We start from the raw sequence: 72,089 nt of genomic DNA, 5'->3' as shown, positions 1-72,089 counted from the left end.
CATCAGAGCTAGATGATCCAGTTCCACCTTGTTTCATGCGATACTCATGGTCTGCCTGAATCCTGGCAAGTTCAATTTGTGCCTGAGCCTGTACCTGTGCCTCTTGAATACGAGCATTTGCCTGAAATTCAGCCTCCTTAACACGAGACTCCGCCTCCTTAGCCTTAGCCTCCTGCAGGGCTAGCTGTAACTTAGCTAATTCAATCTGCGTTTGCTCATTTGGAGTTACATTAAAATAGCTTTCATTAATCATGGCAACAATTTAATCTTTAGAATGATGAGAGCGAACAGCAATTCCCAATTGTTGAGCAACAAGCTTAAGTTCATTCTTTGTTCTGTTTTCTATATCACACACTGTTTGCACATTTGACAAAAAATCTTTGGCTTCATCAAGTGTAGTAATAGTAGACATAATTAATAAGTAACAGTCACAAAATATCAAGCAATATCCTTATGATAATATCCTGAATATCCTGATATGAGGTCGCCAAATTTATGTTACGGAACAGAGAAACATAACGTACACTTTAAGTGAGAATGCTAAGAGTCACTACTGTCCCGTAAAGTTCCAGGTTCAAAACAAAAGAGGTAAAATTACAAGTTAAAGTTTAATGCACAAACTAACAACAAAACATTCAGAACTCATAAGGATAATGTAATGGCAAATAAACAGGTTAAATATATGGTTAACTGCAATAGCCTCTATTAACACGAAATTAGCAAGAGTAAATTTATCTAAGTCGGCCCTGATAAAATGAAAATACACCTGGTAATGCTCAGTTAATGCAAGATAAATTATTACAGATACAAACTATTATCAAAAATGACTGACATAAAGAACCTTACATGAATTACAAAAACTTCACTAGGCCTACAAATTAAACTTATGCTATACAGTACAAGAAAAAATGCAATAACAGTTATACTCAAATTACACACAGCTGCTAGATGTTTGGAGATTTCTTGAGCACTCACAATATTAATATCTGTACAGGGGAGGACAGAGATGTGAACAAAATGAGGAGCAGATCTAAGTGACACCGATGCAGAGACTGAGCTCATTATATAGGGGCCGGCATAGCCTGATACAACTTGTAAGAAGGACGCGCAAATGAAGCCATGGGGACAAAAACCTGAAAATCCCGCTCTGGATAACAGAGAGAACGACTTACTCTACTATAACGGTAGAAGGGGGGGACTGAGGCAGAACACGCTCGTGATCAAACATGCAGCATACTGTGCGTTAAAATTATGCAAAGGATGATGAAATCATAGGCTATGTAACAATATATATATATATATATATATATATATATATATATATATATATATATATATATATATATATATATATATATATATATATATAATTGTATATCTCATTACGTGCCAAGTTCAAATAGAGAACACCAGACCAATATTCGTAATTTTTATTAGAGTGACCGTTCCACTTCACATAGCTGGGTAGCTGGGCTTATAAACTGCTCACACACACACACACGACTTAAATTTTGCACAGCGTGGCGACTACAAATATGGTCATTCTAACAACTGGATCTGCTGGCTCCAAACCTTCCCTGTCCCAGTCAAACTCCTCATTCAATAACCGGTTATTGAATGAGGAGTTTGTCAGTGCAAAATTTAAGTCGTGCGTGTGTGTGTGTGTGTGTGTGTGTATGTGTGTGTGTGTGCAGTTTATAAGCCCAGCTACCCAGCTATGTGAAGTGGAACCGTCACTCTAATAAAAATTACGAATATTGGTCTGGTCTCTATTTGAACTTGGCACATAATGAGAAATACAATTATATATATATATATATATATATATATATATATATATATATATATATATATATAAATAGCTTTCCATACATCTGACCTAAGTGTGTGTGATAAATGTTGCCTGCACATGATATACGAAGGAGCGGTGACGGTATAACTGACTGCTGATCAGGCCTAAGGTGGGGGGAGGGGAGGGGTGAGAGGCGGGGAAGACTTAAGACAAAGAACGAGAGAGAAGGGGGAGAGAAGCAAAGAGAAAGTTATATAAATTTAAAAAGAGAAAAGTAAATTCAGAGAGAGAGACAGCTGGGGGAACTGAAAAGTTAAGCACTGGAACCCAGAATTGTGCGGCGGACAACACTGGATTACAATGATGGTAAATATTTTCAGTTTGAGAATGCAGTTCAATACGGTAATAATTTATTCTAAAAATATAGTCCAAATTTTGGCCGTTGAAAGCTTGTGCGACGACAGTTTACTGTAGTCATGTTTACAGGACATGAGAAAATTTGCGTCTAATCAGTAACTGGCAGCTGGAGGTGGAGGGTGGGGGAGTTGGGGGCAGAAGGCGGGGTAGATTTGTTCGCGATTCCCCCCTTCCCTCTATCCAGGGTAGAGAGGGGAAGGAAGGGGTAACTCCTGAGCAGAAATTAGTACGCTTGACTGTACGCTAGGCAAGATTTCCAACTGAACCACCGGATTGCGGGATTTGGTTGACGTGGCAATAGCGCGCGCCCGTGTGTGTGTTTGTGTGTGTAATTCACCGGGTCGGTCAGGATCACTCGATAGTCGTGATCGTCAGCTTTTTACCCTCCCGGAAGGGAGCTGAGAGCTCATATAGTCCGATCTAAGGGCAAGGCTGTGACCTTCACACATGCAGACACCCGTCCCCTTGCTCAAGGGGGACAGTAACCACCCACTTCGTCAGTGAAACTTTTTGCAACCTGAGCGAGGCGCGAACTCCCGTCCACCAGTTGGCGAGCGAGAGCGTTACCACTGCACCAGTGTGTGTGTGTGTGTGTGTGTGTGTGTGTGTGTGTGTGTGTGTGTGTGTGTGTGTGTGTGTGTGTGTGTGTGTGTGTGTGTGTTTGTGTGTGTGTGTGTTTGTGTGTGTGTGTGTCCGACAATTTTTCGAATCGCTAAGCTTCATCCTCCGAATTATATTATGTGGTCATTATATTATGCTATGATATACTGTAGGCTGATAAATATTATGTAACTGGGATAATGGCCTCCGTACTATACCATTTATAAACTGATTTGCCGGTATATAACATCATTCTCTTGCTTTGTAACGTGAACCACGATACAGATTGAGTTGTGGTTCGGAAACAGAGGGCAAGTTCACTCAGAAACGGCCAACTGTTATATATTCTTAGTCATTACAGTATAGTTATTAAGGTGTCAAAGATATCCTGTATCCTGAATGATATCAAAACTATTGATTTTTATTATATTTACATAGACCCGATTACACACTAGGACACCCCCTCCCTCAATAACAGAAAACATGCAGCCTGCTCTACCGCCTCGACTCTCTCTCTCTCTCTCTCTCTCTCTAAAACTCCTCAGCAGGCTATCAGTAGACACACACACACACACACACACATTATCAGTTTGTGCTAATGAGTAATGATGTTGCATTTAGTATGTTTACCTAAAATTTAATAGTGTCAAAATACAAGTGCAACAGTGATATTTTCGTTAATGTTAAAGGTAAACATGTGTTCAGTAGTGGATATCAGTTAGAGGGGAGCTGGCCGCTGACACCTCCAACCGCCATAGCTACAGTTGTGAATTGTACTGTCATTACAGAGGCTCCTGTTCCTCCAGTTATGTCAATAATTAAAGTTAACATACTGATGAAAGCCATTTCTTATGGAAAATACAAACAGCCTATATGAAACTCTGAAAATACATTTATGAAGCATACTGTGGGAGCTTTCCAGCTCCCACGCACCAGTCACAGTCTTGGCCCTTTGTTTCAGTATTGCCAGCCTGACAGTGTGCAATATTAATGAACATGCTATTTGCGTTAGTTCTATATGTTTCTTTACATTTGGAACAACAGAATTCAAAGCAGGATTCCATTCAGTACACAGAATGTCAAAAATCAGTGGGTGTTTGTGTGTGTTTTTGGGGGGTGTGACATAGCCTATTTCATCATCCTTTGTGTAATTTTAACGCACAGTATGCTGCATGATTGAGCACGAGCGTGTTCTGCCTCAGTCCCCCCTTCTACCGTTATAGTAGATTAAGTCGTCCTTTCTGTTGTTCAGAGCAGGATTGTCAACTCTTTGTCCCCATGGCTTCATTTGCGCGTCCTTCTTACAAGTTGTATCAAGCTCTGCCGGCCCCTATATAATGAGCTCAGTTTCTGCATTATTGCCACTTAGATCTGCTCCTCATTTTGTTCACATCTCTGTCCTCCCCTGTACAGTTGTTGTGTGTGCTCAGGAAGTCTCCAGCCATCTAGCAGCTGTGTGTAATTTGAGTATAACTGTTGTTGCATTTTTTTTCTTGTACTGTGTAGCATAATGTTGATTCTTAGGCCTATTAAGGTTTTTGTAATTTATGTAAGGTTCTTATTGTCAGCCATCATTAATAATATTTTGTATCTGTAATAATATATCTGGCATTCACTGAGTATTATCTGGTATCTCATTTTAACAGGGCTGACGTAGATAAATTTACTCATGCTACTTTCGTGTTAATAGAGGCTATTGCTGTTAACCATATATTTAACCTTTTTTTTTTTTTGCCATTACCTTATCCTTATGAGTCCTGAATGTTTTGTTGTTAGTTTGAGCATTAAACTTTAACTTGTAATTTTACCTAACTCTTTTACTTTGAACCTGAACATTTACGGGACAGTAGTAATTATTAGTATTCTCACTTGAAGTGTACATTATCTTTCTCTGTTCCGTAACATAAATTTGGCGACCTCTTATCAGGATATTCAGGATATTATCATTAGGATATTGCTTGATATTTTGTGACTGATTTAATCATGATGTCTACTATTACTACACTTTATGAACCCAAATATTTTTTGTCAAATGTGCAAACAGTGTGTGATGTAGAAAACAGAAAAAAGAATGAACTTAAACTTGTTGCTCAGCAATTGGAAATTGCAGTTCACTCTCATCATTCTAAAGATCAAATTGTTGGCATGATTAATAAAAGCTTGTTTAATGTAACTCCTCCAAATGAGCAAACGTAGATTGAATTAGCTAAGTTACAGCTAGCCCTGCAGGAGGCTCGTGTTAAGGAGGCTGAGTCTCAGGCTAAGGAGGCGGAGTCTCAGGCTCGTATTCAGGAGGCACAGATACAGGCACAAATTGAACTTGCCAGGATTCAGGCAGACCATGAGTATCGCATGAAACAAGGTGGAACTGGATCATCTAGCTCTGATGATTTTGATGTGGCTAAAAATGTTAAACTTGTCCCTCCTTTTAATGAAACTGATTTAACAAAGTATTTTCAGTTGTTTGAGAGGGTAGCTACAGGTTTTAATTGGCCCAAAAAGTATTGGCCAGTACTCCTTCAAACTGTTCTCACCGGTAAAGCTCAAGTAACTTATACATCTTTGCCTCAGGATCAATCTGATAATTATGATGTAGTTAAGAGCTTGATTCTTAAGGCCTATGAGCTTGTTCCTGAAGCCTATGGAGTAAAATTTAAGACCACTTACAAGCAAGATAAGCAATCCCATGTTGAGTATGCAAAAATCAAAGAAGATCTGTTAGAGCAGTGGTTAAATTCTAAGAATGTGGATTCTGATTTTGGTAAATTTAAGCAGATGATTTTGCTGGAGGATTTCAAAAGGTGTATTAGTAAAGATGGAAGCCTATATCTTGATGAGAGAAGAATAGATAATTTGTCTGATGCTGCAGTTTTAGCTGATGAATATGTTCTCACTCACAAGAGAAGTTCTAGAGAAAAAAGGAAAGCTGAGAGTAAGTACGTTGCCTCTACTCAGAGTACAGGTAACAGAAAAGAGAATAAGGATGATGTTTCTCAGGAAGTAAATACCAGCTTCACCTCTAGATTTCAGAAAAGTAAATGTACTTATTGTAGTAAGCTTGGTCATACTACGGAGAAATGTTTCAGGAGACAGCGTGATGTGAACAAAAAGGAGTCTTTAAATATTCAATTAGTCTAGTGTCCATTCTTGAGAGTTCCCAGAATTCTTTAACTGAGTTAACTGAACCTGCTTTGAGGGGTATCTTAAATTCTCATGATGAAGCTCCTCTTTGAGAAGTAACGTGGGTGACACTCCCAAGAGTTCATGTGCTAATTTCCTGTCTGATGGTTTTGTCAGTCCTCTGGACAGTAATGACAGGAAATCAGTTCAAATATATCGTGATACAGGTGTTTGCCAATCCCTTATGCTGACCAGTGTTCTAGGCTCTAATGTTAATTCCTCTGATGAAACTGTAATCTTACAAGGTGTAGGGAATACTTACTTCTGTCCCTCTGTGCAGAGTGAATTTAGAGTCTGGTTTTGTTAATGGTTCCGTTATGGTTGGGTTGGTTGAGACACTCCCAATGTCAGGTGTAACTTTCTTACTTGGAAATGATATTGGTGGAAGTCAAGTGTGTCCAGCTCAGTTGTCTAGTGAGGCAGTGGCTGCGACCCAGGATTGTGATGTCCCTGATGTGTTCCCTGCATGTGCTGTCACTAGGGCTGTCTAAAGTTACTGGTGACTTAGAGGATAATGATGATGTTATCCTAGCTGACACTTTTCTTGCTAATTTGGACCACTCGCCAGATGAGGCAGTACCCCGTAGTGTTGATAATTTGTCTTGTCAAGAGTTGATTGAGTTGCAGGTTGCTGACCCTGAGTTGAAAGGTTTTGCTAACTCTGCTTGCAATGAGGAAGAGTCAACTGGTGCTTCTACTTGTTATTATATAAAGTCAGGAGTACTTATGAGGAAGTGGAGACCCCCAACAGCATCAGCCGACTGTGAATGGGAGGTTGTACATCAAGTTGTCATCCCTCGTATTTGTAGGCAGGATATCATTAGAGTGGCTCATGATTCCAGTTTGGCAGGACACCTTGGAGTGAGGAAGACTGTGGCACGCATTTTGAAACACTTCTACTGGCCAGGTATCTTCAGGGATGTTTCCTGGTATTGTAAGTCTTGTCACACCTGTCAAGTTGTGGGGAAGTGTAATCAGACCGAAAAGGTTGCACCTCTAGTTCCCATTCCTCCTTTAGAGGCGCCATTCACCCGTGTGTTGGTGGATATTGTGGGCCCTCTTCCTAAGACTTCTTCAGGATTTTCTTATGTGTTGACCATGATTGATATGGCTACTCGTTATCCTGAAGCCATTCCACTTAGAAATATCTCAGCAAAGAACGTGGTTAAGGAAATGCTAGGGTTCTTCACAAAGTTTGGTCTGCCTAAGGAGGTACAGTCAGACCGGGGAAGTAATTTCATGTCAAACGTTTTCAAGCACTCTGAAAGAGTTGGGCATCACCCAGATCACGTCTTCAGCTTACCATCCCCAGACCCAAGGAGCGTTGGAGAGATATCATCAAACACTCAATTCGATGCTCAAGAAATACTGTTTGGAACATCAGAAAGACTGGGATAAAGGTCTTCCATTCGTTGTGTTTGCTGCAAGAGAATCTCCAAATGAATCACTGGGCTTCTCACCTTTTGAACTACTGTTTGGCCATGAAGTAAGAGGACCCCTTAAGTTACTCAAGGAATGCTGGCTGTCGGAGGAAGATGTCAACCTGCTGGAGTATGTGATGAAGTTCAAAGAACAGCTGTTTACTGCTTTACAGCTGGCGAGAGAGAATTTAGGAGCTGCTCAGGAGAAGATGAAGACTTGGTAGGATAAGAAGTCCAGGTTACGCCACTGTCAGCCAGGAGATCAGGCTTTGATTCTGCTACCAGTTCATGGGCAACCTCTTCAAGCCAAGTTTAATGGTCCTTATTTCGTGGAGAAGAAACTCAGTGGTCAACTATGTCATCGCCACACCAGATCGTAGAAAAAACAAGCAACTATGTCACATCAACATGCTAAAGTTATATCACAGGCGGGACGAAAATAATCCAGTCTGCACTGTAGCTGTTCCTCCCGAGTCTGCAAGTGAAGCTCTCCCATGCAGTATGAGCCTGAGTGATAGATTGGGGAAGAATCCTGATATCATGAATGATCTCCAGACTAAGCTTTCTCATCTACCTCCCGAGGAAAGGCAGGAGTTTTCGGCATTACTGCAGGAGTACCCGCAAGTGTTCTGTGCCATTCCAGGAAGAACCACTGTGTTGATGCATGATGTCGATGTTGGAAACTCAAAGCCAATTAAACTGCCTCCTTACCGTGTGAACCCCGTGAAAGTTCCTCTCATCCAGAAGGAGCTTGGCTACCTGTTGGACCACAAGATGATTGAGCCCTGTCAGAGCGAGTGGAGTTCTCCTGTCACTCTAGTCCCTAAGCCAGGTGGGTCACAGCGGCTTTGCATTGACTACAGACATTAATCAGATAACCAAAACACACTTACCCTCTCCCTCGCGTGGAAGATTGCATAGACAAGATCGGAAAGGTTAGGTACATAAGTAAGTTTGATTTGTTAAAGATACTGGCAAGTACCTATGACTGAACGTGCTAGGGAGATCTTATGTTTTGTAACACTAGGAAAGACTTTTGCATGTTCTGTAATGCCATATGGTATGAAGAATGCACCAGCCACATTTCAGAAGCTCATGAATGTTGTAACGGAGGGTTTGGCAGGGTGTGTTGTTTATATTGATGATGTATTAATCTTCAGTGACAACTGGAAAGATCACCTATGCCATGTCAGTAAATTTCTTGAGCGTTTAGTTCAGGCTAATCTTGTAGGTAATTTATCAAAGTGTGAGTTTGGTCAAGCTAAAGTTCAGTACCTTGGGCACGTAATTGGTGATGGACATGTTGCACCACCAGGAGCTAAGGTTCAGGTTATAAGTGATCTTCCAGGACCTAAAAGTAGGAAAGAGGTACAAAGATTTTTGGGAATGGTAGGTTTTTACAGGGGATTTTTTCTTAACTTTTCTGTTCTTGTATCACCACTTACAGACCTACTGAAAAAGGGAGTTAAATTTGTCTGGACCGATAACTGTGAATCCTCTTTCAGCAAACTTAAAGCTATCCTATTAAGTCAGCCAGTGCTCGCTACTCCAAATTTTCCTAAGTCTTTTAAGATGTCTGTTGATGCAAGTGATACAGGAGCTGGGGCTGTTTTGCTGCAAGAGGATGATCAGGGTATTGAACACCCTGTATCTTATTACAGTAAGAAGTTCACTCCACCTCAAAAGAACTACTCAACTATTGAGAAAGAGTTTTTGGCCTTGATTTTGGGTTTACAGCATTTTTCATTTTATTTGGGTTTTCTGGTTTTGACCCCATAGTCATTAATACCGATCACAACCCACTGAAATTCCTTAGTAAGTTTAAAGATAAAAATCAGAGATTGACAAGACTGAGTCTACTTCTTCAGGAGTATTCATTAGACATACAACATGTCAAGGGGTAAGAAAATGTTATTGCAGATTGCTTATCTAGACTTTAGACATTGTTTTAGAGTAATAAGAAATTTCCTTTGTAAATTTCTTTTTCTTTGTGGGGAGGTGTTACATAGCCTATGATTTCATCATCCTTTGTGTAATTTTAACGCACAGTATGCTGCATGTTTGATCACGAGCGTGTTCTGCCTCAGTCCCCCCTTCTACCGTTATAGTAAAGTCGTCCTTTCTGTTGTTCAGAGCAGGATTGTCAACTCTTTGTCCCCATGGCTTCATTTGCGCGTCCTTCTTACAAGTTGTATCAAGCTCTGCCGGCACTTATATAATGAGCTCAGTCTCTGCATCATTGCCACTTAGATCTGCTCCTCATTTTGTTCACATCTCTGTCCTCCCCTGTACAGTTGTTATTGTGAGTGCTCAGGAAGTCTCCAGCCATCTAGCAGCTGTGTGTAATTTGAGTATAACTGTTGTTGCATTTTTTCTTGAACTGTGTAGCATAAGGTTGATTCTTAGGCCTAGTAAGGTTTTTGTAATTTATGTAAGGTTTTTATTGTCAGCCATCATTAATAATATTTTGTATCTGTAATAATATATCTGGCATTCACTGAGTATTGTCTGGTATCTCATTTTAACAGGGCTGACGTAGATAAATTTACTCATGCTACTTTCGTGTTAATAGAGGCTATTGCTGTTAACCATATATTTAACCTTTTTTTTTTTTTTTTTGCCATTACCTTATCCTTATGAGTCCTGAATGTTTTGTTGTTAGTTTGAGCATTAAACTTTAACTTGTAATTTTACATAACTCTTTTACTTTGAACCTGGACCTTTACGGGACAGTAGTGATTATTAGTATTCTCACTTGAAGTGTGCATTATCTTTCTCTGTTCCGTAACAGGGAGAACAATACGTGTGGCGGGGGGTGGAGGGTGTACTGTATAATGAGTATGAAATGTGTCATAATAGCAATATGGGTGTGTTCCTACGTGCCTGAGGACATCCAAGACTGATATGAAATCTTTGCCTTTAACACGATGACACACACCTCTAATTATTTAGGTTCTGTTCATAAGTTTGTAGCATGTTACTTTATCATATCATTATGTTTAGTGGGTGAAACCTGAAACACCATATAAAGACAAACACTGAAGTATTATAATGCTGTAATACGTATTCCATATTACATGAATATTTCTTTCAGGAGAAAATAATGCTATTTTAATGTTCATTACAAAATTACAGTGTAGGAGCATCTGTTTTTAATGGTAGCTTACCGGATGCCAAGCGATCAATTTATTGTTATATTATAGCATAGATTTATGTAATATATCAGTTATATATTGCATTAACTATGTCATGAAGGCTCACACAGTGGACGTTCACGTAAACTACTTCGAAAAGGCAGCCAGTTCAGTGTTTGATAAGTTGCGAAGTTCACGTATTTTTTGGTGTGGTTATAAATCCAGCTGTCCTTTACTGGCCAATGTAATTTCTTATAAAATGACAGTGGTCAGGTGTAAAACCAATAACCTATGTCACATAGTAGTTTGAAAATGATCACATAATAATACAAGATTACTGCATGAACCTCCCGAATGACCACCCCCAGAATCTTTGTTTTATTTATTTTAATGTTGGGCCACTTGGAATAGATATGAGTAAATGACACGATAGCCCACGTGGATTTGTTGAATATAACCTAACCAGTATGAAGTTTCTTGCTAATAAGATATGTGGGTGTATGGTTATCAGGTAAAAGTGAGAACCTACACACACACACACACACACACACACACACACACACAGAATATATATATACATAAAAGGGGACGATACTGCCAATGTATCTCTACTAAGTGGCTTAGGCTGTCTGGTAGAGGTTGTGTGTAGGGTGAGAAATGCTTGTAAAAGTAGTGTTGGAGTGGCTTTGGATGTGTGTGTAGTCTGTGAACCAAGTGTAATCGGCCCGCGCAGGACGGCTGATGTGATGTGGTGTGTGGGTTGAAGAGAAGGAGGGGGGTGCAAGGTACAGCATGGTGGAATGAAGAGGTAAGACAGGCTGTGGCACAAAAGAAGAAAGCATACAATGAATGGATGAGAATTAGAGGCGTGGAAGAAGTTGAGAGGCGGAAGAGAGAGTTATACATAGAAAGAAAGAGAGAGGTGTGAAGATTAGTGGATGAGGAATTTGGAAGGAATTTGAGTGTGAAGTGGAGGGACTAAGAAAATGTTCTGGAAAGAGGTGAAGAGAGTAGGACAGGGTGGAAGTGAAGGTAGTAGGGGAGCGAAAGATAAGAATGGTAGATTACTAGTGGAGAATGGAGAAAAAGTGAGCAGATGAAGAGAACACTTTAAGGAATTGTTGAACACAGAGGATGGAAGTAATGCGAGTATAAGTGGCTGGGGAATGGCTGGGAGAAGGAGGGAGGTCAGAAGACAGGAAGAAATCAGTAGAAGTTGTGGAAGCAATGAAGAAAGTTAAATTGGGGAAAGCCCAAGGAATTGATGGAGTGTGTGGTGGAATGCTGAAGCCTGAGGGAGAGATAGTAGTAGAATGGCTGTGGAAGATGTACAGATTGGCCCGGGAGGAAGGTAGAGTCCCGGAGGATTGGAAGTCAGGTATAATTATTCCCTTGTACAAAGGAAAAGGGGAAAAAGAAGTGTGTGGTAATCATAGGGGCATTTGTCTTCTTAGTATAATAGGAAAAGTGTATGGTAGGATACATATTGACAGAGTTAAAGGACAGAGGAATTAGTTGGAGAAGAACAGGGAGGCTTTAGGAAGGAAGAGGTTGTGTAGATCAGATATTCATTCTTAGATCTTTAGTGGAAAAGTTTCCAGGGATGGGAAAGAAGTTGTATGCGGCTTTCATGGATTTGGACAAAGCATATGACAGGGTGGATAGACAAGGATTTTGGAAAGTATTAATATATGTTGATGGGAAATTGTTGAATGCTGTGAAGAGTATGTATGATGGTGCTAAGGCTGCAGTGCGTGTGGATGGTGAGCTAAGTGAATTTTTCTCTTTAAAGGTTGGGTTGAAACAAGGATGTGTCATGTCTCCATGGTTGTTCAATCGGTACATGGATGGGGTAATAAAAGAGGTACAAGGTAGGGTAGTGGATGTTGGAGTGGCCCTAGTGAGAGAGTGTAGTGTTTGGAAACTCCCTGTACTGTTGTTTGCAGATGATACTGTGTTGATGAGTGAAGACGAAGGGGAGCTGCAAGGCTTGGTGGATGAGTTTGGAAGAATGTGTAAGAAACGGAATCTAAAGGTGAATGTAGGGGAGAGTAAAGTGATGGTCTTTGAGAGAGGTGGTCAGTGAATGTACAGCGAGGTTGGATGGTGAGGAATTGGAAAATGTACGTTTAAGTACTTGGGTAGTGTGACGAGTAAGGATGGAGGTTTGGAGGGTGAAGTGCTTGAAAGGGTACAGCAGGGAAGAAAGGTTGCTGGTTCCTTGAAAGCAGTGATAAGAAACAGGGAAGTGAGCATGGAAGTGAAAAAGTTACTACATGACAGTATTGTGATACCAACTCTAACGTATGGAAGTGAAGCTTGGACGTTGTTGGAAGGACACAAATCAAGAGTGAGAGCAGTGGAAATGAGTTATTTAAGAGGAGCCTGTGGAGTCACATGGAGAGACAGGCTGACAAATGAGGATATAAAGGAGCGTTGTGGTGTGGATGTGGATGTGATGGGAAGCATTAGGAGGAATACACTGAGGTGGTTTGGCCATGTGGAGAGGATGGAGGGTGAGAGACTGACGAGGAGAGTGTATGTGAATGAGGTGGAGGGGGGAAGAGGGAGAGGGAGGCCGAGGACGAGATGGAGGGATGGAGTGGAGAGGTATATGAGAGAGGGGGGTGTGAGTTGGGAGCTGGGCAGTGAAATGGCGAGGGACAGGGCGACGTGGAGGCGATTTGTTTGTGGCCACCCGGAACGGGATTGAGGCGTCTGGCAATATATGTATATATACAGGGTGTAACAGAAGATTATGTCATAACTTCACAGGGTGAATAATTGGGTTAATATAAATATGAAATGTTATATGACTGTTATTTTCAACAGTAACAAAGTTATGGCACTGGAAGGTAGACTACAGGTAAAACAGGTAGAGAAAAACACACACGTAACACCAAGCTTTATTGTAACACGCGTGTATGGGTCTTATGGAAGAGTTAGTTGCCACCATCTTCTTGCATACACATCTCAACACGGTGCAACATCGACCTTGTAACAGTGTGGAGAACAACAGGGTCATTCATACGTGTCGCTGCATCAAATATCCAACGTACTAGATCATCTCGTGTGTCTACTGGACGTTCATACACCACTGGACGTTCATACACCAGCTCCTTCATGTATCTCCATATGTGGAAGTCTAAAGGGGGGAGGTCTGGGGAACGTGGTGGCCAACTCACTGGGCCACCACGGCCAATCCATCGGCCAGGAAAGTGTTGGTCTAGGTAATTCCTCACGATTAATGCGTAATGTGCGGGTGCTCCATCATGCTGGAAGTACATCTGTGCTCGTGTTTGTAGTGGAACATCCTCAAGAAGGGCTGGCAACTCATGTTCCACAAACTGTGCGTAAACCCGTCCTGTCAGACGCTCCTGCATGATGAATGGTCTAATTAACTGGTTTCCAATGACACCACACCACACATTCACAGAAAAATGGCGTTGGTGATTACGTTGGACTATTGGGTGCGGATTATCATGCGCCCAAACATGAGAGTTCCTAGTATTATGAACTCCGTCACAGGTGAACTGCGCCTCATCAGTAAATAAAATGTAGGGGCACTGTTGATGGTGTGCACCAAACCACCGACAAAACTCTAGTCGCCTATCCATGTCTGGAGGTTCCAGGTGTTGTACACGTTGAATATGATATGGATACAGTTCCTCACTGCAGTGTTCGCCAAAGTCATATGCGATCTGTGTAGACGGCCAGCAAGTCGTCGGGTACTGGTTCGTGGATCACGCTCTGTCATTCGCATAATGTGCCTCCTCTGTGCCGGATTTCTTAGTCGGGGACGTTCCACAAATCTTCCAGCACCAGACTTTCGCAGCATTTGATGGACATTATTAAACACTCGTCGATTAGGAGTTCGTCGTCCTGGAAACCATCGTCGATATTCTCCAACGGCTGCAACCGCATTCCCATCACAAAACCCATAAATATATTGCATATCTGTGTATTCCACGTTCGTAAACAAAAATGGCATCAAGACTACTGTGAGTCAAGTTGAACCAGTTCCTGACTGTGACCACACTCTGTGGTACTAAGATGATGTAGTTCATTACTAAAGCTTCATGACTCGTATTGATGTGCTCAGTGATTCGAATACATGGTTCACACAGTGAAACACAGTTTTCCCACAAAATGTGTTATACCTTGGTGCTATTTACATGTGTAGTTTACTGAACCCTTCTTACCTGTAAGCCACATTCCAGTGCCATAACTTTATTACTACTGAAAACACAGTCATATATCATACTTGTATTAACCCAATTATTCACCCTGTGAAGTTATGACATAACCTTCTGTTACACCTTGTATATATAAATATATAAATATATATATATATATATATATATATATATATATATATATATATACACACACACACACAGTATAGATAGATAGATATATGGTGGTGAATTGTAAGGAATATGGTAAACGGACAGGTTGAGGAAAAACTGATTGGAGAGTGTGGAAGAGTTGTAAGTAGATAAGGACCAAAGTATAGAGATGTGTTGATCGTATCCCTGACACTTTCCAAATGACTGTTACCAGGTATTTTGTATTCATAAAATTTTATGACAGGAGAGTTTTGGTGGTGACAGTACTCTAATGCATATGTATAATTTTACTGACTATGTATAACAAACATTTTTATACAGGATCACTAAACGGTTTTAATATTATTAAAAAAAAAAAACATTTTGGGATCAATTGATATTCATAGTAATGATACGTCTAGATGAACGCATATTACCAAAACTTGCACCACTGTTTATTAAGCTTTACAATCCCCATAAAATATACAATGCAAATAGTGGATAATGAACCATAACATGAAAAACAGTAGCTTTTCCCGAAGCGTTAAAGATATTAGAAATGAAACTATACGAGACATAAATATTCTATTAACGTGCACTTATGACCATAGGAACATCTACGAGGAGGCTAGAAGTGGACACGTCACCGTCAATGTCGGGGTGTGTGTGTGCATCCACGGCATGGGTGATGTCACCAGGATAGAAGGGAGTTTCAGTGCAAAAAATTCATTGAAACTTTGCAGAATTATCTCAGTTCAGGAGCGGAACTATCCGTTTCCTCCCAGCCCTATAATTTTTGTTCAGGACCGCTGCCCACCCACACGGCGAGCAGAGTCTCTGAATGCTTTGGAAGTTGAGAGGATTTGCAGCTGCTCGACTGGGTCGGTAAGGAAGCAGACATGAACCTCATCGAAAATGTATGGGGGAATATGGTTAACTATTGGGAGCCTACTGTTGGGAGCATCTGTGCAAACAGACTGCGAGAGTTGATCGAGAAGGAGGGTGGGTTGACTTCCTACTAATGAATGAGTTCCATTTAAATCTTGTTTTTTACATTATTATTATCCTCTGATTATAATGGATATTATTCCATGCAGTATAACAATATAACAGTAACTTTAATAACTTACTATAACTTACCTGACAATATAACTGATACACTATCTTGTATATTTTGCTCACTGACATGATTTTTATTACGGAGCACTTTTACAGGAATTAGTGGCTTTATAATGTGCATTTCTTAACGTACCTTTCCTGTTGCAATAGTTTTTTTTTTTTTTTTCATTAAAATATGATGCTTTCTTGACTGGCACAATTACAACTCTCTAGACATTTTGCCAACTCGCTAGACATCTTGCCACCTGTTGGCATGCCTAAGGTGTTGTTTTCCAATCGTGATAAAGATCTTAAAAAATTACTCAGGAAGAAGTTGGTCAGTGTGTGATAAAAAACAAATACAGGTAAACTACTAACAGTTGCTGTGTGTTCGATGTAGTTTTATTTGAACGTCCACCATGACATCACTTATAATACAATATATAACATATTACTAAACTCAAAGCTACAGAATAACGTAACATACTGATCAAATGAAATCCGATAATTTAAGTTTAGGAAATGCTGCATCTACAACGTACTGTATTTGAACAGATGTTATAATACGGTAATATTTCTTCCTGAAATATTGTTATTCATGGATTTTGTCCCACATAATGCATTTTTTAAATATTTCAGTGTTTGTCCTTATATGGTGTTTCAGGTTTCAACCCCTAAACATAATGATATAATAAAGTAACATGCTACAAACTTATGAACAGAACTAAATAAATACTGAAGTGTGTGTCATCAAGTGTTAAAAGCAAAGATTACATATCAGTCTTGGAAGTCCTTAGCCACATAAGCACACACCCATATTACCATTATGACACACATTTCATACTCATTATACTCCCCCACCCCCACCACACGTATTGTCACACACACACACACACACACACACTGTATTTGGTATTCTTTTTACTGAACGAAATCCTGCTTTGAATTCAGTTGTTCCAAATGTGAAGAAACATATAGAACTAACGCAAATAGCATGTTCTTTAACACTGCACACTGTCAGGCTGGCAATACTGAAACAAAGGAACGACTGTGACTGGTGCGTGAGAGCTGGAAAGCTCCCACAGTATGCTTCATAAATGTATTTTCAGAGTTTCATATAGGCTGTTTGTATTTTCCATAAGAAATGGCTTTCATCAGTATGTTAACTTTGATTATTGACATAGGTTGGAGGTGTCAGCGGCCAGCTCCCCTCTATCTGATATCCACCACTGAACATATGATTACCTTTAACATTAACGAAAATATCACTGTTGCACTTGTATTTTGACACAATATTAAATTTTAGGTAAACATACTGAATGCAACATCATTACTCATTAGCACAAACTGATAGTGTGTGTGTGTGTGTGTGTGTGTGTGTGTGTGTGTGTCTACTGATAGCCTGCTGAGGAGTTTTAGAGAGAGAGAGAGAGAGTCGAGGCGGTAGAGCAAGCTGCATGTTTTCCGTTATCGAGGGAGGGGGTGTCCTAGTGTGTAATCGGGTCTATGTAAATATAATAAAAATCAATAGTTTTGATATTATTCAGGATACAGGATATCTTTGACACCTGTAATGACTAAGAATATATAAATGTTGGGCGTTTCTGGGTGAACTTGCCCTCTGTTTCTGAACCACAACTCAATCTGTATCGTGGTTCACTCTACAAAGCAAGAGAATGATTTTATATACCGGCAAATCAGTTTATAAATAGTATAGTGCAGAGGCCATTATCCCAATCACATAATACACTACTCAAAACAATTAAGGGAACAAGAGTTTGTGATATTTCAGAATCTATGCTTTGTTTAGGTTCAGAATTGCTTATGGGTATTTCCCGATATGTTAGCAATGAAAGGCAATGTTCAGCAAGGAATCAAATTGAGAACTTTATTGTTGGAACAAACGAGTACCAGATAACCCCCAAAACAGAAATGAATAAGAGATAGGCTCAATCACGGAATGTCTCAGGATTGTCTTAAAAACTGGTTCTGAAGTCTCTAATAATGAGTGTAACCTCCTCTTGCCTGGATGCACTCCCGACAACGACGCGTCGGATGGCGTCCTGGGGGATGTTCCCCCACTCTGCCACCAAAGCCTCGGTAAGTGCTGGAACGCTATCAGGCCGAGGTTGGCGAGCATGTACAGTCGCCAAACTTTCCACCTGGGCCGCCTAGCCGCAAGAGGTGGGTAGCGGGTGCTGGCAACGGTGTATCTGTTTGTTCGTGTGTACATGCTCGAAGAAAGTTCGGATCATTAACTCTCCTCAACCGTAGTGAACTTCCGTCAGATGGGTGGGGAGAAAAATGTCTCAGAAGTAAGCCTGCTTTCTCATCAGCTCAGCCAGTTGCATGAAACTGGTCGCACGGAAAACTGTCGTGTGCCACGGGTCGTGCTGACCAAGGCCAAATAAATATGACGATATTAATTTCATAATATGGTGTTATAGATATAATATGATACAAATATATACTATTATACATAATACAATAATATATATTTTACTATACTCATTTGGCCTTGGTCCGTGCAACCTGTGGCACGCAACAATTCCATGCGATCAGTTTCTTGCAACTGATCGAGTCAGTGGGAGAGCTACTTAAGGGGGGGGGGGGCTTGGAATAGTGAAGGCCAGGGCAGGCACCGGACGGGAGGGGGGGGGGATTATGTTATTCGTCCCGCCAATGATAATAATTGCCGAACTAGTTTTTGAGATCCATTAGCATTGTACTAAATATTTGCATTCTTAACAACATTAAACATTTTCTTTTCTATGTTGTTTTTACATTTTTACCATATGTTAATACACTACATACTGGAATCGCTCCAAGCCTCTCTCTCTCTCTCTCTCTCTCTCTTTCTCCTTATATCAGCAATTCCATTTCATAGGGTTATCACTTAATACCATTATCCGTATAGGTTGAAAAGGAATGCATTTACCTAACATCTACGTCCATTTACAAGTAAGATTACCTGTCATGCACATCATGACACTGACCAATAAACATAAGGATGATGTTCACACACTGTTAAGGTTGCGTATTTCCTCGTTGGTAGTAGTCTTCAGGTAGATGTTTTTATGTGTTCTATGCACCACGAAGATGTAGGAGGTTAAAATACTGTCACCTCAACAGGCAAAGAATTTATGCATACTGTTGTCGAATGTGGCTATTATATCAGCTATGATAATGACTTACCGTATCATATTTTATCTGACTGGTCATTACAGCACACCTTCATAGTCCATTCATCTAACGCATGACTGAATTACACATTACAAGGAAAAATGATCGTGAGCGGTGCCGCTTATGTGTGAGGTCACACATTTACAGGCTCATTGATTATTCACCGAACAACATATTCTTACATTATAACAAGATCAAGACACCACCTTTCCATCACAGTATGCAAAAGCTTCAGTCATTTTAAGCACAATTGTTATTGATTCATGAATTGTTGGGACATTATAGTCACCATTGCCTGTGATATTACTTATGTGATTGGTAAATTCAACATAACATGAAATTATGATTACAGGCTGGAACATTTTATTTATTTATTTTTATCCCACGAACCTAGGCGCCTTAGCGCCGGTCACCGAGGCCCCGGGTGCGAGGATATGTGATGTTGGTTGCTGATTTGCTGCTACGAAGACCTAGATCATAAGATAAAGGCTTGGTGTTTAATAGGAGAAACCCATCTCTCCTGACGGGGGTGGAACCACGTCACATGGATCAGCTGGCGGAAACGTTAACTACCACGTCACCCACAGTACTGTTTCACATATTTAATATATACCAGCTATTGAAACGATTGTCTTGTTTGCATTGCAAGCACAGTGATCCACGTAATGATTAAGTGATAAGATGCTTAGGTTTTCTATTGTTAAAGAAAGGACTCATGACTAGCTGATTCGAGGCAGTATTCGGCCTCAACGAAATAGTTTCAACCTCCTACATCTACAGTTCCTATCTGGCCTACTTAGTTTAAATTAATATGCAGCCAATGAGCAATCCTGTCATTTTTAATGATTTATGACCTAACTTATCTAATCATGCCTCTCATCAAGAATGGTATTTCAGTAGGTTTAATCGAGACCGGCCCAGGACTGGCGAAAAGGAAAACAAACAGACATCGGTATCTATTTTTCTACCGTAAGGTCCGGTCACACGACGGGTCTTCCCCTCAGTATTCAGTACACAATTTTTAGCCATGGGTTTATCATGTAATAATGAAAAAAAAAAATACTTTTATAAGTATGTAATGTATGCAAAGATGCGGTCTTTTAGATTATTTTACTTATTGTTTTCAATACTTCCATTATTCAATACAGAAATTCCTTTGAAATCCTATCGGCTAAAAATTGTCGACTGAATATTGGGATGAACTCTGACTGAGGTTCACTACGGAAGACGAGAGTTGATGATCTGAACTTTCGTCGAGCATGTACACACGAACAAACAGATACACTGTTGCCAGCACCCGTTACCCACCTCTCGCGGCTAGGTGGCCAACGTGGAAAGTTTGGCGACTGTACCCTCCATGCCAGCATGTCCCAGACATGCTCGATGGGATTGAGGTCTGGTGAGCGTGCTGGCCATTCCATTATGGCGATCCCTTGCTCCTGGAGGAAGTTCATCGAGACACGTGCAGTGTGAGGGCGAGCATTGTCCTGCATGAAAAGGAACTCTCCCACAGCTCCAGCAAAAGGTCTTACCACAGGGTCCAGTATCTGTTCCACATATCGTGCAGCTGTCAGGGTACTGCCATTCAGCACAACGAGGTCTGTGTATCCCTCAATGCATATGCCCCCCCAGACCATTACGGAACCACCACCATACCAGTCATGTTCCACAATGTTGCACAGTGTACCGCTCTCCAGCATGTCTCCACACTCTGATACGGCGGTCGTTGGTCGAAACACTGAATCTGCTTTCATCTGAGAACAGTACTGGGGTCCAGTGGCGTAACTGCCACTGTACGTGATCTCTGGCGAACTCCAGACGTGCTCTTCGGTGAGCTGGGGTCAGAACTGGGGCCACAACAGGTCGCCTAGCCCGAAGGCCATCCTCATGAAGCCGGTTGCGCACAGTCTGGTTTGAGACACGGACCCCAGTCGCCCGTTGGAAGTCGTTTTGCAGTGCCCGGGCAGTACTCTGTCGATTCCGGGTGGCCAGCACTCGCAGCTAACGGTCTTGTCTTACGGATGTCATGCGTCTGTGACCTTGCCCAGGTCTTCTGGTGTACAGCCCGTCATCTTGGTATCGTCTCCAGAGCCGGTTGATGACGCTAGGAGACACTGTAAGGCCTTGGGCAACCCTTCTTTGGGTGTGTCCTTCCTCGAGCATCTGTAATGCTCGAGCCGCCTCAACTATGGACAAATACCGCTGCACACACTCAGTGATGACAGGGAAACAACAAAATCGCTCAAAGCCAGAAACACCTCATGTTGATGCTGATTTTGACCAATTCTGCTCAATGAAAAATGAAATTTTCACTCTTTATGTAGGGGTAGGGTGACACTCCCATTTTTATTGACATACTCAGAAAGGACAACTCAACTCACACAGATGTATTCGGTTCCTCAATCATTGCTCAGCTCACAACACTATTTCTGAACCCAAACAAAGCATAGATTCGGAAATATCACAAATCAAAATCTTGTTCCCTTAATTGTTTTGAGTAGTGTATTTATCAGCCTACAGTATATCATAGCATACTACAATAACCACATAATATAATTCGGAGGATGAAGCTTAGCGATACGAAAAATTGTCGGGCACACATACAAACACACACACACACACATATACACACACACGGGCGCGCGCTGTTGCCACATTAGCCAAATCCCGGAACCAGGTGGTCCATTTGGAAATCTTGCCGAGTGTACTTATATTGGCAAGGGGTAAATATATGAATAATCTTTCTATAAGAAATTTGGTAATGACACTGATAATGCCCTGGCTCTGAACATTGGTGTGTCACAGCTTCATCCAGTCAGTTCTGTTCGAAATCTGGGTGTTTATTTTAATTCAGAGTTGAAATACAAGGAACATATTAATCAGGTTGTCAGAGGGTGCAACTTGCATATCAGAAATCTGTACTCTGTTAGAGAATTCCTGAATAGACAGTGATCGTAACACTATTATGGTCCATGCAGTTGTCTTGATTATTGTAATTCACTGTGGACTGGCCTTCCAAATAATACACTAACAAAAGTTCAGTGTTGAACAGGGCAGCACGGCCTACAATATATTTGGTCTTCCCCCGAGAACCTCGACTACACCGTTCCTAATTGAGCTGCAATGGTTACCAGTAAAGGCTAGAAGTGAATTTAATCTGTGTCTTATTACATTCAAGGTTTTTAAGTTTGGTGAGCCGAAGTATCTTGCTGAACTGCTAAAACTCCCATCGGCACGCCAGGGTGTGATGTTACATTGTGTCTTGACGAGCCAGGAGCCATTCACCAGTCATCTTTCTCTGATCGTTCTTTTGTGTATACAGCCCCTAGATTATATAACAGAGTGCCATTGTACATGAGACAACTCTTTTCTGTTGAATCCTTCAAGAGACAATTGAAAGCATTTCTTTCTCCAAAACGCTATGACCTGAAGAGGGGTACTGTGACGGGATAATTATTGGGTTTGATTATTGCCACTTTCATATATAATTATACAGATGCAGTATGTATTGTTTATGAGAGATGTCACAATTCTTGATTGTAAAAATAATGTCTGTCGAGCGCTTGTGAATTCCCTATGGAAGAACTGGCGCTTTTGAGAAACAAAAAAATTGTTTTGTGTATTATTAACAAAAAACTGAACCTGGGAATGAAAATTGAAGAATTTGGTTATATACCCATGTTCAAATCTGGCAGCTCTGGAGCCGGTGCCAGCCGCCAACAAGTGTTCATATTTGATCACTTGTCATTGCCAGAGGATTTCATTCCTGTCATCGATCAGTTCATAGCTTCTCTTAACCAACGGCTGCATGCGTATGAACTGATGTCAGGTCGCTTTGGCTGCTTCGGACGACTGACAAAGCTATCCTCTGAAGAGCTGTCTAGAGCAGCTAAGAAATTACTGGATCACAATCCCAACGATCTGGAGACTTCATGTCTTGAAAAGCTCATCCAGTTTGCTGCGTTTGCGAATATTATGCTGACGAAGAGCCAAACGACGTTAGCGCTGAGCTATTTCCCTACAATCTTATCAACGATAAGCATGTGCTAGATATTTTTTCCAAAATGTGGAGGTAGCCCTGAGAATGTATCTGGATTTAATGGTGAGCAACTGCAGTTCTGAGCGTTTTTTTTTTTTTTTCCCCAAGCTGAAATTGATTGAGAATCGCCTACGAACAAGCAGGACAAAGGAGTGACGTGAATTTGACAGTCATGAGCACTGAGTTGGACATCCTACGCTCATTAGATTTTGATGATTTAATAAGAGAATTTTCCATTAGAAAATTGCGGAAAGCACCTGGACTAGACAAAATTTCTAGAAACTGTTCGTTCAGTGAAGTCTATACAAATGTTGAGTGGTGAGTGCACGCGTGAGTTGGATTTTGTTTTTGTTTTTTTCTCGATTCATGATTATTTTGTTTTGTGTGATATCCTAGGGAGTGTTAAGTGCATTTCAGGACTGCTCTTTTTTTTTTCATTCAGGGCTAATTAATGTGGAGATTTTTCAGAAAGTATCGTTTTTACCTTATCATAATGACCAATTTATTATTATCATAGGTCGTCGGGAGCGAGTTGTATCGTGCGAGCGAGCATATCATTGCAACAGTGCGAGGGTTAAAAATGTATTTTCATTTAGCACCATGCTAATTTGATGCTTGGGATGGGCCCCCCACCAAAACGGGTACCAGGCTCCCCCACATCCCAAATACGGCACTGAAATCGATTCTCAGCTAAAGAAGGCTGGCATCTCAATGGTTTAAGAACAAAGAATCTCGATTCATTAAAGGGGTCATTAAAACACGGAAGTTTAGGGATAAAACAAGATTGAGTTTTATCTGTATAAAAAGGGCTTTAAAGTGGCATCTTGTGCCTACTGGTGAAATACAAAAAATGGAATATCTTCGAAATATGAGTTTGTATAAAATCTTTGTCCATATTTTCCAAGATAAAAATCACTCCGAAGGCCGTAAATCGTTTAAGGATTGGTTATGATCTAGTTACGGTTAATAGCATCCACTTTGGATTTAACAACAAACTGTTTTACTTGGGTGATGATTGTTTAAACTTTTTCGTAGAAATCGGCAATTATGCAGCTTCCACAGATGTACTCAGAATTGAATGCGAAACACTCCCAATTGTTCCCCAACTCAGAACCCATTTCTCTGGTTGAAAAATAAAATTTAGGAAACCACTCGCTCGATGTAGTGCTGGTGTCCGGTGTCTGCCCTTGCCTCTCCTCTATCCTTTTTTCCTTTCATCTTCTTCTGTCTTCCTTCCCTTCATTCTGTCCTTGCCCTGCTTAAGCGTAACTTTACACTCCCTCCTCTGTCTTTCTATCTTTCATTCTTTCCTCTTCCTTCTCCCTGTGGGTGACTACACTGAGTGACGACCCAAATGGTTTCCTGTACATCCAAGGGATGGTTGGGGTTCATTGCTAATGCAATGCCACTGAGGGATGAGTGAGGCTGGTTATACTCAAATGTCAGGACCAACTTGCCTAGCCCCAGGTTCCTACTCTCCTCTGTGGGGCGACATAGGATTGGATGATGATGATAAATAGAAACAGATTGACAGAGTGATGGCATCTAATGCGTTTAAGGATAATAACTTTCATTCGATGTCGGGGTCACCAAAAACAAGCGTATAATTACGATTTTTCTTTTTATTTGCAGTACAAGCCCCTTAAAATCCCATCGAGCAACCTGATTGAAAGTAAAAAAAAAAAAATGCACATTATGAAGGCTCGTGTTACAATATAAGCCATATTTCCTTACAGCTGTGATATCTCGTAAATAGGAATATTGATGAGCTTCTGACTCTCACCTACAAATTAATAGGAGGCTATCGATATTCCTTAAAATTCTTATTTTTATTCATCTCCGTTGATATGAAGTGAATGAAACCTACAAAAAATGCAGGTTCAAGGAACATTGAAAGAATTGTATTGTCGTCTGGATATTAGTTGGATTTAACATAAGGATGAGGGTCATTTTTTACTTTTTTAATATGTCGTGGACAAGTTGATCCCTGTGGTACATTACTCTAAAAACCTGTGTTATATATTTTTATGTTTAGGGACCAGCCCCATACTGATTACTAAGCAGACTCGGTGTAGCGGCAGTACCCAGTTGATAGGTATCGGACACACCTAACACCCTGTAACATCCTTTGATGCGACGCGCAAAAAACGACAATTGGTGGATCGGGAGCGAACCCCAACGCGTAAGATGTTTATTCATAACACCTGTAACATCCTTTGATGCGACGCGCAAAAAACGACAATTGGTGGATCGGGAGCGAACCCCAACGCGTAAGATGTTTATTCACTCGGGCGTTACGCAGTGACGTTACGAGGTCCCGTCCGCACAGGCGTTTTTGTTTCACGACGGGGTTACGTTACGATATTCTGTTCGCGTGTGTGTACTCGGCTTTGTAATTGAGGGAGAAAAAGCTAAATATGAAATTTCCACAAATGTACTCCAAATTAGCTGGAAAACACGCCCAATTATCTAAAATTAAGAAACATTTCTGAGCTTGACAAAATTCGGTATCTGAAAAAAAAAAATCAATAACAATGCTAATGAGGTAATACGATGATCAAATCGATTCACAGGTAAAGAATGCTGGACTCTCTAGGGTTTAAAACCAAAGATGATCGTTTCATTAGAAGGGTGAATATAACATGGAAGTTTAGAAAAAGTATTTGAATTTTATCTTTATGACTAGGGCTTTAAATTGGCATCATATACCTACTGGTTAGATACAAAAAATGGAATATCTTCGCAGAATGAGGGTTCGTGTGATATCCATATTATCAAAGGTAACATCACTCCAAAGGCGGTAAAACGTTAAAAGAAATTGATTAGTTACGTTTGATATAATGCGCTTTGGATTTAACTCAAATCTCTTTTACTAGAGTGATGATTAAATGTTTTTCGCAGAAATCGGCAATTATGCAACCCACAGATATACTCAAAATTAAATGAGAAACACCCAATTATTTTCAAACAGAACACATTTCTCAGGGTGAAAAACATCACATTTAGGGAACATATAAATAGAAATTGAATTAGTAATGACATCTGATGTGTTTAAGGACAATAGCTTTCAATTGATGTTGACGTCACCTAAAACAAGCGTGTATTTTTTTTTTTTTCTTGTAGTAGAAGCCCTTTCAAATTACATCGGGCATCCTCATTGAAAAAAAAACAAGCGCATGATGAAGGTTCGTGTTACACTATAAACTATATTTCTATATGTAAAATCTCTTACAGCAGTGATATTTCGTTAGATGGAATATTGATGAGCTCAATCTCACTTTCAAATTAGTACAAGAAAGTATATAGACTATCGCAGTTCTGACATATACTTGATTAAAATTCATAATTTTATTCATTTCCTTTTACATATAGTGAATGAAAGCTACAAAATATGCAGCTTGAAGGAACACTGAAAGAATTGTATTAATATGTAGTGGTCATGTTGTTTTGTTACGGTAAAAGGATCCGCATTAGATATAATTCAAATCTCATACTTGATTGACCCTACAAACCGTATATTGAGGGCGAAAACACTAAATATTGAATTTCCACACAAGTACTCCAAAATAGCTGGAAAAATCTCTCAATTGTATCGGAAATTAAGAAACATTTATAATAGTTTAGAAATGTCGTCTCTGAAGAAACAAAAATCAATAATAATGCTAAATGAAATCGATTCACAGTTAAAGGCGGCTGGTATCTCATTGGTTTAATCCCAAAGATGTTCGTTTCGTTAGAGGGGTGAATAAAACATGGAAGGTTAGAGATAAAACGAGTTTGAGTTTTATCTGTATAACCAGGGCTTTAAAGTGGCTGCATGTGCCTACTGATGAAATAAAAAAAATTGAATATCGTCGAAGTATGAGGGTTTGTTTGACCAGTGTTATTAATCTCTGTCATGACCACAGACAAAAGGTAGAGCCAATTATGAACTGGTTTCGGTTGATAGCATCAACTATTTTACTGGAGTGATGACCCTTTGATCCTGTTTTTCGTAGAAATCGCTGAATATGCAACTTCCACAAATGTACTCAAAATTGATTGAGGAACACTCCAATTGTTTTGTAACCCAGGACATATTTCTAAGTGTGAAAAAATCAAATTTAGGGAACATATAAATAGAAATCAATTGATTCGGAAAGAGATTTGGCATTTGAGGTGTTTAAGGGTAGTCAGTTTTAATTGATGAGGACACCTAAATAATCGTTAAATTCTGAATCTCACCCATCTGCTTTAGTAGCCCGTAAATGTTAAATCGTCTGCTGATTGAAGGTGAAAAAAAAATGTCCTTGGGTAAAATAGCTGATAGCTCATATCAAGAGAGAATATTAATTTGCTTCTGACTCAACAAGAAATTAATACGTTAAAGTATAAATCTTATCGCCATTCTGAGATATATAACTGATCTGCAGATTTATGAGTTTTTACGTTAGGAAGAGGATCATTTGTGGCTTTTCCCATTGGAAGTGATAACCACAAAAATCTGGTCAAATTCCATTGTTAAGAAAAAGCAACCGTTTAAAAAATAATACAAAAGCATTATGCTTGCGACATTAAAACCGCATAATTGAGGTAGAAAATAATAAACATGCAATTCCACAAATGTACTTCGAGTTAGCTGGAAAGAAACCGTCCAATTGCATCAAAAATTAAGAAACATTTCTCAGCTTGAGGAAATTCCGTCCCTTAAAAAAAAAAAATAATAACAGTTCTATGTAAGATAATACGTATCATGAAATCGGTTCACAAGTAAAGCAGGCTGGCATCTCTTGGGTTAAACCCAAAAATGCGCGTTTCATTGGAGGGGTGAATACAACATGGAAGTTTAGAACGGGTTTTAACTTTATAACAGGCTTTAAAATGGCATCCTGTGCCTACTGGTGATACAAAAAATGGAATATGTTAGCTGTATGAGCGTTCGTGTGATATCATTATCCATATTTACCCCCTATGGCGGGAGTGGGGACAAAATCTGGCCGTACTATGGAGGTTGTTAGGAAGAATACTGCCACCGTATTCCCTGCATGTCGTAAAAGGCGACGAAAAGGGTCGGGTGAGGGGACTAGGGACCCCCTCCTCTGTTTTTTAGTTCTTAAAAAGAGGCAGACCAGAGAAAGGGATGGGGGATTGAGTTATCCCCGTAACCCTGAAGAATGTGCGTGGATGTAGTACGACTGAGGCTAAAAGTGAGGAGATTGGGAGAATGTTTGTGAGAAGAAAGTTGGATGTGTTAGCTCTGAGTGAAACGATGATGAAAGGGAAGGGTGAGTCTATGTTTGGAAGTGTGACTGGAAGATTGTCTGGTGTTGAAAGAGGAAGGGCAAGAGAAGGTGTGGCCTTGTTAGTGAGTCCTGAAGTACAGCAGTGTGTGATTGAATGGAAAGAGGTGTTATCGACTGATGTGGGTGAAAGCGAAATTTGAACGAGAGTTGTGGATGTTTGGGAGTGCATATGGGCCTGGCAGTGAAAGGGAGGAAGAAGAGAGGGAGTCTTTCTGGAATGATGTTGATGGGCGTCTGCACAGTTTTGGAGCGAATGTGAATGTGGTAATGATGGGAGATCTGAATGTTCATCAAAGCTCTATCAACAACCCTTCCATCCTCCTGTCTCACCCATGTATACTTATATCTTTCTTCTCAAACAGCGTATTTCCAGAGCTTTGATGGACTATGTGGTTGTGTCTAGGAATGTAATAGGAAGATTGTTGGATGTGAGAGTTCTGAGAGGGAAGGGTGGAGGTATGTCTGACCACTACCTGGTGAAGGGAAAGTTAAGAGTAGGTATGAGATGAGTGAGAGCTAGGAGGGTTAGGTGTGTCATTGTTTTGAAAGTGAGCTGGATAAAAGAGAGAAAATGATAGAGTATCAGGAGTGGAACGCAGTGAAAGATCAGGAAAATGGCAGTTGTTTAAGAGTGCTGTGGTGGGGCATGCAGAAGAAGTGTGTGGTGTGAGACGTGTGGGTGGTGGTGTAAGAAAAGGAAGTGAATGGTGGTGAGAGGAAGAAAGTATGGCTGTGGCTGAGAAGAGACGTGCATATGAAGTGTGGCTGCAGAGGAAAGATGAGGTGTCATATGAGAGGTGTAAGGAAAAGAGGAATAAGGCGAGAAGAGCTGTGCGTGATGCTAAAGTGGCAGCAGATGAGAGGTGGGGTAGGCAGCGGACTGAGAATTTTCAACAGAATAAGAAAATGTTTTGGATGGAGGTGAAAAGGGTGCGAAAGGGAGAGTCTGGGAAGGAAGAACGAGTAAAAGCAGAGGATGGAAGTAAGGACGAGATGGGCAGAGTATTTTGAAAGATTGTTAAATGTAGAGGAGGAAAGGGTGGCTGAGATTGTGGCAGATGGAAGGGTGCAAGGAATAAATGTGTTGGGAGAGTTGAATGATTCTTTGATCACGAAGGAGGAAGTGGAGAAGGCAGTAAAGGAGATGAAAACAGGGAGAGGGTACAGAAGGAGTAATTGGTGATGAGCAGTGTGGCTTTGGGAGAGGGAAGGGATGCGTGGATCAGGTGTTTGCTGTGAGACAAGTGTGAAAAGTATTTAGCGAAAGGCAGGGATGTGTTTTGGACATTCATGGATATAGAGAAAGCGTATGACAGAACTGATAGGGAGGCTTTGTGGAGTGTTTTAAGATTGTATGGACTTGATGGTAGGTTACTAAAAGGGGTGAAAAGCTTTTATCTAAATAGTAGAGCGAGTGTAAGAGCGGGAAATGCTGTGAGTGATTGGTTTCCCGTGAGAGTGGGGATGCGACAGCGATGTGTGATGTCACCTTGGTTGTTTAATATTTATATGGATAGTGTTGCTAGAGTTTTAGGTGGAGGTCTGAGTCTGGTGAATGTCGATGGTGGAGTGGAATCTGAAGCAGCTGCTGTTTACAGATCATACTGCACTGGTGGCTGATTCAGAGGAGAGATTGAGACAGTTGGTAGAGGAGTTTGGAAGAGTGTGTGAAAGGAGGAAATTGAAAGTAAATGAGAATAAATGATGAAGTGTACGAGGTTGGTAGATGGTAGGGGGATGAATATAGTTTTGAATGGTGAGTTGCTTGAGAAGGTGGTTTTAAATATTTAGGGTCGCATGTTGCTGTGGATGGAAGAATAGATGCAGAAGTGAAGTTTAGAATAAATGAAGTAGGAAAGGTGTTGGGAGGAATGAAAAAAGTGTTTAGATGCCGTTCGCTTCGAATGGATGTAAAGTGAAGGTTGTATGAGGGTGTTGTGGTACCGACTTCGCTATATGGGACTGAAACATGGAATATGGGTGTAGCAGAGAGGAAAAGTTTGAATGTAATGGAGATGAGGTGTCTGAGGAGTGTGTGGTGACGCGTATGGATCGAGTGTGAAATAATGAGGTGTGAAGGAGAACTGGAGTTGTTCGGGAGATGGCTGTTAGAGTTGAGCAGACGGTATTGCGATGGTTTGGGCATATGGAGAGAATGGATAATGAGCGATTGGTGAAGAAGATAACTAGATCTGTGAGAAGTGTAAGGCTGAGAGGGAGACCACGAATAGGATGGATGGACACTGTGAAGAGAGCGCTGGATGCGAGAGGGATGTCTGTTGAGCAAGGAAGAGTGGCTGTGACAAATAAATGGAGAGAAATTGTGAATGAATAAATGATGATGCAGCCCTGAGGTGATATTCTCCCGCATTTAGTCTGATTAGCTAGTCAGGTCAGGTGCGAGTAAGGGGTTGGGTCTATTATGATGTGGCAGGGGTAAACCAGCTCTGCTGTCGGGCCCTGCTGCGGATGTCACTGATTGCACTGCGCAGTTGACCCATGTGTGGTGTGGTGCGGTGATGATCTATCCCTTCTCCCCTTTGGGGCTAAGATGCGAATGACTGTGTCTCGGCTACCTCCCTTTCCATGGGGGAAGCAGCCTAGACCGATAAAATCACTCCAATGCCGGTAAATCGTTTAAAGAAATTGATTAGGTGTTGGTTATTATCCGCTTTTGATTTAACTCAAAATTATTTTACTGGAGTAATGATTGTTTAATCTATTTTTCGTAGAAATGGGATATTATGCAACTTCCACAGATATACTCAAAATTGAATGCGAAAAACTCCAAATTGTTTCCAAACACAGAACACATCTCTCAGGGTGAGAAAATCATATTTAGGAAACATATTAATAGAAATCGATAGACATAGTGACGGCATCTAATGTGTTTAAGGACAATAAGTTTCAATTGATGTCGGGATTACCTAAAACAAACGTATAATATATATATATATATATATATATATATATATATATATATATATATATATATATATATATATATATATATATATATATATATATATATTAGTATAAGCTCTTTAAAATTCCATCCAGCATCCTGATTGAAACTGAGAAGAAAGTGCACATTATGAAGGTTCATATTACCCCATAAGCCACATTTCCTTAAGTAAAATCTCTTACAGCAGTGATTTCTCGTTATAAGTTGATGAGCTTCTGAATATCACCAATTCATAATTTTATTCCTCATCTCATTTGATAGTGAAGAAATATGCAGGTTGAAGGAATACTGAAAGAATCGTATTAATGTCGTCTGGATATTTGTTGGATTTTACGACGGAAAGAGGGTCTTGTTTTACTTTTTTAATATTGAGTGGTCGTTACTTTTACGGAAAAAGGATCTGCATTAGGACGAATTGAAATCTCATACTTGATTGACCCTACAAGCCGTATATTGAGGGCGAGAACACTATATATGAAATTTCCACTTTCATTTCTGTGGGTGAGAAAATGCCGTTTCTGTACAAAGAAAAATAAATAATGCTAAATAAATTGTATACGTATGATGAAATCGATTAACGGGTAAAGACGGCTGGTATCTCAGGGGTAAGAGCCCAAAGATTTTCTTTTCATTAGAGAGGTGAATAAAACATGGAAGTTTGGAAATAAAACGAGTTTGTTTTATCAATATAACAAGGACTTTAAAGTGGCGTCGTGTGGCTACTGGTGATATACAAAAAATGAAATATCTTCGAAGTATGAGAGTTCGTGATATCTTTGTCCATATTTACCAAGGTATAATCACATATGCCCGTAAATCGTTTAAAAGAAATTGCTTAGCTGTTGATTATCAGATGTATATTATTGGAAGTAAAAACATGGCGGTACTGTGATAGACAATTTTTAAAAATTACTTAATTCCTCATACACGCACTTTTATGGTTCATCATGTGTCCTTGAGAAATCAAGTTGCACGAGCGACGACAACTGTCGTCTTTGCGTGTTGAGATTAGGATAATTTTAGATGATTATATATTTATTTTTAAATATTGTGTTATCTTTCTCTTGATATAACAGACAAAAGGTAGGGTCAATTATGAACTGATTTCGGTTGATAGCTTCGCTTTGAATATAATTCAAAACTATTTTACTGGAGTGATGACTGTTTATACCTGTGTTCCTGGAAATCGCTTAATATGCAACTTCCACGAATGTACTCATAATTTATGACGAATCACTCCAATTGTTTTGTAACTCAGGACACATATCTAAATGTGAAAAATCACCTTTAGGAAATATACAAATAGAAATCAATTGACATGGAAAGAGAACTGGCATTTGAGGTGATTAAAAGAAAAAGTTTTCAACTGATGTTAGGGTCACCTAAATAATCGTTATATATCGATATAATCTTCCTCATCTGCATTAGTAGCTTTTTAATGTTACATCAAATCATCAGATTGAAGGTGAAAAATAAGTTCAAATTAATTACGCCACATTTACTTGGGTAAAATAACTGAAAACTGTCATACCTCGAAAGAAGTAATATTGATGAGATTTTGACTCTCAACTACAAATTAATACTATAAAGTATAAATCCTATGTGCATTCCGAGATATATACCTGAATAAAATTTATGACTTTATTCCCCATCTTCTTTGACATAATGTATGAAAGCTAAAATAATGAAGGTTGAAGAAATACACACGATTACTGCCGTCCGGAGATTTTTGTATTTTTGAGTTAGGAAGAGGGTCATTTTCTTGACATAGGAGACGAAAGGTATGGCCAATTATGAACTGCTTTCTGTTGATAGGATTCGCTTTGAGTTTAGTTCAAAACAGTTTTACTGGATTGATGACTGTTTAAACCTCTTATTCGTTGAAATCGCCAAATATGTGACCACCACAAATTAACTCAAAATTGATTGCAAAACACCAATTGTTTTGTAACTCAGGACATATTTATGTGTGAAAAAAATCACATTAAGGAAACACATAAATAGAAATCAATCGACACGGAAAGAGAACTGGCATATAACGTGTTCAGGAGCAATATTTTAATTAATTTTGGTCTCCTAAATATCGTTTAATTTCGCTTTTTCTTTCTCATCTGAATTACTAGCCCTATAATTTTATATCGTCTACTGATTGAAGGTAAACAGAAAAAAATGCGTTTCCTCGGAAAAAATCGCTGAGAGCTGTCATAGCTCAACGAGAAATTAATACGATAAAGTTTAAATTCTATCGCCGAATTGAGACATGTTTGTTTAAAATTTATAAGATTATTCCTCATCTCATTTGATATATAGTGAATGAAACCTGCAAAAAAAGGTTTAAGGAATATACTCGATTACTGCCATCAGGAGATTTTTTTTTTATTTTTACTTTAGGACGAGGGTCATTTATGACTTTTCTCACTGGTCATGGTAACTTCATATAAACCATTGGTCAAGATGCTTTGTTATGGTGAAAGCATCCGCATTAGGAATAATTCAAAAGCATTATACTTGACACTAAAATCTCATAATTGAAGAAAACATTAAATATGAAATTTTCACAAATTTACTACAAAATACCTGGAGGAAACTTCCAACTATCTAAAATTAAGAAACATCTGTGAGAGTAAGAAAATTCCATTTCTGAAAAAGAAAATCAATAACAACAATGATAAATGAGAATACGTATGATGAAATCGATTCAAAACTGAAGAAGACGCATCTCACGAGTTTAACCCAAAGATTTTCGTTTTCTTCGAGGTGAATAAAATAAGGAAATTTAGAGATAAAACTAGTTTGAGTTTTGTCTGTATAAAAAGGGCATTAAAGTGGCATCTTGTCCCTATTGGTGAAATACAAAAAAGGAAATGTCAGCAGTATGAGGGTTCGTGTAAAATCATCGTCCATATTTGCAAAGGTAAAATCACTCGAGAAACGGTAAATCATTTAAAGAAATTACTTAGGTGTTGGTTATGAACTAGTCATGGTTGATAGCATATGCTATGGATTTCACTCAAAACTGTTTTGCTAGTGATGATTAAACTGTTTTTCCTAGAAATTGGCAATTATACAGCTTACACAGATGTACTCAAAATTGAGTACGAAATTCTCCCAGTTTTCCAAACTCAAAATACATTTCTCAGGGTTAAAAAAAACACATTTAGGAAACATAAATAGACATCGATTGACGTCGGCATTTCCTAAACAAGCTTGTATTTTTTTTTTTTTTTTTTGTAAAACAAGCTCATTAAAATTACATCAGCCATCCTTCATGAAAGAGGAAAAAAAAAAAAAGAAATGCACATTATGAAGGTTCGTCTTACAAAATGAGCCACATTTCCTAGGTACAATCTCGTAAAAGGATTATTGATGAGCATCAGAATCTCACCTACAGATTAATACAAGTATATAGACTATCGCAATTCCGAGATATATACTTGATTAAAATTCATGATTTTATTACTCATCTCCTTTGATATATAGTGAATGAAAGCTACAAAATATGCTGGGTGAAGGAACACAGAGCATTGTATTAATGTTGCCTGGATATTAGTTGCATTTTACATGAGTGGTAATTTTTGACTTTTATAATATGTAGTGGTCAAGTTGTTTTGTTACGGTAAAAGGATCATCATTCGTAATAATTCAAATCTCATACTTTGTTCATACTACAAACCGTATATTGAGGGTGAAGACACTAAATAACGACTTTCCCCAAAAGTACCCCAAATTAGCTGGAAAAATCTCATTGTATGGGAAATTAAAAAACAAAAAATTACAATTCTAAATAATGTAATACTTTGGATGAAATCGATTCACAGGTAGGACGGCTGGCCTCTCATGGGTTTAATCCCAAAGATTTTCGTTTCATTAGAGTGGTGAGTATAACATGGAAGTTTAGAGATAAAATGAGTTTGACTTTTATCTGTATAAAAAGGGTTTGATATCCAAAAACTGGAATATCTCCGCAATATAAGGGTTCGTGTGATTTCATTGTCCATATTTACCAACGTAAAATTACTCTCAAGGCCGTAAATCGTTTAAAAGAAATTCATTTGGGGTTGGTTATCAGATGCATATTATTGGAAGAAAAAATACATATCGGTACTGTGCTGTACAATTTTTAAACAATACTTAGATCCCCATATACGCTCTTTTATGGTTTAAGATAGGTCCTCAAAAGATCACATTGCAAGAGCGAAGACTTCAACCGGACACCACGTCTGCGTGTTGAGATTTGCAGGATTTCTAATTTTCGTTTTTTTTTTTTTTCATTATCTTTATTATTAATCTTTATATGACATAGACAAAAGGTAGGGCCAATTATGAACTGGTTTAGGTTGATAGCATCAGCTATTTTATTGGAGTGATGACTGTTTAAATCAGTTTTTTGTAGAAATCGCTAAATATGCAACTTCCACATATGTATTCAAAATTGATTACGAAACACTCCAATTGTTTTCTAACAGGACATACTTCTAAGCGTGAAAAAATCACATTTAGGAAACAAATAGAAATCAATTGATTCAGAAAGAGATTTGGCATTTGAGGTGTTTAAGGGCAGTATGTTTTAATTGATGGAGTCACCTAAATAATCGTTAAATTCTGAATTTCTTTCTCATCTACTTTAGTTGCTGCTTAAATTTTACATGTAGTCTACTGATTGAAGGTGAAAAAAAAAAAATGCACATTATGAAGGTACAGTTGCGAGCAAATGACTCGAGGCCACCTAGTCCACCAAGATGTTGGCGTTTTATCTGGCAACAGTGATAGCTTTGAACTTGACCGAGATTCAGTCTGCTGTCCGGGCGAAACAAACCCAGTGATAATTTGCCAATGTGCAGTTCTAACTGGTCTCCAATGAGTATCATTCAAGTAAACGTAAAATATTGATAATTAACGTGTTATATACGTGGTACATGTATTTATAACCATAGTATTACAACACTGGCATCCAAATAGTGCTGCGTTCATTCATGTGAGACACACGGGTATCCCGAGCGTGCAGCTCCATCACCACCTTTGTTTGTGACGTTGGCACCACGTGACGTCACGTATGGGGGGTGGAACTAGTTGACCTGTTCATGATGATAAACATTTATAGAGAGTAATCGTTCGACTTTATCACTCGAATATTAAAGAAATATTGGTATTCTCTGTCAAAACAAACCTATTACAACCTCTAATCTCATACGTTAAATGTTGCAGCCTACCACTTCCCCCTCACCCCCCTCCCATCGCACGTCCCACCTCGTCCCGCCCTTCCTCACCCACCACTCTCCATATAACTCCCACACTCCCCTTCCCTTGTTCCGCCTAATGTGGTGTGAACCTTTAACAGTCCCACCTGCTTTAGAGTCAGAGGTCGACGAAAGTGAGGTTAACAGTGAGGGACGACTGGCATGACGGTGTTTTTTGTGATAATAATGCTAGGTTTCGGGGAAGTCGATGAACCCTACGGCATATCTCTTGAAAACTGGTAAAGGTTGTTTGGTTCACGACGATAGCCCAACAAAATAAATGACTGTCACATGAATGAACGTACCACAATTTGGATGCCTATGTCGTAATACTATGGTTATAACTATATCTACCACGTGTATGACACGTTAATCATTATCTGTATAATACGTTTACTTGCATGATATTGATTGGAGACCAGTTAGAAGAGCACACTGACAAATTATCACTGGGTTTATTTCGCCTGAACAGCTGACTGAATCTCGGTCAAGTTCACAGCTACCACTGTTGCCAGATAAAACACCAAAATTTTTGTGGACTAGGTGGCCTCGAGTCATCTGCTCGCAACTGTACGTGTTATACAATAAGCAATATTTACTTAGATAACATCACTGATACCATATCTCGATAGAAGGAATATTATGACTCAACGAGAAATTAATACGATAAAGTATAAATACTATTGCAATTCTGAGATATATAACTAATCCGGAGATTTTTGGGTTTTTACGTTAGGAAGAGGGTCCTTTGTGACATCTCATTGGTAGTGGTAACCACAGAAAAATCTGGTCAAATTCTATTGTTACGGAAAAAGCAACCCCTTTCAGGAATAATTCAAAAGCATTATACTTGCGAAACTAAAACCTTATAATTGCGGGAGAAAATACTAAATATTCAATTTCCACAAATGTACTACGAAATAGCCGGAAAACACGTCCAATAGCATAAAAAATTAAGAAAAATTTCATGGCGTGAAAAAATTTAGTCAAAAGAAATTCAATGTGCTAAATAAAATAATACTTATCATGAATTCGGTTCACAAGTAAAGAAAGCTGGCATCTTTTGGGTTTAAGCCTAAAGATGCTAGTTTCTTTCATCTGTATAACTAGGGGTTTAAAATGGCATTGTGTGCCTACTGGTGAGATACAAAAAATGAAATATCTTAGCTATATGAGGATTCGTGTGATATCATTATCCATATTTACCAAGATAAGAAAACTCCAATGGCGGTAAATCGTTTAAAAAAACTGATTAGGTGTAGGTTATGAACGTTACTTTGGATTTAACACTAAACTGTTTTACTGGAGTGATGATTGTTTAATCTACTTTTCGTAAAAAACGGCAATTATGCAACTTATACACATGTATTCAAAATTGAATGCGATATACTCCCTGTTCCCAAACTCGGAAAACCTCTCTCACTGAGAAAAATCACATTTAGGAAACATAAATAGAAATCGATGTACTATCACGATCCAAAGTTTCTTTACCCCCCTGAGTGGAAGAAGGTTGCCAAGGTTGTAGCAAGACCAGATGATCGGACACTGCCAGTATACAAGACTAATAATGGTTCATGATACCGTGATTCATAAATAGGCTCGTGTGTTTCATCCGGGTGATTCTTATTATCCTAAGCTTCAGGTTAGTGAACCCCTCCATCATGAACTGGCCTGTGTTCGGTGGCCCATCATTTCTTCAACCTTGGCTCCGACCTTCCTCCACTCAGAGGGGTAAAGAAACTTTGGATCGTGATAGTACATAGATATTTAAGGACAATAATTTTCAATTGATGGCGTCACCTAAAAAAAACCGTGTGTGTGTATATATATATATATATATATATATATATATTATATATATATATATATATATATATATATATTTTTTTTTTTGGTACAAACCCTTTCAAATTCCATTGAAAATCCTGATTGAAACTGAGAAAAAATAAAAGTGCAGAATATGAAGGTTCCTGTTACACCATAAGCCACATTTCCTTAGATAAAATCTCTTACTGTTGTGATATTTCGTTTTAAGGAATATTGATGAGCTTCTGAATCTCAACAACAAATTAATACAAGAAAGTGTATAAGTTATCGCAATTCCGAGATATATGCCTGATTAAAATTCATAACTTTAATCCTCATCTTCTTTGGTACATGGTGAATAAAAGCTACAAAAAATGCAGCTTGAAGGAACACTGAAAGAATTGCATTAATGTCGCCTGGATGTTGGTTGGATTTTACGCCATGAAGAGCGTCATTTTTTATTTTTTTTAATGTGGTGGTCGTTATTTTGTTACGGTAAAAGGATCCACATTAGTAATAATTCAAATCTCATACTTGAATGACCCTTCAAACCGTATATTGTGTACGAGAACACTAAATATGAAATTTCAGCAAAAGTACTCAAAATCATCAGGAAAACAATCCCAATTCTATTTAAAAGTAGGAAACATTCCTGAGTAAAAAAATGCAGTGTATGAACAAAGAAAAATCCATGACAGTGCTAAACAAAGGATGAAATCGATTCACAGCTATAGAAGGTTGGCATCTCAGGAGTTTAAGCCCAAAGATTATCGATTTATTAAAGGGGTGAATAAAACATGGAAATTTAGAGATAAAATGAGTTTGAGTTTTATCTGCATAAAAAGGACTTCAAAATGGCATCTTCTGCCTACTGATGAAATACAAAAAGTGAAATATCTTCTCAGTATTAGGGTTCGTGTAATATCATTGTCCATATTTACCAAGATAAAATCACTCCTAAGGCCGGAAATCGTTTAAAGAAATTGCTTTTATGAACTAGTTACAGTAGATAGCATCGTCTTTGGATTTAACTCAAAACTGTTTTACTGGAGTAATGATTGCTTAAACTGTTTTTCCTAGAAATCGGTAATTATGCATTTTCCACAGATGTGCTCAAAACTGAATACGACATACTCCCAATTGTTTCCAATCTCAAAACACACTTCTCAGAGTGAAAAAAAAAATCGTACTTAGGAAACATATAAATATAAATCGATTGACATAGATACTGGTGGCATCTGATATGTAAGGACTAACTTTCAATTGTCTTCGTCACTTAAAACAGGCGTATAATTTCGATTTTTTTTTGTTTCTGCAGTAGAAGCACTTTAAAATTACATCGAGCAAACTGATCGAAGGTGAAAAATAAGTAAAATGCACATTATGACGGTTCGTTACACTATAAGCCTCATTTCCTTAGGTAAAATCTTTTTCAGCTCTGATATCTCGTAACAAGGAATATTGATGAGCTTCGTACCCTCATCTACAAATAAATACGAGAAAGTAAATAGACTATCGCGATTTCGAGATATATATTTGATCAAAAATTTTTTTTTTTTTCTCACTTCCGTTGATATATAATGAATGAAAGCTACAAAATATGCAGGTTGAAGGAATACTGAAAGAACTGTCTTTATGTCGCCTAGATATTACTAGGATTTAACGTCAGGAAGAGGGTCATTTTTGACATTTTTAAAATGTAGTGGTCAAGTTGATTGTTACGGTAAAAGCATCAGCAGTAAAAATAATTCAAATCTCATACTTGATTGACCCTAAAAACCGTATATTTAGGGCGAAAACTAAATTTGGAATTTCCAAAAAAAAAATAAAATAAAAATAAGTATGTTGAAATTACGTATCATTTCTGAGGCTGAAAAAACGCGGTCTCTTAAAAAAGAAAAATCAACAACAATGCTAATTAAGGTAATACGTAGAATGAAATCGATTCACGGGTAAAGAAGGCCGGCATCTCATGGGTATAAGCCAAAAGATTTTCGTTTCATTATAGGGGTGAACAAAACATGGAAGTTTAGAGATAAAAGGAGTTTTTTATCTTATAACTCATAAAATACTAAGTATGATATTTTCATAAATATACTCCAAATTAGCTGGAAAACACAACCAATTGTATCTAAATATAAGAAACATTTCTGAGCGTGAGAAAAATCCGTCTCAGAAAAAAAAAAAAACAATAATAATGCTTACTAAGGTAATACGTATCATCAAATCGATTCACAGGTAAAGAAGGCTGGCATCTCTAGGGATTGAGGCCAAAAATGTTATTAATAGAGGGGTGAATACAACAAGGAAGTTTAGATATAAAAAGGGTTTGAAATTTATCTGCATCACATGCCTGCTGGTGAGATACAAAAAAATGGAATATCATCGCAGTATGAAGGTTCGTGTGATATCAATATCCATATCTACCAAGGTATTTTCACTCCAAAGGCGGTAAAACGTTTAATGAAATTGATTAGGTTTTGGTTATAAACTATTTACGGTTGACAGCATCGGTTTTCGACTTAACTCAAATCTATTCTACTGGAGTGATGATTGTTTAAACTGTTTTTCGTAGAAATCGGCAATTATGCAACTTCCATAGATGTACTCAAAATTGAAAACTAAACACAATCGTTTCCAAACTTAGAACACCTTTCTCAGGGTTAAAAAAATCACATTTAAGAAACATGAAAATATTGGCATCCGATTTGTTTAAGGACAATAACTTTCAATTGATGTAGGAATCAACTAAAACAAGCAAATTATTTCGATTTTTTTTTTTCAGTAGAAGCCCTTTCAAATTGCATCGAGCATCCTAATTCAAAGAGAAAAAAAGAAGTGCACTTTATGATGGTTCGTGATACACCATAAGCCACATTTCCTTAGGTAAAATCTCATACAGCTCTGATATAAGAACGAATATTGATGACCTGACTCTCACCTTCAAATTAATATAAGAAAGTATAAAGACTTTCGCAATTACGAGATATATACTTGATTAAAATTCATAACTTTATTTCTCATGTAATTGATATATAGTGAAAGAAAGCTACAAAATATGCAGGTTGAAGGAACACAGAATTGTATTTATGACGCCTGGATATTGGTTGCATTTTTCCACATGAAGAGAGTCATTTTTGACCTTTTTCATATGTAGTGGTAAAGTTGTTTTGTTACGGTAAAAGGAACCGATTAAAGAATAATGCAAATCTCATACTTGATTATCCCTAAAAACCGCATGTTAAGGGGGAAATTATTAAATTTGGATTTTCCACAAAAGTACAACTTAGCTGAAAAAAATCTCTCAATTGCATTGGAAATTCAGACGTTGTTGAGTGTGAGAAAATGTCTCTGAAAAACAAAGATCAATAACTACCAAATAACGTTAAACATAGGATGAAATCGATTCACAGGTAAAGACGGCTGGCATCTCATGGGTTTAATCCTAAAAATTTTCATTTCATTAGAATGGTGAGTATAACATGGAAGTTTTAGAGATAAAACGAGTTTGAGTTTGATCTGTATAACCAGGGGTTTAATGTGGCATCTTGTGCCTGCTGGTCAAATACAAAAAACGGAATATCTTCGTAGTATGAGGGTTCGTGTGATATCATTGTCCATATTTACCAAGGTGAAATCACTCCATAGGCCGTAAAACGATTTAAAGAAATTGCTTATGTGTTGGTTATCAGATGCGTTTTATTGAAAAAAGTAAATATATATCCGTCCTGTGATATACAATTTTAAAACAATTAGATCCTCATGTACGCACTTTTATGGTTCAAAATGGGTCCTTAAAAAGTCACATTGCAAGAGCGATTACTTCAACTGTCGTTTTGCGTGTTGAGATTAGCTTGAGTTCTAATTTTCGATTTTTTTTTTTTTTATGGGATCACTGGCAAAAGGTAGGGCTAATTATGAACTGGTTTCTTTTGATTGAATCAGCTATTTTACTGGTGATAGACTGTTTAAACTTGTTTCTCGTAGAAATCGCTAAACATGCAACCTCCAAATATGTACTCAAATTTGATTGAGAAACACTTCAATTGTTTTGTAACAGGACATATTTCTACGTGTGAAAAAATCACATTTAGGAAACATATAAATAGAAATCAATTGACTCGGAAAGAGATTTGGCTTTTGAGGTGTTTAAGGCCAGTAACTTTTAATTGGTGTAGTCATCTGCTTTAGTAGCCCTTAAATGTTAGATCAACTCTACTGATTGAAGGTGAAAAAAAATGCACATTATGAAGGTTCGTGTAATGCGATAACCCACATTTCCATGGGTAAAATCGCTGATAACTGTCATATCTAGAGAGAAGGAATATTGATGTACTGACTCTCAACGAGAAATTAATACGTTAGGAAGAGGGTCATTTGTGATCTTTCTCATTGGTAGTGGTAACGACATAAAAACTTGTCAAATTGTTTTCTTACGGAAAAAGCAACCTCATTAGAAATAATTCAAAAGCACTATACTTGTGACACTAAAACCTAATAATTGAGGGAGAAAAAACTAAACATGAAATTTCCACAAATGAACTCCAAATTAGCTGGAAAACACGCCTAATTATATCTAAAATTAAGACATTTCTGAGCATGACAAAATTCCGTCTCTGAAAAAAAAAAAAAAATCATCAATGCTGAATAAGGTAATACGTATGATCAAATCGAGACACAGGTAAATAAGGTTGGCATCTCTAAAGCTCAAGGGCAAAGATGATCGTATCAATAGAGGGGTAAATACAACATGGAAGTTTAGATATAAAACGGGTTTGAATTTTATCTGTATAAACAGGACTTTATATTGGCATCATATGCCCACTGGTGATACAAAATATGAAATATCTTTACAGTATGAGGGTTCGTGTGATATCATCCATATTTTCCAAGGTAATATCACTCAAAATGCTGTAAAACGTTTAAAGAAATTGATTAGGTGTTGGTTATGAACTAATTAAGGTTGATAGCATTCGCTTTGGATTTAACTAAAAACTGTTTTACTGGAGCGGTTTAAACTGTTTTTCCTAGAAATCGGCAATTAGGTAACATCCACAGATGTCCTCAAAATTGAATGCGAAACACTCCGAATTGTTTCCAAACGCACAACACATTACTCTGGGTGAAAAAATCACATTAAGGAAACCTATAAGTAGAAATCGATTGATATAGAGTGATGGCATCTGATGTGTTCAAGGACAGTAACGATCAATTGATATCGGCGTTACCTAAAACAAGCGTATAATTTCGAGTTTTTTTTTTTTTCTGCATATGAAACCCTTTAAAATTTCATCGACCAACCTGATTGAAATTAAAAAAAAACACACACATTATGAAGGTTCGTTTTACACGATAAGCAACATTTCCTTTGGTAAAATCTCTTACAGCCGTGATATCTCGTAAGAAAGAATATTGGTGACCTGCTGACTCTCACCTACAAATTCATACGAGACTATGTAGACCATCGCTATTCCGATATGTACAGTCGCCAAACTTTCCACCTGGGCCACCCCGCCACGAGAGGTGGGTAAGGGGTGCTGGCAACAGTGTAGGCTATCTGTTTGTTCGTGTGTACATGCTTGATGAAAGTTCGGATCATCACCTCTCGTTTTCCCTAGTGAATCTCAGTCAAAGTTCATCCCAGTAATCAGTCGACAATTTTTAGGCGATAGAATTTCAAAGGAGCTTCTTGAAAGTGTTGGATAATGCAAGTATTGAAAACAATAAGTAAACTAATTCAAAAGGCCGCATCTTTACATATATTATATATTTAAAAACGTATTCTTTTTCATTATTACATGATAAACCCATGGCTAAAAAATGTCTACTGCATATTGGGGGGGAAGAACCGTCGTGTGACCGGCCTTTATGGTTGAAAAGTAGATATCTGTGTCTGACTGTTCGTTTTGCATTTAGCCAGTCCTGGGCCGATCTTGATTAAACCTATTGAAATACCATTCTTGATCCGAGACGATTAGACAAGTTAGGTCATTAATTGTTACAGGATTACTCATTGGGAGGATATTAATTTAAACTAAGTAGGAGAGTCGGAGGTTGAAACTCGTTCGTTGAGGCAGAATACTGCCTTGAGTCAGCTAGTCATGAGTCAACCTTTCGTTAACAATAGAAAACCTAAGCATCTCATCACTTAATCATTACGTGGATCTCTGTGCTTGCAGTGCAAACACGGCAATTGTTTTAATAGTTGATATATATTAAATATTTGAAACAGTACTGTGGGTGACGCGGTAATTAACGCTTCCGCCAGGCGATCCGTGTGACGTGGTTCCACCCCCGTCAGGAGAGATGGGTTTCTCCTATTAAGCACCAAGCCCTTGTCTTATGACCTAGGTCTTGGTAGCAGCCAGTCAGCAACCAACATCACATATCCTTGCTCTCCGGACCTCGGTGACGGGGGCTAAAGCGAGGTTCGCGGGATTAAAAAAAAAAAAAAAAAAAAAAAAAAAAAAAAAAAAAGTGTTCCAGCCTGTAATGATAATTTCATGTTCGTTATGTTGCATTTACCAATCACATAAGTAATATCACAGGCAATGGTGATATAAATGTCCAAAACAATTCATGAATCAATAAAATTGAGCTTAAAATGACTGGAAGCTTTTGCATACTGTGGTGAAGAGATGGTGTCTTCATCTGCTATAATGTAAGAATATGTTGTTCAGTGAATAATCGATGAGCATGTAAATGTGTGACCGCACACATAAGCGGCACCGCTCACAATCAGTTTTCCTTGCAATGTGTAATTCAGTCATACGTTAGACGAATGGACTATAAAGATGTGCTGTAATGATCATAGTCATATGAAAAATGGTACGGTAAGTCATTATAATAAAAATGGTACGGTAAGTCATTATAATAACCACATTCGACAAAAGTATGCATAAATTCTCTGCCTGCTGAGGTGACAGTATTTTAATCTCCTACATCTTCGTGGTGCACCACAGAACACATGAAAACATCTGCCTGAAGTACTACCAACGAGGAAATAAGCAACCGTTAACAGTGTCTGAACATCATCCTAATGTTTAGTGGTCAGTGTCATTCACGATGTGAATATGGCAGGCAATCTTACTTGTAACTGGATGTGGATGTCAGGTAAATGCATTCATCTTCAACCTATACTGATAATGGTATCAAGTGATAACCCTATGAAATGGAATTACTGATATAATGAGAGAGTGTGAGAGAAAGGCTTGGAGTGATTCCAGTATTTAGTGCATTAACATGTTATTGTAACAATGTAAAAACAACATAGAAAATAACATGTTTAGTATTGTTAAAAATGTAAATATTTGGTAGATTGCCAATGGATCTCAAAAACTAGTTCGGCAGTTATTGTCACTGGCGGTATGAATAACGTAACCCCCTCCCCTCAACGTCCTGCACCTGCCCTGGACTTCACTATGCCAAGCTCCCCCCTTAAGCAGCTCTCCCACCGGCTCGACCAGTTGCAGGAAACCGGTCGCATGGAATTGTTGCATGTCACAGGTTGCACGGACCAAGGCCAAATATGTATAGTATAATATATATTATTGTATTATAAATAAAAGTTTATATTTATATAAGAATATTATTTGTATTACTTTATTATAAAATTTTTATAGTCATATATCTTTGGCCTTGGTCAGCGCGACCTGTGGCACACAACAATTTTCCATGCGACCAGTTTCATGCAACTGGCTGAGCCGATGGGAGAGCCGCCTTACTCCTGAGACATTTTTCTCACCACCTAACTCCAGCCATCTATGGGATGAACTCTGACTCTGACTGAGGTTCACTATGGACGAAGAGAGTTGATGATCCGAACTTTCGTCGAGCATGTACACACGAACAAACATATACACTGTTGCCAGCACCCGTTATCCACCTCTCGCGGCTAGGTGGCCCAGGTGGAAAGTTTGGCGACTGTACACTTGGAAGCACTAATTTCTCCCCCCCTAGTAGCCGGAGTCGCGGCCAGTGAGAGACCAGGCGTTCGAACACCCCACACCCATATCCCCTCCCCCAACCCCAGTGGCAAATGTTGTTGGACAAATGTGGAACGGCCAAAGCTGGTGATCTTACAATGTCATGATTGTTTTTATAGAGAATCAAAACCAGTAGGGGTAAGTATATAAAGGTATTTAATGTGTATTACTGTGCTGTTATCCACAACATATGAAAAAGGAACGAAAATGAAAGAAGACCTACATTGTATTATGTGTTATTGTCTGTAATAGTTGTCCTATATTATAATGTTACAAATAAGTATAGTATAATGAACAGCATCTGTTGAAAGATATGATGTCTTTTCTCACACATTCTGATTCCCACCACCACCACCACCACCTTCTCTCTGGGTTTATATCAACCAAACACCTCTCTTATCCTCCTGTCCTCCACTCCCACGCTTAGTTAACCAACATAAAGATATTGATGAAATGATCCGTCAGGTATTGATCATATTAATATTAGCATACACCTCAGTATTAAGCACCAACAAATCAGTAACATACAATACTTCGATAAACCTGCCAACTATTTCATCTTGTAAGCTGTTACGTGACATATGCACTGCAAGTTTGACGTTGTTACAGGGACATACTGCTGTTTATTGCTAACAGGTTATGGGTGTTTTTGGACGTCCATCAATTCAAATTAACGTGACAATTTAAGCCTCACATTATAAACATGTATTAACCAAACGAATCAGGGATCGGTTCTGACGAACCACAAACTCTCTGCTTCAACGAAAATATTTCGACCTCGTCACAACAGTGACAAAATGTCACAATGTATACGACTGAATGTGGGTCAGTCGTCTACATAATGACATTGTGTCACTGTTGTCGCAGGAGGTCGGAATATTTTCGTAAAAGCAGAGTTTGTGGTTCGTCAGAACCGATCCCTGATTCGTTTCGTCCATCCATTAATGACAGGAACATAAATCTTAAGTGTTTTATAATGCAAGGCTTAAATTGCCACGTTAATATGAATTCATGGGCGTCCAAAACCACACACAACCTGTGTTAAAGTAAAACAACCGTATGTCCTTGTATCACAAGGTCCAACTTGCGGTGAGTATGTCACGTAACAGCTTACAACAAGATGAAATAGTCGGCAGGTATACCGAAGCATTGCATGTTATTGATTTGTTGGTGCTTAATACAGAGGTGTATTATAGTAATAATATGATCAATACCTGACGGATCATTTCATCACTATCTTTGTTTACGTTGGTTAATAATGGGTGTGACTGGTGGACGAGAGGATAAGAGAGGCGTTTGGTGGAGACAGGAATCGAGAGAGATGGGTGGTGGTGGCGGGAGTGAGAATGTATGAGAAAAGACATCATATATTTCAACAGATGCTGTTCACAACACTATACTTATTTGTAACATTATAAAATAGGACAAGTATTATAGACAATAACACATGGCACACTGTAGGTCTTCTTTCATTTTCGCGCCTTTCCTCTATGTTATGGATAACAGCACAGTAATAAACATTAAGTACCTTTATATACTTACCCCTGCTGGTTCTGATTGTCTATAAAAACAATCATGACACACTGTAATATCACCAGCTTTGGCTGTTCCACGTCTACCCAACAACATTTACACTGGGGTTGGGAAAGGGGAAGTGGGTGTGGGGTGTTCGTACGCCTGGTCGCTCACTGGCCGCGACTCTGGCTGCATGGGGGGAGAAATTAGTGCTTTCGGGTGTACTTGATCAAATTTCATAACTTTATTCCTCATCTCCTTTGATATAGCTACAAAATATGTTGGTTGAGGGAACAGTGAAAGAAATGTATTAATGTGGCATGGATAGTGGTTTGATTTTACCATAGGAAGATGGTCATTTTTGACTTTTGAAATACACTACTCAAAACAATTAAGGGAACATGATTTTGATTTGTGATATTTCCGAATCTAGGGTTTGTTTGGTTCAAAAATAGTGTTGTGAGCTGAGCAATGATTGAGGAACCGAATACATCTGAGTTGAGTTGTCCTTTCTATGTCAATAAAAATGGGAGTGTCACCCTACCCCTACATAAAGAGTGAAAATTTCATTTTTCTTTGAGTAGAATTGGTCAAAATCAGCATCATGTGTTTCTGGTTTTGGGTGATTTTGTTGTGTTTCTCATCACTGAGTGTGTGCGGCGGTATTTGTCCATAGTTGAGGCGGCTCGAGAATTACAGATGGTCGAGGAAGGACACACTCAAAGAAGGGTTGCCCAAGGCCTTGCAGTGTCTCCTAGCGTCATCAACCGGCTCTGGAGACGATACCAAGATGACGTGCTGTACACCAGAAGACCTGGGCAAGGTCGCAGACGCATGGCATCCGCAAGACAAGACCGCTACCTGCGAGTGCTGGCCACCCGGAATCGACAGAGTACTGCCCGGGCACTGCAAAACGACTTCCAACGGGCGACTGGGGTCCGTTACTCAAACCAGACTGTGCGCAACCGGCTTCACGAGGACGGCCTTCGGACTGGACGACCTGTTGTGGCCCCAGTTTTGACCCCAGCTCACCGAAGAGCACGTCTGGAGTTCACCCGGGATCACGTACAGTGGCAGTTACGCCACTGGACCCCAGTACTGTTCTCAGATGAAAGCAGATTCAGTGTTTCGACCAACGACCGCCGTATCAGAGTGTGGGGACATGCTGGAGAGCGGTACTCACCGTGCAACATTGTGGAACATGACCGGTATGGTTGTGGTTCTGTAATGGTCTGGGGGGGCATATGCATTGAGGGATACACAGACCTCGTTGTGCTGAATGGCGGTACTCTGATAGCTGCACGATATGTGGAACAGATACTGAAACCAGTGGTAAGGCCTTTTGCTGGAGCTGTGGGAGAGGAGTTCCCTTTGATGCAGGACAATGCTCGCCCTCACACTGCACTTCTCTCGATGAACTTCCTCCAGGAGCAAGGGATCGCCATAATGGAATGGCCAGCACACTCACTAGACCTCAATCCCATCGAGCATGTCTGGGACATGCTAGCACGGAGGGTACAGTCGACAGCAGAAGTTCGTCCCTCTCAGCGTGCGTGATACGAGCCTGTTGATCTGGGAACACTGATAGAGTTGTCAGGTATGGTTTAAATGGCTAACATTAAAGAAATGTGTTCGGAGATAAGTTAAGAACATTCCCTAATGATAACATTGAATTGCAGCAGGTGGGATAATAACGTTATTGTGAAATTTATGACACTGGTGAATGAAGATTCTTCGTTAAGGACACAGGCGCACAGGATTATTTGGACTGACTGATGTTACCAGCAAGTAGTATATGAAATATTATAGAACGTTTTGCAGTCCTAAAGGTGAGGTTGCAAGAAAACATTGATTACGTCAGTTACAACTAAACAAACACAGAAACTGACAGTGCTTGTTTCTCGAGTATACGGTTTTGTTTTACAAGTTAAATCACTTCCCTTCCTGACCTCTCTCCCCACCCGTTTCTCCTCTTCCCAGTCACGCTCTGCCATCATCCACATCTTGTCGCTAATGCTGAAAATCGAATGCCTGTAGGTAGATTGTGGAAATGTAAAAGTGTTAAATGAGCTTCTTCAACCTCATCGCTATGAAGTGCTATCCATGACTTGAATATAAATGTTAATAATATGAATAAATCGTCACTGTGGTGGTTAGGAGACATTACTCGTCATCATTTATATAACACATATAATCATCGTTAATACAGTGCTTCAACTACAGTACACTCCCTCTCCACCCCCTCGCAGTCTCCTCTCCCCCATCCACTGTCTCCATCACTCCTCCCACCTCCCTTCCCCCCCCTCAACCAGTATCCCTTGTTTCTAGCTGCAACACTCCGAACCCCTTCCCACGGTTTTGCTTAATATACCCTGCTTCGTTTTTCCTCTCTAATTAGATCGGTTATTCAAAGTTTGAATACAGTTATATACAGGAATTTAAGTCGTAATTGTAGTGACATTATAAACACAATACTCGTCCCCGTTATATAGCCAAGTATATTACACACAAGTAACCAGATTACTTATATTACAAAACGTCCATCGTAACTCTTAGTGTTCAATACCAAGGACTAAAAAATTAAAATATGTGTAAGTAAGAGATTAATGGCAACGGAGGAGGGGTAATAAAATGATGGTAGAATTGAAGCACTGACTACTGTTCTTTGAAGAGTTAATGCCTCTTGACAGCCACTGTCGATCTAATAATAATACACACTGTTACAGAATACAATCCAAAAACATAACCCAAACGTCGTTATATTGTTCGGTTCCTGAGACAAAAATGAAGAACGGAGAGAAAACAGAGATTTGAAATAACTAGTAAATGAAGTCCGGCAGGGTCAGTACAACAAAACCGTGAGAAGGGGTTTGGAGTGTTGCAGCTAGAAACAAGGGGTACTGGTAGAGGGGGGGAAGGGAGGTGGGAGGAGTGATGGAGACAGTGGATGGGGGAGAGGAGACTGCGAGGGGGTGGAGAGGAGACTGCGAGGGGGTGGAGAGGGAGTGTACTGTAGTTGGAGCAGTCTTAACGATGATTATGTGTTATATAAATGATGACGAGTAATGTCTCTTAACCACCACAGTGACGATTTATTCATATTATTAACATTTATATTCAAGTCACGGAAAGCACTTCATAGCGATGAGGTTGAAGAAGCTCATTTAACACTTTTATATTTTCACACTCTGCCTACAGGCATTCGATTTTCAGCATTAGCGACAAGATGTGGATGATGGCAGAGCGTGACTGGGAAGAGGAGAAACGGGTAGGGAGAGAGGTCTGGAAGGGAAGTGATTTAACTTGTAAAACAAAACCGTATACTCGCGAAACAAGCACTCAGTTTTTGTTTGTTTAGTGTGTAACTGATGTAATCAATGTTTTCTTGCAACCTCACCTTTAGGACTGCAAACGTTCTATAATATTTCATATAATACTTGCTGGCAACATCAGTCCAGTCCAGATAATCCTGTGTGCCTGTGTCCTTAACGAAGAATCTTCATTCACCAATGTCATAAATTTCACAATAGCGTTATTGTCCCACCTGCTGCAGTTCAATGTTATTAGGGAATGTGTTCTTATCTCCGAACATTTCTTTAATGTTAGCCATTTAAACCATACCTGACAACTCTATCTCAGTGTTCCCAGATCAAGAGGCTCGTATCACGTACGCTGAGAGGGACGAACTTCTGCTGCCGACTGTACATGCTCGCCAACCTCGGCCTGATAGCGTTCCAGCACTTACCGAGGCTTTGGTGGTAGAGTGGGGGAACATCCCCCATGACGCCATACGACGCGTGATTCGGAGCATGACGTCGTTGTAAGGAGTGCATCCAGGCAAGAGGAGGTTACGCTCATTATTAGAGGCTTCAGAACCAGTTTTTAAGACAATTCTGGGACATTCTGTGGCTGAGCCTATCTCTTGTTCATTTCTGGTACTCGCTTGTTCCAACAATAAAGTTCTCGTTTTGATTCCTTGCTTAACATTGCCTTTCATTCCTAACATATCGGGGAATACCCATAAGCAATTCTGAACCTAAACAAAGCATAGATTCTGAAATATCACATCAAAATCTTGTCCCCTTAATTGTTTTTAGTAGTGTATGTAGTAAAATTTTGTTTCGGTAAATCCATGCGCATTATGAATAATTCAAAACTAATACATGAGTAACTCTAAAAACTGTATATTGATGGCGAAAATACTAAATATTGAATTTCCACAAAAGGACTACAAATTAGCTGAAAAACACTCCTAACTGTATCTGAAACTCCGTCCCTGAAAAAAAGACAAATCAATAACAATGCTAAATAAGGTAATACGTAGGATGAAATCTATTCACAGGTAAAGATGGCTGGCATCTCACGGTGTTTTAGCCCAGATATTCTCGTTTCATTGGAGGGGTGAATACTCATAGGGGGTTTAGAGATAAATCGAGTTTGAGTTTTATCTGTATAACAAGGGCTGTGGCATCTTGTGCTTACTGATGAAATACAAAAAATGGAATATCTTCGCAGTACGAGGGTTCGTGTGATGTCATTGTCCATTTTTACCAGGATAAAGTCACTCCAAAGGCCGTAAATCGTTTAAAAGAAATTGTTTATGTGTTGGTTATCAGATGATATTATTGGAAAAGTAAATACATAACCGCACTGCGATATACAATTTTTAAACATTACTTAGATACGCACTTTTATGGATCATCAAGGGTCCTTGAAAAATCTTGTTGCTAGAGAGACGATTTCAACTGTCGTGTTTGCGTGTTGTGATTAGCAGGATTTCAAAAATTCGATTTTCTTTTTTTAAATTTTATCTCATGACACCACAGACAAAAGCTAGGGCCAAATATCGACTTGTCTCGATTGATAGCATCCTCTATAGTTGAGATGCTTAAGAGCAATAAGTTCCATTGATGTCTGATGATAATCAAGACGTGGAAGAAGAATATAAAAGAGTATGGAACAGTGGGTGCAAGGATTGTATGGGTGAGGATGAAAGTAGGTATACAAGCGTGGGCGATTGTATGTGTGTATGCTCAGAGGACCGACTGGCAAAAGTGAAAGATGAGTTTTGGCCGAGAGTAGAAGCATGTATGGACAAATTTGAGAGGAGCAAGAGAGTGCTGTTGATTGGAGACATGAATGGCAAAGTTGGAAATGTACGAGTGGATGGAGTGGTTGGTCAGTGGGGTGTGCAAGCTGAAGTCAATGGGAATGACAGTGCTTTGGTGGACATCAGTGCTGGTAAGGGGTTGGCAATAGCCAACACCTACTTTCGCCATAAGATGATCCACCGGTATACATGGAGAGTAATGAGGAGGATGGATGGTGAACTTGTTGAACGAAAGGCAATGATAGACTACGTGTGTGGGGATGAGCGAATGAGAAGACAAGTGTTGGATGCAAGAGTGTGGAGAGGGTGGGGGAATGGAGTCTCGGACCATCACTTAGTGATGGCTAATGTAAAGCTGCAAAGAAAATGATTGAGGAGACAAAGAAGATAGGACAGAGCTCCTGTGAGAAAAGTGGAGAATTTGCAAGATAGTAAGAAAATGGCAGAGTATAAGAGCATAGTGGAAGAAAGATTGGGAAGGTATGAGCTAGAGCAAATGGAAGGGGTGGAAGACATATGTAAGATATTCACGGAAGAGATAGGCGCAGCGTGTGAGGTGGTTTGTGGAGTGAGGAGGAGATGCAAGGGTGTGCAAGGGACAGCATGGTGGAATGATTTGAAACGTGCTGTGGACCAAAGAAGAAGGCATATAGTGAATGGTTAGCGAGTAGAGGTAGAGGAGAAAGTGAGAGAGAAGAGAGAGGTATATGTGAGTAGGAGAAGGGAGGTGAAGAGACGTGAAGGAGAGTAAGAAGAAAGTGGATGAAGAGTTTCGGAGGAATCTGGGTGTGAAATGGAGGAAGAGTAAGAAATTGATTTGGAAGGAGGTAAAGAAAGTAAGGCAGTGTGAAAGGGAAAATAGTAGGGGATTGAAAGATAGGAATAATAGATTGTTGGTGGAGAAGAGAGAGAAATTGAGGAGATGGAAAGAGCACTTTGAGGATTTGTTGAATGTAGAGAGTGAGCAGTGCGAGTATAAGTGGTTGGGGAATGGCTGGGAGAAGGAGAGATGAGAGTAGAGCGGAAGTAGTGGAAGCAATGAAGATCAAGTTGGGAAAGGCCCCAGGAATTGATGGAGTGTGTGGTGAAATGCTGAGGAATGGGGGCGAGATTGTTGTGGAATGGATATGGAAGTTGTGTAGATTGGCTTGAGAAGAAGGGTTCCAGAGGACTGGATATCAGGTATAATTGTTCCTTTATACAAAGGAAAAGGGGAGAGAGAAGTATATGGTAACCATAGGGGTAATTGCCTTCTTAGTGTGACTGGTAAAATATATGGTAGAATACTCATTGATAGGGTTAGGCATATGACAAAGGAGCTAGTTGGAGAAGAACAAGGGGAATTTAGGAAGGGAAAATGGTGTGTAGATCAGATATTTGTTCTAAGATGTTTAGTGGAGAAGTATTTAGAGAAGGGAAAGAAAGTGTATGCTGTCTTCATGGACTTCGAGAAAGCTTATGACAGAATAGATAGGCAAGGTATGTGGAAGGTATTAAGAATATATGGAGGGGAAATTTTTGAGTGCTGTGAAGAGTACGTATGAAGGAGCTAGGGTTACGGTGCGAGTGGATGGTGAGCTTTCTTTGATCTCAATGTGGGACTTCGATCTCAATGTGGGTTGTGATGTCTCCATGGTTGTTTAATATATATATGGATGGGGTTTTATAAGAGGTGCAAGGTAGGGCAGTGGATGTGGGGGTGGCTCTAATGAATGAGGGTGAGATTCGGAAGATTCTGGTGTTGCTGTTTGCTGATGATACAGTATTATTGAGTGACGAATGGGAGTTGCAAGGTTTGGTGAATGAATTTGGGACAGTGTGTAGGAGAAGGAAGCTGAAAGTTAAACAAAAGTAAAGTTATGGTGTTTGAGAGGAATGAAGTCACAGAAAGTAGAGTGAGGTTGGATGGTGAGGTTATGGAGAATGTGAGTGCATTCAAGTACTTGGGTATTGTGATGAGTAAGGATGGAACTTTGGGAGATGAAGTGCTTGAAACGGTACAGTAGTGAAGGAAGGTTGTTGGTTCACTGAAAGCAGTGATGAGAAATAGGGAGGTGAGTATGGAAGTTAAGCAGTCACTGCATGGAAGCGAGGCGTGGACCTTGCAAGAGGGGAACAAGTCAAGAGTGAGAGCAGTGGAAATGAGTTACTTGAGAGGAGCATGTGGAGTGACATGGAGGGACAGGTTGACGAATGAAGAAGTGAAGGAGCGTTGTGGGGTGGATGTGGATGTGGTTGAGAAGATTAGGAGAAATACACTGAGGTGGTTTGGACGTGTGGAGAGAATGGAGAATGAAAGACTGACTAAGAGGGTGTATGTAGGTGAGGTGGAGGGAGGGAGAGGGAGGGGTAGATCGAGGATGAGGTGGAGGGATGGAGTTGAGAGGTATATGAGGGAGGGAGGGGTGAGCTGGGGGAAGGGCAGTCAAATGGTGGGTGACAGAGCGACTTGGAGGCGTTTTGTCTGCGGCCACCCTTTGCGGGATTAGGGCGTCGGGCTATAGATAGATATATATATAGACACTAAAACCTTATAATTGAGGGAGAAAACATTATATATGAACTTTCCACAAATGCACTAAAAATTAGCTGGAAACACGCCCAATTGTATCTAAAATTTAGAAACATTTCTGAGCGTGACAAAATTCCGTCTCTGAAAAAAAAAAATCAATAACAATGCTAAATAAGGTAATACGTATGATCAAATCGATTCACAGGAAAAGAAAGGTGGCATCTCTAGGGCTTAAGGCCAAAAATGATCGTATCATTAGATGGGTGAATACGACTTGGAAGTTTCGATATAAAAAGGGTTTGAATTCTATCTGTATAACGAGGGCTTTAAATTGGCATCATATGCCTACTGGTGAGAAATAAAAAAAGGAATATCTTTGCAGTATGAGGGTTCGTGTGATATCATTATCCATATTTTCCAAGGTACCTGTACTGTACAATCACTCCAAAGGCAGTAAATCGTTTAAAGAAATTGATTAGGGGTTGGTTATGAACTAGTTAAGGTTGATAGCATCCGTTTTGGATTTAACTCAATACTGTTTTACTGGAGTGATGATTGTTTAAACTATTTTTCGTAGAAATCTGCAATTATGCAACTTCCACAGATGTACGTAAAAATGAATGCGAAACACTTCCAATTGTTTTCAAACTCAGAACACATTTCTTAGGATGAAAAAAAAACACATTTAGGAAATATATAAATGGAAATCGATTGACATAGAGAGTGGTGGCATCTGATATGTTTAAAGACAATAACTTTCAATTGATTTTTGGGTCACCTAAAAAAGCGTCATTTTTTTTTTTTCTGCAGTAGCTCTTTAAAATTACATCGAGCATCTTGATGAAAGTGAAAAAAAAAGAAAAAAAAAAGACCACATTATGAAGACCACATTTTCTTAGGTAAAATTTCTTACAGCTGTGATATCTCGTAACAAGGAATATTGATTTTCTGAATCTCACCGAGAAATTAATACGAGATAGTGTATTGACTATACCAATTCCGAGATATATACTTGATAAAAATCATACCTTTAATCCTCATCTCCCTTGAAATATAGTGAATCAAAGCTACAAAATATGCAGGTTGACGGAACATTGAAAGAATTGTTTTAATGTTGCCTGGATATTGTTTGACTTATACGTCAGGAACAGGGTCATTTTTGACTTTTTTAATATGTACTAAAGTTGTTTTGTTACGGAATAGGATCCGCATTAGGAATAATTCAAATCTCATACTTGATTTAACCTAAAAACCGTATATTGAGGACGAAAACACTAAATATGGAATTTCCACAAGAGCACTCCAAATTAGCTGCAAAACACTCCCAATTGTATCTGAAATTAAATAACATTTCTGAGGGTGAGAATATGTTGTCTCTGAAAAGACAAAAATCAATAACAATGTTAAATAAGGTAATATGTTGGATGAAATCGATTCACAGGTAAAGACGGCTGGCATCTCAAGGGTTGTCGTGTAATGAGAATGGCGAAGTCAACATGGAAGTTTAGAGGTAAAACGGGTCTGAGTTTTATCTGTATAACAAAGGCTTTAAAGTGGCATCTTGTTCCTTATGGATTATCATCGCAATATGAGGGTTCGTGTGATTTCATTGTCCATATTTACCAACGTAAAATCACTCCAATGGCCGTAAATAATTTAAAAGAAATTGCCTATGTGTTGGTTATCAGATGCCTATTATTGGATAAAGTAATTAAGTAGCCGGATATAAAATTTTTAAACATTACCTAGATCCTCATATGGGTTACGGACTTTTATAATTCATGATGGGTCCTTAAGAATTTAGGAAGCAAGAGATAAGACTTCAACTGTCGTATTTGCGTGTTGAGATTAGCTGAATTTTTTTATTTTCGGTCTATTTCTTTTTATTGTTATAATTGTCTTGACATCACAGAAAAAAGGGTAGGGCCAGTTATGAACTGGTTTCAGTTGATACCATCGGCTTTGGGTATAGTTCAAAACTATTTTACTGGGGTGATGACTGTTTAAACCTGTTTTTCGCAGATGTCGCTAAACATGCAACTTCCACAAATGTACTCGATTGACTGCGAAACACCAATTATTTTGTAACTCAGGACATATTTCTCAGTGTCAAAAAATCAGATTTTGGAAACATATAAATAGAAATAAACTGACACGAAAAGAGAACTGGCATTTGAGGTGTTTAGGAGCAATAAGTTGCAATTGATGTTGGAGTCACCTAAATAATCGTTTAATTTCGCTTTTTCTCTCTCACCTGCATTAGTAGCCCTTCAATGTTACATCAAGTCTGCTGACTGAAGGTGAAAAAAAAAAAAAAAAGCATATTATGAAGGTTTGTGTCATACGATAAGCAACCTAGGGTAAAACCATTGAAAACTGTCATAGCTCGATTGAAGGAATATTGATGTTCTTTTGATTCTCAACGAGAAATTAATAGGATAAAGTAAAATCCAATCGCCAAACCGAGACATAACCCATTAAAATTTATGTTTATTCTTCATCTCGAACCTACAAAAAAAGGATGGTTGAAGGAATAAACACGATTACTGCCACCTGGAGATTTTTTTTATTTTTTCATTAGGAAGAGGGTCATATGTGATTTTTCTCATTGGTCGCGGTAACCACGTAAACGATAGGTCGTTCTTTTGTCACGGTAAAAGCATCAGCTTTAGAAATAGTTCGAAAGCATTATACCTGTGACACTAAAACCGCATGATTGAGGGAGAAAACGCTAAATATGCAATTTCCAAAAATGTACTAAAAATTAGCGTGAAAACACTCCAAATTGTATCTAAAATTAAGAATATTCCTGAGCGTGAGAAAATTCCATTTCTGAAAAAAAAAAAACAATGCTAAATGAGATACGTATGATGAAATCGATTCACAGGTAAAGAAGGCTGGCATCTCATGGGTTCAAGCCCAAAGATGCCCTTTTCATTAATTGGGTGAAAATAACATGGAAGTTTAGATATAAAACTGGTTTTACTTTTATCTGTATAACAAGGGCTTAAAAAAGGCATCCTGTGAAAACGTGATACAAAAAATGGAATATCGTTGCAGTATGAGGGTTCGTGTGATATCATTATCCAAATTTAACAGTAAAATCACTCCAATGGCGGGAAATAGTTTAAAGAAATTAAGTGTTGGTTATGAACTAGTTACGGTTGATAGTATCAGCTTTGGATTTAACTCAAAACTGTTTTACTGGAGTGATGATTGAACTGTTTTTCGTAGATATCGGCAATCATGCAACTTCCACAGATGTACTCAAAATTGAATGCAACGCACTCCCAATTGTATCCAAAAAGAACACATTTCCCAGGGTGAAAAAAAAAAAAATTTAGGAAACATAAATGGAAATCAATTAACGTAGAGAGCGGTGGCATCTGATGTGTTTAAGGACAATAACTTTCAATTGATGTCGGGGTACTTAAAACTAGCGTATAATTTCGATTATCTTTTTTTTCAGCAATAGTAGCCCTTTAAAATTACATCGGATATCCTGAATGAGTGGAAAAAAAAAAAAAGTGCACATTAAGAAGGTTCGTGTTACACCACAAGCCACTTTTCCTTAGGCAAAATCTCTTGCAGCTGTAATATCTCGTAACAAGGAATACTGACGAGAGTCTGACTTTCACCTACAAATTAATACTAGAAAGTATATTGACTATCCCAGTTCCGGGATATATATTTGATTAAAATTCATAAATCTATTCCTCATCTTTGATATATAGTGAAAGAAAGCTACAAAATATGCAGGTTGAAGAAACACTGAAAACATTGTTTTAATGTTGCCTGGATATTGGTTGACTTTAACAACAGGAAGAGGGTATTTTTTTTTATTTTTCTAATGCGTAGTAAAGGTGTTTTTTTTAGGGTAAAAGGATCCACATTAGGAAGAATTCAAAGCTCATAATTGATTTACCCTAAAAACCGTATATTGAGGACGAAAACACTAATTATGGAATTTCCACAAAAGTACTCCAAATTAGCTGGAAAATTATCCCAATTGTATCTGAAATTAAATAACATTTCTGAGGACGAGAAAATCTCTAAAAAAAAGAAAAATCAATAACAATGCTAAATAAGGTTGAAATCGATTCGCAGGTAAAGATGGCTGGCATCTCTGGGGTTAAAACCCAAAAACTTTCGTTTCATTAGAGAGGTGAAAAAAACTTCATGGAAGTTTAGAGATAAAACGAGTTTGTGTTTTATCTCTATAACAAGGTCTTCAAAGTGGCATGTGCCTACTGATGAAAAACAAAAAAAATGGAATATCTCCGCAGTATCAGGGTTCATGTGATATCATTGTCCATATTTACAAAGGTGAAATCACTCCATTCTGAGATATATAACTGATCTGAAGATTCTTGGATTTTTACGTTAGGAAGAGGATCACTTGTGACTTTTCTCATTGGTAGTGGTAAGAACATAAAAATCTGGTCAAAGTTTATTGTTACGGAAAAAGCAACCGTGACACTAAAAAGCATAATTCAGGTAGAAAATACCAAATATTCAATTTCCACGAATGTTCTCCAAATTACTTGGAAAAACTGTCCAACTGTATCTAAAATTTAGAAACATTTTTGAGCGTGAGAAAATTCCGTTTCTAAAAAAAAAAAAATGAATAACAGTGCTAAATAAGATAATACGTATCATGAAAAATTATTTCACAGGTAAAGAAGGCTGACATCTCTTGGGTTTAAGCCCAAAGATGATCGTCTCATTAGAGGGGTGAATACATGGAAGTTTCGATATAAAACGGGTTTGACTTTTATCTCTATCACTAGGTCATAAAAGTGGCATCTTGTGCCTACAGGTGATATACATAAAATGGAATATCTTCGCAGTGTGAGGGTTCGTGTGATGTCATTGTCCATATTTACTGTTAAAATCACTCCATAGCTGGTATATCGTTTAAAAGAAATTTCTTAGGTGTTGTTTATCAGATGCATATTATTGGAAAAAGTAAATACATATCCGTAGTGTGATATACAATTTTTAAACATTACTTAGATTCTCATATAAGCACTTTTATAGTTTATGGTGGGTCCTTAAAAAATTAGGTTGCAAGAGCGACGACTTCAACTGTCATTTTCGCGTGTTGAGATTTGCAGGATATCTAATTATCGATGTCTATTTTTTTTTATTGTTATTTAGCTTTTTCTTAAGATCACAGACAAAAAAAGGTAGGGCCAATTATGAACTGGTTTCGGTTGATAGCATCCGCTTTGGGTATTGTTCAAAACTATTTTACTGGAGTGATGACTTTTTAAACCTGTATTCGTAGAGATCACTATATATGCAACTTCCACAAATGTACTCAAAATTAATTGCGAAACACTCCAATTGTTTTTTATCTCGACACATATCAAAATGTGAAAAAATCACATTTAGTAAACATATAAATAGAAATCAATTAACACGGAAAGAGAACTGGCGTTTGAAGTGTGTAAGAGCAAAAAGTTTCAATTGACTTTGGGGTCACCAAAATAATAGTTAAATTTCGATTCTAATTTCTCCTTTGCATTATTAGCCCTTTAATTTTACATCGTTTACTGATTGAAGGTGATAAAAAAAAATGCACATTAAGAAGATTTGTGTTATACGATATTTCCTTGGGAAAAATCACTGAAAACTGTCATATATTGAAAGAAAGGATATTGATGTGCTTTAAAAGCAATTAAAATTAATACGATAAAATATAAAGCCTATGGCAATACCGAGACATATAACACTAAATGTATAGGTTTATTCTCCATTTCCTTCTATGTATATAGTGCATGAAAGCAACAAAAAAGGAAGGTTGGAGGAATACACGCGATTATTGGCATCTGGAGATTTTTGGATTTTTACGTTAGGAAGAGGGTCATTTGTGACTTTTCTCAATGGCAGCGTTTTCACAAAAAAAATTGGTCAAATTGTTTTGTTACTATAAAAGCATCCGATTTAGGAATAATTGACACTGAAACCGCATAACTAGTGTGAAAACACTATATATGCAATGTTCACAAATGTGCTCCAAATTAGCTGATAGACACTCCCAATTGTATCTGAAATTAAGAGACATTTCTGAAGCTGCGAAAATTCCGTCTCTGATAAAAGAAAAATCGATGACAATGCTAAATAAGGCAATACGACGGATGAAATCGATTCACATGCTGGCATCTCACTGGTATAAGCCAAAATATTTTCGTTTCATTAGAGGGGTGAATACAACATGGAAGTTTAGAGTTAAAACTAGTTTGAGTTTTATCTGTATAACAAGGTCTTTAATGTGGCATCTTGTGCCTACTGGTGAAATACAAAAAAAAGGAATATCTTCGCAGTATGAGGGTTCGTGTGATATCGATGTCCATATTTACCAATATAAAATAACTCCAAAGGCCGTAAATCGTTTAAAAGAAATTGATTAGGTGTTGGTTATCAGATGCACATTGTTGGAAAAGGTAAATACATAGCCGTACTGTGATATACAATTTTAAAACATTACTTAGATCTTCATATACGAACTTTTATGGTTCATGATTGGTCCTTAAAAAAATTAGGTTGCAAGAGTGACGACCAACTGTCGTGTTTGCGTGTTGAGATTACCAGGATTTCTAATTTTCGACGAGTCTATTTTTTTTTATTATTATTATTGTTATTTACATTTGTCTTGACATCACAGACAAAAGATGACTCTTTAAACCTGTTTTTCGTAGAAATCGCTAGATATGCAACATCCACAAAAGTACCCAAAATTGATTGCGAGACACTCCAATTGTTTTTTTTAACTCAGAACATCTTTCTAAGTGTGAAAAAATCACATTTAGGAAACATATAAATAGAAATCGTGACACGGGAAAAAAAAAAAAAAAATGGCATTTGAGGTGTTTAAGACCAATAAGTTTCAATTGATGTTGGAGTCTCCTAAATAATCGTTAATTTTCGTTTCTTCTTTCTCATCTGCATTAGTTGCCCTCTAATATTACATCAAGTCTACTAACAACGTGAAAAAAAAAAATGCACATTATGAAGCTTCGTGTTATACGATAGGCCACATTTCCCCAGGTAAAATCATTTAAAACTGTCATATCTAGATTGAAGGAATATTAATGTGCTTTTGACTGTCAACGAAAAATTAAGACGATAAAGTATAAATCCTATCGCCAAACCGAAACATATAACTGATTAAAATTTATAAGTTCATTCCTCATTTCCTTTGGTATATAGTGAATGAAAGCAACAAAATATGCAGGTTGAAGGAATACTGAAATAATTGTATTAATGTTGCCTGGATATTGGTTTTCTTTTAAGTCAGGAAGATGGTTATCTTTTACTTTTTTTAATATGTAATAGTCATGCTGTTTTGTTAAACCTCAAACTTGGGTGACCCTAAAAACAGCATATTGAGGGCGAAAAAAATAAATATAGAATTTTCACAAAGGTACTCCAAATTATCTGGTAAACACTCCCAATTGTATTTGAAATCAAGTAACATTTTTGAGAGAGAAAATGCCGTCTCGCTAAAAAAAAAAAAAAAAAAAAAAAAAAAAAAGTAAAAAAAAATAATGCTAAATAAAGTAATACGTCGGATGAAATCGATTCAAAGGTAAAGAAGGCTGGCATCTCAGGGGTTTAAGCCCGAAGATTTCCGTTTCATTAGAGGGTTCAATAAAACATGGAAGTTTAGATATAAAAGGGTTTGAATTTTATCTGTATAACTAGAGCTTGAAATTAGCATCCAGTGAATATTGGTGAGATACAATAAATGGAATATCTTCGCAGTATGAGGGTTCGTGTGATATCACTGTCCATAATTACTAAAGTAAAATCACTCAAAAGGCGGTAAATCGTTTAAAGAAATTGATTAGGTGTTGCTTATGAACTAGTTACGGTTAATAGCATCCGTATTGAATTTAACTCAAAATCATTTACTGGAGTGATGATTGTTTAAACTGTTTCTCGTAGAAATCGGCAATTATGCAACTTCCACGGATGTAACAAAAACTGAATGCGATACACTCCCAACTGTTTCTCAGGGTTAAAAAATCACATTTAGGGGACATATAAATAGAAATCGATTGACAGAGAGTGGTGGCATCTGATGTGTTTAAGGACAAGAACTCAATTGATGTCGGAGTCACCTAAAACAAGCGTATAGTTTCGATTTTTAGACCTTTAAAATTACTTCGACCATCCTGATTGAAAGTTAAAAACAAAAAAATGTGCTCATTATGTTACACCATAAGCAACATTTCCTTAGTTAAAAATCTCTTACAGATGTCATATCTCGTAAGAAGGAATATTGATGAGCTTCTGAAGCTCACCTACAAATTAATACAAGAAAGTATATAGACTATCGCAGTTCCTACATATAACTTGATTAAAATTAATAACTTCATTATTATCTCCTTTGATATATAGTGAATGAAAGCTACAAAATATGCAAAATGAAGGAACACTGAAAGAATTGTATTAATGTCGCCTGGATATTTTTTTTTTAGTTACGGTAAAAGCATCCGCATTAGGAATAATTCAAAACTCATACATGAATGACCCTGAAAACCGTATATTGAGGTTGAAAACACTAAATATGGAATTTTCACAAAAGCACTCCAAATTACCTGGAAAACAATCCCAATTGTATTTAAAATTAAAAAACATTTCTGAGGGTGAAAGAATTTCGTCTCTGAAAAAAGCAAATCAATAACAATACTAAATAAGGTAAAGAAGGGAATAATTTTCATTTGATGTTGCGGTCATCTAAAACAAACGTATAATGTCGATTTTTTTTCTTTCCGCAGAAGCCCTTTAAAATTACATCGAGCATCCTGATGGAAAGTGAAAAAGAAGTGTGCACATTATGAAGGTTCGTGTTGCTCCATAGGCAACATTTCCTTTGGTAAAATCTCTTACAGCTGTGATATCTCGTACAAGATAGTATATAGACTATCGCAATTACGAGATATATACTTTATTAAAATACATAACTTTATTCCTCATCTCCTTTAAAATATAGTGAATCAAAGCTACAAAATATGCAGATTGATGGAACACTGAAAGAGTTTTATTAATGTCGCCTGGATATTAGTTGGATTTCACGTCAGGAAGAGGGTCATTTTTGACTTATCTAATATGTTGTGGACAGGTTGTTTTGTTTCAGTAAAAGCATCCGCATTAGGAACAATTCAAATCTCATACTTGAGTGACCCGAAAAACAGAATACTGAGGGCGAAGACACTACGAATGGAATTTCCACAGAAGTACTCCAAATTAGCTGGAAAACAATACCAATTGTATCTGAAATTAAATAACATTTCTGAGGGTGATATAATGCCGTCTCTGAAAAAAAAAATCAATAACAATGCCAAATTAGGTAATACGTAGGATGAAATCGATTCACGGGTGAAGAAGGATTTCATTAGAAGGGTGAATAAAAAAAGGAAGTTTAGAGAAAAAACGAGTTTGAGTTTTATCTGTATTACAAAGGCTTTAAAGTGGCATCTTGTGCCTAGTGGTGAAATATAAAAAATGGAATATTTTCGCAGTATTAGGGTTCGTGTCACTCCAAACCAGGTAAATCGTTTTAAAAAATTGTTTTGGTGTGGGTTATCAGATTCGTATTATTGAATAAAGTAAATACATAGCCGTACTGTGATACACAGTTTTTAAATATTCCTTGGATCCTCATATATGCACTTTTATGGTTCATGATGGGTCCTAAAAATCAGATTGCAAGAGTGACTACTTAAACTGTCTTGTTTACGTGTTGAGATTAGCAGGATATCTAATTTTCGATGTCCATTGTTTTTTTTCTTTTTAATATTATTTTTATTTATCTTTGTCTTTACATCACAGACAAAAGGTGGGGCCAATTATGAACTGCTTTCGGTTGATGGCATCCGCTTTGGGTTTGGTTCAAAACTATATTAGTGGGGTGATGACTGTTTAAACACGTATTCCTAGAAATCGCTAAATATGCAACTTCAACAAATGTACTAAAAATTCATTTCGAAACACTCCAATTGTTTTGTAACACATGACACATTTCCGTGAAAAAATCACATTTAGGAAACATGTAATACAAATCAATTGACAAGGAAGAAGAACTAGCATTTGAGGGTTTTAAGAGCAATAAGTTTCAATTGATGTTGGAATCACCTAAATAATAGATAAATTTCGATTTTATCTTTCTCATCTGCATTAGAGGCCCTTAATATTACATCGTCTACTGATTCAAAGTGAGAAAAAAAAAAAAAAAGACATGAAGGTTCGTGTTATACGATAAGCCATATTTCCTTGGGAAAAATCAATGAAAAACTGTCATATCTCGAAAGAAGGAAAAATTGATGTGCTTTTGACTCAAAAATTAGGACGATAAAGTATAAAGTATATCGCCATACCGAGACATATGTGATTAAAATTTATCAATTTATTCCTCATCTCCTTTGATATATAGTGCATAAAAGCTATTAATATGAAGGTTGAATGAATACAATCGATTCCTGTCATCTGGAGATTTTTGTATTTTTACGTTAGGAAGAGGGTCATTTGTGACTTCTCTCATTGGTAAGGGTAACTTTAAAAAAAATACTGGTCAAATTGTTTTGTTACTATAAATGCATTCGATTTAGGAATAATTGAAAAGCATTATACTTGAGTGATACTAAAACCGCATAAGTGAGGAAGAAAATCCTAAATCTGAAATTTCAACAATTGTACTCCGAATTAGCTGCAGAACACTCCCAATTGTATCTAAAATTAAGAAACATATCTGTGGGTGAGAAAATTCCGTCTCTGAACAAAGAAAAATCAATAACAATGCTAAATAAGGTAATACATTGGATGAAACCGATTCACAGGTAAAGAAGGCTGGCATCTCTGGGGTTTAAGTATAAAGATTTTCGTTTCATTAGAGGGGTGAATAGTACATGGAAGTTTAGAGTTAAAACGAGTTTGACTTTCATCTGAATAAAAAGGGCTTCAATGTGGCATCTTGTGCCTGCTGATGAAATACAAAAAATGGAATATCTTCGCAGTATGAGGGTTCGTGTGATATCATTGTCCATATTTACCTAGTTGAAATCACTCCAAAGGCCGTAAATCGTTTAAAATAAATTGCTTAGGTGTTTGTTATCAGATGCATATTATTGGGAGAAGTAAATACGTAGCCGTCCTGATATAAAATTTTTAATAATTTCTTAGATCCTCATATGAGCACTTTTAGGGTTCATAATGGGTCCTTACAAAATCAAATAGGAAGAGTACTTCAACTGTCGTGTTCGGGTGTTGAAAAAAACAGTATTTCTAATTTTCGATATACTTTTTTTTTTTTTTCAATATTTTTATTATTAATCTTTGTTATAACAGACAAAAGGTAGGTCCTGTTATGAACTGGTTTCGGTTGATAACATCAGCTTTTGGTATAGTTCAAAACTACTTTACTGATGTGATGATTGTTTAAATCTGTTTCTCGTAGAAATCGCTAAATATGCAACTTCCACAAATGTACACAAAATTGATTGTGAAACACTCCAACTGTTTTGTAACAAAGGACATATTTCTAAGTGTGAGAAAATCACAATTAGGGAACAAAAATAGAAATCAATTGTAAGGGAAAGATATCTGGCCTTTGAGATGTTTAAGAGCAATAAATTTTAATTGATGTTGGAGTCACGTAAATAATCGTTAAATTTCGTTTTTTTTTTTTTCTCATCCGCATTACATCAAGTCTACTGATTGAAGGTGAAAAAAAAAAAAACGCACATAATGAAGGTTCGTGTTATACGATAAGCCACATTTCCTTGGGTAAAATCACTGATAACTGTCATATCTCGAGAGAAGAAGGAATATTGATGTGCTTTTGACTCTCAACTAGAAATTAATACGATAAAATATAAAGCCTATCGCCATACCTAGACAAATAACTGATTAAATTTGTAGGTTTATTTCTCATCTGCTTTGATAGATATAATGCACTAAAGCTGTAAAAATGAAAGTTGAAGGAATAAAGTCGATTACAGCCATCTGAAGATTTTTTGACTTTTACGATAGGAAGAGGGTCTTTTGTGACTTTTCTCATTGGTAGTGGTAACCACATAAAAAACTGGTCAAATTGTTTTGTTAAGGAAAAAAGCAAGCGCTTTAGGAATAATTCAAAAGCATTATACATGAGTGACACTAAAGCCGCATAATTGAGGAAGAAAACATTAAATCTCCAATTTCCACAAATGTACTCCAAATTAGCTGGAAAACACGCCCAATTGTATCTAAAATTAATAAATATTTTTGATGGTGAGAAAATGCCGTCAAAAAAAAAAAAAAAACTGCTAAATATGGTAATACGTATGATCAAATCGATTCACAGGAAAAGTAGGGTGGCATCTCTTGGTTTTAAGCCCAAATATGTTCGTTTCCTTAGAGGGGTGAATACAACATGGAAGTTTAAATATAAAAATGGTTTTAATTTTATCTGTATAACTAGGGCTTTAAATTTGCATCCTGTGCATACTTGTGAGATACAAAAAAATTAATGTCTTCGAAGTATGAGGGTTCGTATGATATCATTAGCCATATTTACCAAGGGAAAATGACTCTAAAGGCGGTAAATCGTTTAATGAAATCGATTAGGTGTTGGGTATAAACTAGTTACGGTTGATAACATCCCCTTTTGTATTTAACTCGAAACAGTTTTACTAGAGTGATGATTGTTTAAACTGTTTTTCTTAGAAATCGGCAATTATGCAACTTCCACAGCTGTACTCAAAATTGAATGCGATACACTCCCAACTGTTTCCAAACTCAGAAAACATTTCTCAGGGTGAAAAAGCCACATTTAGGAAACTTATAAATAATCAATTGACAGAGTGGTGGCATCTGATGTGTTTAAGGAAAATAACTTTCAATTGATGTCGGGGTCACCTAAAACAAGCGTAAAATTTCGATTTTTTTTTTTTTTCCGCAGTAGAAGCCCTTTAATATTACATCAAGCATTCTGACTGAAAGTTAAAAACAAAAAAAAAAGTGCACGTTATGAAGGTTCGTGTTACACCATAGGCCATATTTCCTTCGGTAAAATCTGTGATATCTCGTAAGAAGGAATAGTGATGAGCCTTACTGTCACATACAAATTAATTTGTGATATCTCATTAGAAGGAATATTGAAAAGCTTCTGACTCTCACCTACAAATTAATACAAGTAACTATATAGACTATCGAAATTCCGAGATATATACTTGATTAAAATTCATAACTTTATTCCTCATCTCCTTTGATATATAGTGAATGAAAACTACAAAATATTCAGGTTGAAGGAACACTGAAAGAATTATATTAATTTCGCCAGGATATTAGTTGGATTTTACGTCAGGAAGAGGGTCATTTCTGACTTATTTTATATGTTGTGGTCAAGTCGTTTTGTTTCGGTAGAGGAATCCGCATTAGGAACAATTCAAATCACATTCCTGAGTTACCCTTAAAACCGTATATTGAGGGCAAGAACAGTAAATATGGAATTTCACAAAAGTACTCCAAATTAGCTGGAAAACACTCCAAATTCTATCTGAAATTCCCTAACATTTCTGAGGGTGAGAAAATGCCATCTCTGAAAAAGAAAAACCAAAAACAATGATAAATAAGGTAATACGTATGATGAAATCGATTCACGGGTAAAGAAGGCTGTTTCATTAGAGGGGTGAATACAACTTGGAAGTATAGAGATAAAACGAGTTGGAGTTTTATCATTATCCATATTTACCTTGGTAATATCACTGCAAAGGCTGCAAATCGTTTAAAAGAAATTGCTTAGGTGTTGGTTATGAACTAGAAACGGTTGATAACATGCGCTTTGGATTTAGTTCAAAACTCTTTTCTATCTATCTATTGCCAGACGCCTCAATCCCGTTTGGGGTGGCCACAAACAAATCGCTTCCAAGTCGCCCTGTCCCCTGCCATTTCACTGCCCTGCTCCCAACTCACACCCCCCTCTCTCATATACCTCTCCATCCCATCCCTCCATCTCATCCTCGGCCTCCCCCTCCCACTTCCCCCCTCCACCTCACTCACATACACTCTCTTCGTCAGTCTTTCACCTTCCATCCTCTCCACATGGCCAAACCACCTCAGTGTGTTCCTCATAACGCTTCCTATCACTTCCACATCCACACCACAACGCTCCTTTATATCCTCATTCGTCAGCCTGTCTCTCCATGTGACTCCACAGGCTCCTCTTAAATAACTCATTTCCACTGCTCTCACTCTTGACTTGTGTCCTTCCAACAACATCCACGCTTCACTTCAGTACGTTAGAGTTGGTAACACAATACTGTCATGTAGTAACTTTTTCACTTCCATGCTCACTTCCCTGTTTCTTATCACTGCTTTCAAAGAACCAGCAACCTTTCTTTCCTGCTGTACCCTTTCAAGCACTTCACCCTTCAAACCTCCATCCTTACTCATCACACTACCCAAGTACTTAAACGTACTCACATTTTCCAATTCATCACCATCCAACCTCGCTGTACATTCACTGACTTCACCTCTCTCAAAGACCATCACTTTACTCTTCCCTACATTCACCTTTAGATTCCGTTTCTTACACACTCTCCCAAACTCATCCACCAAGCCTTGCAGCTCCCCTTCGTCTTCACTCAACAACACAGTATCATCTGCAAACAACAGTACAGGGAGTTTCCAAACACTATCCTCTCTCACCAGGGCCACACCAACATCCACTACCCTACCTTGTACCTCTTTATTACCCCCATCCATGTACAGATTGAACAACCATGGAGACATGACACATCCCTGTTTCAACCCAACTTTCAAAGAGAAAAATTCACATGGTTCACCAAGCACACGCACTGCAGCCTTCGCACCATCGTACATACTCTTCACAGCATTCAACAACTTCCCATCTACTCCATATATTCTTACCACTTTCCACAATCCTTGTCTATCCACCCTGTCATATGCTTTCTCCAAATCCATGAAAGCCGCATACAACTTCTTTCCCTTCTCTAGAAACTTTTCCACTAAAGATCTAAGAATGAATATCTGATCTATACAACCTCTTCCCTTCCTAAAGCCTCCCTGTTCTTCTCCAACTAATTTCTCTGTTCTTTCTCTAACTCTGTCAATAAGTATCCTACCATACACTTTTCCTATTATACTAAGAAGACAAATGCCCCTATGATTACCACACACTTCTTTTTCCCCTTTTCGTTTGTACAAGGGAATAATTATACCTGACTTCCAATCCTCCGGGACTCTACCTTCCTCCCAGGCCAATCTGCACATCTTCCACATCCATTCTACTACTATCTCTCCCCCATGCTTCAGCATTTCACCACACACTCCATCAATTCCTGGGGCTTTCCCCGATTTAACTTTCTTCATTGCTTCCACAACTTCTATCCTACTGATTTCTTCCTGTCTTCTCACCTCCCTCCTTCTCCCAGCCATTCCCCAGCCACTTATACTCGCATTACTTCCATCCTCTATGTTCAACAATTCCATAAAGTGTTCTTTCCATCTGCTCACTTTTTCTCCCTTCTCCACTAGTAGTCTACCATTTTTATCTTTCACCCCTGCTAACTTCACTTCCACCCTGTCTTACTCTTTTCACCTCTTTCCAGAACATTTTCTTACACTCCCTCCAATTTACACTCAAATTCCTTCCAAATTCCTCATCCACTCTCTTCTTACTCTCTCTTACTAATCTTTTCACCTCTCTCTTTCTCTCTACATATAACTCTCTCTTCCGCCTCTCAACTTCTTCCACTCCCCTATTTCTCATCCATTCATTGTATGCTTTCTTCTTTTGTGCCACAGCCTGTCTCACCTCTTCATTCCACCATGCTGTTCCTTGCACCCCCCTCCGTCTTCTCTTCCTTCCACACACCACATCACATGCTGCACACATTTCTTCTGTAAATATCCTACACACACCTTCCACGTCTCCCATCTGCTCTATTACTGGAGTTTAATCTGAATTTCGTAAAAATCGCTAATTCTGCAACTTCCACAAATGTTCTAAAAATTGATTTTGAAACACTCCAAATTGTTTCCAAAACACAGAACACATTTCTCAGGGTGAAAAAAATGACATTTCAATCAATCAATCAATCATTTCCTGTGGCACCCCACGGGATGCATAGGGCCTCAATGAACTCTCTCCACCAATATTTGTCTCTTGCCATCTGATTCAGGTCCCACCAACACTCCTCTCCTGATTCTTTTTTCATTGTCCTCAACCAGGTTTCCCTCGGCCTACCTCTACCTCTTCTTCCTCTAGCAGTCCACTCTGGCACATCCTGTATTAAACTACCTTCTTTTCTGTATATGTGTCCCAGCCACTTCCAGCGAGACAGTCTCACATATTCATTAACTGGTTCCACTCTCGTAATATCCCTTACTCATGCATTTGTAGCTCTGTCTTGCCACTTTACCCCAAGAATCCTTCTCAGTATTATATTCTCAAATCCTAATACTTTCTGATCT

Source organism: Coenobita brevimanus, chromosome 75 (genome assembly GCF_032717465.1).
Source record: "Coenobita brevimanus isolate Jiangsu-jjx chromosome 75, ASM3271746v2, whole genome shotgun sequence".
In the NCBI taxonomy this organism is placed as follows: Eukaryota; Metazoa; Arthropoda; class Malacostraca; order Decapoda; family Coenobitidae; genus Coenobita; species Coenobita brevimanus.
The sequence above is the reverse complement of the archived record's forward strand: the minus strand, read 5'-3'. Positions refer to the sequence as shown.